This window comes from Magnolia sinica, chromosome 11, assembly GCF_029962835.1.
Source record: "Magnolia sinica isolate HGM2019 chromosome 11, MsV1, whole genome shotgun sequence".
In the NCBI taxonomy this organism is placed as follows: domain Eukaryota; kingdom Viridiplantae; phylum Streptophyta; class Magnoliopsida; order Magnoliales; family Magnoliaceae; genus Magnolia; species Magnolia sinica.
In genome coordinates this window covers 68,468,425-68,540,513 of record NC_080583.1, presented here as the reverse complement: position 1 = coordinate 68,540,513, position 72,089 = coordinate 68,468,425, and the positions used below count along the sequence as shown (strand labels likewise).

Here is a 72,089-nt window from a genome sequence, read left to right as displayed (position 1 = left end):
GCCAAAAAAGTCAAAAAAGCTTCTTACACCCATCCCTCTCTCTCTCATCCATCACTCCATCACCCATCACTCCCTCTCTCTCTCTCTCCCTTACAAGTCTCTCTCATTTTCAACTCTCCCTTAAGCAAGAAATCCATACGTATGAGTCCTCCCATGGTGAGAAAAATGCTCATGTGTGACCCACCTTTCCATCCCTAGATCTCTCATCTCAACCATCCATTTCTCATCTTCCTCCATCAAAGAGGAGCACAAAGAGCTAAGGAAGCCAAGGGAGCAAGAAGATCAAGCGGTGGGTGCTTTGATAGGGTAGTTTGTGATGTTTTTAAGATGGGCCAAGTGAGGCCAACCGATCAATGGTTTGGATCTCACTTTGGACCCTAAGATGTGGCCGATGGCCCACTTGGATCATCATGATCATTCCATGATGGGGCCATTCTCCATGGACCCCATCATGATGTTTATTTCCTTACATGCTTAGGGTCATCTAGACCGTTTATTTTAAGTGGAGAAGGGATCTCCACCGTTGGATTTCGATTTCATGGACCCACATGTAATGGGACCCACTTGATGTATGATTTAGTGCAAGGGAGGGCCCATAGTGCCGGGGTCCCTCCATCACGCGGGTCTCACTCTCTATCCCTCTCTCTTTTATTTTATTTTATGTTAGTTTTTTTTTTGTGATAATAATGAGGTTATGTGGCCCACTTGAATGGACCCCACCATGAGGTAGGTATTTTATCCAAACCATTTATAAGTGGGGCCCACCTTATATATGTAGTACCATGCCATCCATCACTTGGTGGCCCACCTAAGCAGGGCCCACCTCCAACCAATATTGAAAGTCCAGCGTCCCTGGACACTGGACGTTGCTGGAAAGAAACTCAAATATCAGCTTTTTCTAAAGCTTTGGGGTGGTCCACTCATGTAGGCCCCACCTTGATGCATGTTTTCGATCCGCGCTGTCCAATCCCTTCTCAACCCTATTTCAAGCGTTGAACCGAAATACAGAGTCAATCCGAGGTTCTGGCGGGCCACACCATATCAAATGTTGGTTTCACCATTGAAGCCTTCCCTGAAATTATTATATGTCAAAATATGTCCAATATTAGACTTGTTTTGCTCGTGTTGAGCCATGGAAGGCCATTGGACGGAGCGGATTGCCTAGATGTGGACCCCACCGGTGAAAACCGTAAGAAAACGAAAATAAAATAAAAAAAAATATCACAACACAGCAGCTACCGCTGTTGTGTCAAGGACGGCAGCAGGCGCTGCCTGCGCCCAGCGTCCGGGCGGACGGCAGTTGGGCAGCCACCCACAGCTGTAGCCGTGGGCCCCACCTTGATGTTTAGACACCATCTAATCCGTTCATAGGGTGGGCCAGTACCTAACGTGGGCCCACCCCAAAAATCAGCCTGATCCAAGACTCAGGTGGCCCACACCGTAGGAAACAGTGGGATTAGACTTCTACCTTTGAAATCCTTTTGGGGTCCACAGAAGTTTCGGATCAGGGTGAAATTTGTTTTCACCCTTCATCTAGGCCCATGTGGCCTTATCAACGGGTTGGATGGCATAGAAACAATGTGGTGGGCCCCACATGGAGCCCACAGTGATGTAAGTGTTTTATTTCCACCGTCCTGGACGGTGGAGCCCACTGTGATGTTTGTATGATTACCCCACCGTCCTGGACGGTGGGTGTGTGCGTGCGTGTGTGTATGTATATTTATATATATATGTCTGTATGTATGTATGTATGTGTATATATATATACATAATACTATATTATGTATAATATGGTCTGTACTATATATATATATACTATATATATTTTATTATATAATTTGCTAGTGTGGAAGGCCCATCTCAATTACTTGTGGCCCATGGTTGAGGCCCACTTTAATGTATATGTAAGGCCCATGGGTCGAGGCCCATTTAATGCATTTGGGGCCCATGGGTTAAGGCTCATTAAAGGACCTATGGGTTAAGGCCCATTTGATGTACATATGGGGCCCAATTGGCGAGGCCCATTTGATACACATAAGGCCCATGAGATTAAGCCCATTTGATGCATTCTAAGGCCCACGGGTTATGGCCCATTGCAATGCACATAAGGCCCATTGGTGTAGCCCATTGATGTGGCTCACTTGATGAACATGAGGCCCATATGATACGGCCCATTTGATGTATTGAAGGCCCAATGAGATATACCTAAGGTTCATTGCAATGTGCAATCCTAACATGATTTATGTAATTATGTTTACGTCAGGGCTATGCCTTCGGAGCAATGGTGGTTTGACATCCACATTGCAAGTATAGTGTGGTTAAATGTCCGCATTATGACTTTTCGTAGGGCCCATTGTTAGGCTCGTACGTCTGATGTGTAGGCCGTCTAGGCCTATCTTTGTTATGATTATCGTCCATTCTATATAGCATGTTTAGTTCCATGATTCATGATCATATGCATCATACGTATGCTTGATATAAGAAATGACTGATCATAGCATATGCCTTCGGGCAGATTGTCTAGGGGCCCCGTATAGGGGTGTTGCCCTACATGAGCGCACGATACGCGCAGGATTGCTGCATGACTGGATAGTGTGATTCATGCATTCGCATTGTGTGATATGGTTACTATACGCCCTAGCGACATCAGGGTCGTAGCTTCCACAGACGTATCGTGGTTGGCAGGATTGGATACCGGAAATACTGTTCTACATGGGGTGCGATAGATATCCCTGGGTGAAAGTCCCTAAACTCTTATGGTACCAAGAGGTTGCTCCAACGTCTAAACTGAGTGGATGCACGAGCGCCGAGTGCCGATTACAGAGAGGCCGCGTCTCCCACGTGTCGTGGTCGGTTGGAAGGGGGTGCGGCCTTACTCGCCCGAGAGTAGGGGGCAATGCTAGGCTGAGTCTGACCAGCTCGAGGAATGGGTCCGCTATTGACGAGCCAAGCCCAATATTGGCAGGCGGATAGTGAGGTCTTTTCCACTCACCTTATTGCGCGCGATGGGGCAGCAATCTGGCTTGGAGTGTACTAGACCTCGGTGATATTCCAGATTTTTGAGCTGTATTGATATGTGGACTTAGATGAGGATTTGCATGCTTGAGTTGCATTTCGCATTGCATGGCCTTGGTATGGCCGACATCATTCTTTGCACTGCATGGCCTTGGTACGGCTAATGGTAATCTTGGCATTCATCAGCATGTTCTGCATTACTCTGATACTGCATAACTGTCTTACCACGTTGAGCATATACTTTCACCACCCTCTAAGCTTTCTATAAGCTTATGCACGACCGTTGTGTGCAGGTGACGTTGGATCGCAGCAGCGCTGAGGCTTGGGCGCGTAGCTGATCTTTTTTTAGAGCTTTTGGTCTATCATCATTATATTTCCCTTATGCTCATTGTACTTGTAAAGTTTTTTATTATAGTGGAAATGTGATGGAGTTTTTGGTTGTTGTTTGTGGGTTATGCCTTTGGTTATGCTTATTACGAATCAAACTGATGTTGAAAATCCTCCTTGTAGCATCCCAGGATCGGAACCTGGCGAATGGGCACTGGGAGCCGAGAATGGGGTTCTACGGAGGCTGTCGGCGCCAGATTCGGCGATCGGGAATTTTATGAGTCCGGTTTCCAAGTTTGGGGCGTGACAAAAGTTCTTTGCATCAAAAACTTAAACTGAAGAGGAACAAATAAATAGCAAGGAATTAAAATTCTAAACTATTACAACATTCCTCACAATGCTTAAAACGTAAATATTACAGCATTTACATCCACATATACATCTCACACACTTGAATGATAAAAGATAGGAAAAATAAATCACATATCCATAAAACACAAAGAGTTATAGTAGTTCACCTGTGTGTTCACCAACTTTTAAACAACAGCCACACAATTTGCTACTCCACTCCTAATATCCTCACAAAGTGGATATTAGCATTTACTATGAAAATAGGTTTCTCAGGTTCACCTAAAACCTTCACAATTGTGTCTTTCAAATGGGTTTACACAATTCAAAAACCCCACTTCTGAGTTTTCTAGCTATCCTCAGATAACCAATACAATGAGATTTTTCTGGCTTAATCTCAAAAGAAACCAAAATAAAGAAAATTTACACAAATGTAAAATATCTGGATTTCTCCTTTTGTAGCAGCCCGGAAGAACCAAATCGGAGTAGAAGTTCGAATGTAGAAGTTCAATGTCCAATACTCACTTTAAAATGGTTCTAGGTTTTAATTGATTTTAAATTAAACCAGTTGGGCTAGCTCTATTTGATTTTGATTCCAAGAAGAAGGAATATCACAATTCCTCTTTTCAATTTAGATTGGAATACAGAAACAAAATCAAATCTATAAAGCTAATAAAAGAGAATATTAAATATGCACAAAGTAGCTTAAAATGAATACAAACTTATCTTAGAGTGATGCCTTGATTTTACTTGAATTGAGTTATAAAACTTTGAAATTCGTACTCTATTTATAATAGCAGAAATCGCACCTTCGACTGGTCTTGTGGACACTACGATTGGTCATAGGACCAACAATATTTTGAAATTTTGAGCACGATCGGTTCAGACCGTTCCATGACTGGTCGAAGGCAGTCTACGACCGGTCGTGATCCCTCCACGACTAGTCATAACCACCCTACGACTAGTCGTGAGGCACCAGATTTAGTTGTTGTAATTTGAATCATAGATCCAAGACTAATCGTAGGATGAGTCGACATTGTTCACACGACCGGTCGAACAGAGTCTAGGACTGGTCATGGTCGAACAGAAATTTTGAAAAATTGCAACAACCTTAAGACTAGTCATGGAATTTCTTGGATTGGTCGAGGCAGTGCTAGGACTAGTCAAACAGGGTTCAGGACTAGTCTTAGAACAGCCTAAATACATGTAAAGTAATTCAATTTGAATTATGTATACAAAATGACCTACCCTAAGGTCAATCTAAGGTTAATCATACCTTGAAAGTGAGATATGAACATCGAGACTTCATTTTCTTCATATGATAGTTGACCTTTGAAGATTATGAAGCTTGAAATCTCTTTACATGATGTAGCATAGAACTTGAGATCTTCTAGAGCTTGAATTACACTTCATCTTGAGTTAAACACAAACTTGAGTCTTGAACAAAATCACTTTTTTTTATAGCTTGAACTTGCATTTCTTGAAATGAATTGAAGTAGATCTTTGTTCTTGACTTGAGGCAAAGTTTTTTAAAAGAGATAACGCAATGTCTTGAACATATATAACAATGAGCTACACAAGACATAAATTGAGGTTTTGGCACCATAAAATTTGACAACCAAAGGATCATAAAACCATAGTACTTATAAAATCTTTGTTTCTCTTCATTCCTCACTTGGTTTTCTTAGATCTTTGGCATATGAATTCTTCAATCTTAGTCTCCTAAGATCCATCTCTTGCCTTGATGATTATTGAACATCAAATCCATGCTTTTAGCACCCTTTTCAATCCAAGCTCTTAAATTCACCTTGCAACACAAATATGAGTAAAATAAAACATTAAGTTGATTCATATTCATAAAACTAAGATATAAATGGAGGAAATTGTGTAATATTTGAGTCTCAACCCTCCTCCTCCCCCAAAAAAAAAAAACCAACATTTTGCTAGCCCCAAGCAAAATAAGCAAAGAAAAATAAAAATAAAGATAAAAACTAATTCTATAAACAAAATTAAAACAAAAATAAAAATTCTAACTACACCACTTACGCAAGTAATCTCAATTGTATTTAACATATGCAATAAGCCTTTAAATCCTTAGGTTTCCCCTAGTGGACGAGTTATAGACACGTGAGGGTTTTCAAAAATATTACCCACAAACATTAAAAATATGAAAAATAGTTCAACACTCAGAAATTTATACAATTATACCTCTATTCATCATATGAATTCCAAAACAAAACAATACTTACCCTAAGTCTGAAGTTAGTTAGAATCTCAATTTCCTAATCCATTACATCCTTGAGTTCAGAAACATAATCAAAATTTAGAATGGTTATGATCTAATATACTTAGGTGCTCGGTGACACTAGTCTAACCTTGAAAAATATGAATGTTCTCTATCCTAACTCTTTTCAATCATCCCAAGAATATGAAATCTCTAGTTATCTCATTTCCTTCATGTCTTTCTTCTTTTATCATCATATCCTCATTATTATAGACCACCCTTAGATGAAGATTCCCACTGGGTTTGCTTCATAACCTAAGGTATCGTACTTGTAATGGTAACAGTAATGGATACTTAGGTATCCTTACTCCGGATTACTAACACGATTGTTATGGTCATTGTATTCATACTCTATAATAAAATTTTCTTTTTCCATCACTTTTTTTTCTTCAATATTCTCTCTTTTAAGCATATATCAATGACATTAGTTCATTTAACCTTGTTTGAATTAAAATTTGTTATTCTAGTTCACATATCATATTTCTCACTTAGTTAGCTAGGGTGTATTGTGAATCCAATATATCAAATTACAACTCACTTTAAACTAGTGACTAGATAATCGAACTCAAGTCTATAATTTTCAATTATTAGAATTCTGACTACTATTGACGTAGAATAAATATTAACGTTGCCTTTGGAATTCGCACAATATCATGTTCACATTCTTGTATAAAAAAATCGAAAATTTTGAAAAATTTTGCAATAAACCTTTAAAAAAAACAAAAAAAAAACAAAACCTTAACTCACATGGATGACTATCCACACCCCCAACCTAAAATCTACATTGTCCCCAATGTAATGATACATGTAATGCAGAAAACAATAAAAATAAAAGAAATGGTGGATAGTACCTGCCATGAAGAACTCACCTGCTAGGTGACAAAATATATATATATATATTATACAAATCATACAAAAATGCTCCGTCAGACTGGGAGCATCAACCTGAATATTCTGGCTCATGAAGAGGGATGAACTCCTCTCCCAAATGAAAGTTTTCTACATAAGGCTTCAATCTCTGATCATTAACTTTGCACATATTGTCATTACTTGAATTCTTAATTTCAACAGCCCCATGAGTATAAACATTCTTCACAATGAAAGGGCCTGTCTATCTTGATCTTAACTTTCTCAAAAATTACTGGAGACGGGAATTATACAATAGGACCTTTTGCTGATGTTCAAAATTCTTCCCCAGGATGTTTTTGTTATGAAAAACTTTGGTCCTCTCTTTGTAGATTTTAGAATTTTCATAGGAGTCTCTCCTCAGCTCCTCTAATTCATTCAACTTTAATTTCCTTTGTCCACTTGCTTGATCCATATTAAATTTTAATTTCTTTACTGCCCAGTAAGCTCTATGTTCCAATTCCACAAGCAAGTGGCAAGCCTTCCCATACACCAATCTGTATGGGGACATTCCAATCGGAGTCTTATAAGCAGTCTTATAAGCCCATAAAGCGTCGGATAGTCCAAGGACCAATCCTTCCTATCTGACCTTATAGTTTTCTGTAAAATGTATTTGATTTTTTTATTAGAAATCTCAGCTTGCCTACTCGTTTGTGGGTGGTATGGAGTGCTCACTTTATGCTTGATGCCATATTTCTTCATCAAAGCCTCAAATATCCTATTGCAAAAGTGAGAGCCATCATCACTAATGATGGCCTTTCGAGTTCCAAATCTATAAAAAATATTTTCCTTGAGGAATTATATGACCACTTTGTTGTCATTGGTCCTACTTGGAACTGCCTCAATTTACTTTGAAACATAGTCCACATCAACCAATATATAAACAAATCCAAAAGAAGATAGAAATGGGCCCATAAAATCAATACCCCAACAATTAAAATCTCCAATGGTAAAATTGGGGATAAAGGCACCATATTGTGTCGGGACACTCTTCCCAACATTTGACATCTATCACAAGCAACGCAAAAAGCGTTGGTGTTTTTAAATATGGTGAGCCAGTAAAAAACACACTGCAAGATTTTTGCAGCAGTTTTCTTTGCATAAAAATGCCCACCACATTCTTCCATGCGACAAAAGAAAATAATACCTTGAACGTCATCCTCTGAGACATAATGTCTAAAAATCTGATCAGTCCCATATTTATATAAATACGGGTCATCCCAGAAGTTCTTAAGCTCGGTTTCAAAACGCTTCCTATCTTGTGACTTTTAATGATATGACATTTTTCCCTTTACAAGATAGTTCACTATATCCGCATACCAAGGCAATTTGGAAATCACAAATAATTTTTCATTAGGGAAAGTGTCTTAGATATGTATCTCCTCAATGGAATCATCTAATACTAATCTTGAAAAGTGATGGTCACTACGTTTTCTACTCTTTTCTTATATTTTATCTCTAAGTCAAATTCTTTGAGTAGGAGGATCTATCTCAAAAGTCTCGGCTCTGAATCCTTCTTATTAACAAATGTTTCAGAATCGAGTGGTCCGTGAAAATGACCACTTTGGATCCCAGCAAGTACGACCTAAACTTATCCAAAGCAAAAACTACTGCAAGTAACTTCTTTTTAGTTGATGAGTAGTTCACTTGGGCCGAGTTTAGAGTTCTACTCGTATAGTGAATAACATAAAGCCGTTTATCTTTCTTTGGCCCAAAATAGCTTCTATAGCATAATCACTTGCATCTCACATTAGTTCAAAAGGAAGTGTCCCATCTAGTGGATGCATGATAGGTGCAGTGGTAAGGGATGATTTAATTTTTTTAAAGGCACTTACACACTCATCTGTCCACTTAAATGAGACATCATTTTGGAGAAGATTAGTCAATGATTTAGTAATGGCACTAAAGTCCTTGATGAATCTTCTATAGAAACCAGCGTGCCCTAGAAGTGATCTAATATCTCTAACAATTCAGGAGATAGGTAGATTAACAATGATGTCGAGTTTTGAGCAATCTACCTTGATTCCATTTTTGGAGATAGCATGTCCCAAAACAATTCCTTTTTGAACCATAAAATGACATTTCTCTCAATTTAAGACAAGGTACTTCTCTTCACACCTAGATAGGACATAAATTGTTGAGGCATTCCTCAAAACTATTCCCAAATACAAAGAAGTCATTCATGAAAACCTCAAGAAACTTCCCAACCATATTTGAAAAAATACTTAATATACACCATTAGAAAGTTGTTGGGGCATTACACAATCCAAATGGCATGCGTTTGAAAGCAAATGTGCCAAATGGATAAGTGAACGTGGTTTTCTCTTGATCTTCCAGGGCTATCTCTATTTGGTTATATCTGGAATATTCATCAAGAAAACTATAGAAAGAGTGACTTGCTACCCTCTCTAAAACTTGATCAATGAATGTTAGAGGGAAATGGTCCTTCTTTGTGACCTGGTTCAATTTTCTATAGTCAATGCAAACACGCCAACCAGTGGTGACACGTGTTGGTATGAGTTCATTATTAAAATTTTGCATGATAGTTATTCCGGATTTCTTTGAGATTACTTGAGTTGGACTCACACAAACACTATTGGATATTAGGTAGATGATTCCCACATCCAACAATTTGATCACCTTATTTTTATCATGTTTGGATTGAGATGCCTTTGAGGTTGTTTAATTGGTTTAGCGTCCTTATCGAGGTGAATCCAATGGGTGCATATGGAAGAGCTTATACCCTTGATGTCAGAAATAGTCCAGCCTAAGGCTCCTTTATGGTCTCTTAGAACATTCAACAATTTAATCTCTTGATCTTTGTCTAAAAATGAAGAGATCACCATAAGATAAGTTTTATTTTCACTTAAGTATACACACTTAAGCTGATTTAGTAGTGGTTTTAAATCAAGCTTTGGAACATTGGTTGATGATGGCAAAGGTCGCGAGTCTTCGATAGATAGGATTTTAGTGCACGGTCTCCATTGGTATATATCATTGTTTTGGGTGGTAATGCTCTTATTATCATCATAAATTTCAGCAAACATTTTTTCTAAATCAGAATTTTTCAAGTCTCTAAAGACTTTAATCAATTCCTTAGATAGGATAGGTTCCAACTCCTCATCCTCTATCAAGCAGTCCATAAAATTCAGCTCGTGGATCTCATTATTTTCCATGGGCTGCTTCCATAGATTGAAAATATTGAGTTCTAGATTCATGTTACTAAAAGACAACTTCATCATTCCATTCCTACAATTGATGATTGCATTTAAAGTTGCTAGAAATGGGCGGCCTAAAATAATGGAAACTTGAGCGCTAGCATTTACATATGGTTCAATATTTAGTATAATAAAATCCACAGGGAAGTAGAATTGCTGCACTTGAACTAACACATCCTCTAAGATTCCCCTTAGTACCTTAATAGAGCGGTCAACGAATTGGAGTATAATTGTAGTTAGTTTAAGCTCGCCTAACCTCATTTATTGGTAAACCGAATAAGATAACAAGTTGACACTTGCACTCAAATCTAGCAAAGCATGCTCAATTTGAAGATTTCCAATAATACAAGGAATAGTGGGACTACCCGGGTCTTTGTATTTGGGTACGACCATTTTCTGAATGATAGCGCTCACCTTCTCAGTGAAGAAGGCCTTCTTGTGCACATTTAATTTTCTCTTTATAATGCACAAGTCCTTGAGATATTTAGCATATGATGGAATTATCTAATGGTATCAAGCAGAGGAATGTTGACAGTAACCTTTAGGAGCACATCCAACACCTCTTGATATTTCATGAGGACAGTCGGGTTCCGACGTCTAGATGGGAACAAAACTAGAGGCTCATGTGACTTAGTCTCTTTATCCTTTTGTTGTTGCGACTCTTGAACCATAGCCGGTTCATCATTCTCTTGAAATGGTGGCTCATCATTCGGTATTTCTACCGGTTACATTATCTTGTTATCGACCTCTTTTCTACTTCTTAAGGTAATGATGACCTTGGCTTGTTTATGATGTAGATCGCTTGGATTTGAGTCTCCAATGAAATGTGTATTTTAAGGGTTTGGCAAAGGTTGAGAAGGAAAAAAGGCCTTTTTCTCTAGCATTTAATTGAGTCTCAATCCTAGCCACAGCCGTTTTTATTCCTGATTTAATTGGATTAGAGACTGATTCATTTGAACTTGAGAGTTCATGAATGCAGTCAACGCATCCTCCACAGATGATCACTTTGGTGGGGGTGCATATGGTGTATTGTTAGGTGCCCCATAAAAGTTGTTTTATGGAGGGCCTTGAGGTGCATCAGGTGCATAAATTTATGGTCCATTCTTCCAACTAAGATTAGAATGGTTACGCCAATTTGGATTGTACGTGTTTCTCATTGGTTGCGTAACTGACCTTTGGTAGTTATTTATAGCATTTGTTCATGCGTGATATTTTGTACAACTGGGATTATTGGATAATCCTTTTTGTCATGGTCTGCACCACTACAAATGGTATAAAAATTACCTAAGGAAGTATTTTCTTTAACCATATCAACCTTCTTAATTTTCAAGGCTTCAACCTTTCTAGTCAATACAACGAATTTTGCATTAAGGTCGTCTTCCTCTCTTAGGATATACATCCCCGCTTTCTCTCTAGGAATGGGTTTGGTTTGATCTGATTTGGCAAAGACATCTCATGTCTGAGTATTCTCTGCTAATATGTCTAGAAAATCCCAAGCCTCAATATGATCTTTGTTGAGAAAGGTTCCACCACACATCATCTTTATGAACTGACGAGTATCTATGGTGAGCCCCTTTCGAAACGCATCAATCAAGTATCATGGCTCATAACCATGATATGGGCAAGTGAGTGCAAGGTCTTTGAAGCGCTCCCAAACTTGAAAAACAGTTCATTCCCCTTTTGGGAGAACGATATGATTTCTTGTTTCAATGCATTTGTTTTGTGCTCGAGAAAGAATTTTTTCAAAAACTCTCTACTTAAGGCTTGCCATGTAGTGATGGCATGAGGTCTTAAAGAGTTGAGCCATGCTTTGGCCCGATCCTTTAGAGAAAATGAGAATAACCTAAGTTTGAGTATATCCCTATTGCCATTGTTTACTTGTAATGTTGCAATCACTTCCTCAAAGTCCTTGAGGTGCAAGTAGGGGCTTTTAGAATCTAAGCCATGAAATTTATGAATCAATTGAATCACACCTGGTGTGAAATCAATGTTCTCTGTGTGAGCAGGGAACACAATGCAAGATGGTAAAGTTGATATCTTAGAGTGTAGATGTTCACGTAAAGTCCGTGGTTGGTGTAACACATTCATATGAACTTTATTCTCATCCTCAAGAGGAAGATTACATTGATTTTCTCTGTTTATAGTTAGATCTGACATATTTGGATTTACATTATCGACCGGGTCTGTCATGGAATCCAAGTGGTGTTGATTGCCTCTCCTAAATGAATGATCAAGGCCTGAGACTAGTCTACCTTTGAAGGAGAGTCGATTGTTTTGATCTCTACTCCAACGAGACATAAACCATCTACACCACAAAAAAAAAAAACACAACTTCAAACAGCAAATATGATACTTAAAGTAAAAAATAAAAACTTATCCAACAACCCAGGCGGCAGAGCCAACTATGAGAGTTCAATCCACAAAGCAAAAAAAAATCAACAACCCAGGTAACAGAGCTGACCATGAGGGTTCAATCCACAAACCAAAATAAATCAATAACCCATGTGGCAGATCTGACCATAAGGGTTCAAACCACAAAGTAAAATAAATCAACAACGTAGGTAGCGTAGCCGACCATGAGGGTTCAATCCACAAAGCAAAAATAAAAAATAAATCAACAAAAGTAAAACTAATGCAGAAGTTAAATTATGCTAATCTTGAAAATAGATTCAGCGGATAATCTTTGTGATCAAACAACAACTATACAACAACCATAACACTTGGGTGATAAAATCTCAAGCAAGGCAACCTTATGTCATAGTTAATGCTTGAAAGACCCAACTAAATTTACTTTAAGAAAAACAGAAAATTTATAGAAATTTTGGAGGGTTTAGAAGAGATCACTTAACTTAGCTATCTTACACAGGTCTAATCTATCTCAGTCTTCCCGGCAACGGTGCCAAAACCTTGATTGCATGCCTCCATGTGCAGAGGTTCGTAAGTAATATCCTGTGAATACAGGGTCGATCCCACAGGGGTATGATTTATGAAAATGAGAAAATCAAATGCAAAATTAACTAAGTAATGGAGGCTAAACAAATGAAATGATTTTGAAGGTTTTGAATGTATGGAATTCAATTATTTTAAAAATAATACTCAAGCTTCAAAGTTCCACACATAGGTTAATGAAGTCATGATGACTTTGATAACACAACAAGGATTTGAGCACTATGGTCAACCTAATTGGAAAATAAAACAGTTTAAATATTTTAATAAATGATATAAAACATTAGAGAATCATGGATTAACATTATTGATATATATTCCCAAGCACCAGTGATTTTAAGCATTCAATATCCATGAGATAATGAATCAAAAAAATGTAGCAGGTTGAGGACATCTCTCATCTAAGACCTTAGATAATTAATAACATGCATACATCATTTATTTCATCATTAAAAACAATCAATCACCAAAACTTAAAAAATTATTAAACCCATGTGCTTCCCTTCTAGCTTGGGCTAGAGAAAACTAGAAAAACATAACTAGAAAAAAGAAAGCAATAAGAAAGAATAAATATCTAAAAGCTTGTGTATAAAAAAAAAACTATAAAACTTTTCAAAAACCCTATATAAAACTCTCTAAAAACCCTAAATCTTCATTTGGGATGCCTCGAATGATGCTTAAGAATGCCCTGAGAATCTCTATTTATAAGTGGGGAACTCCAACTTTCGCACCAAGTTGAAAAACTCTAGAAACCGCCTCAAATTTACGCAGCTTGCTAAAATAGACTTCACTCTATGCAATTTCATAAAATGACCCAGAGTTTCAGAATATTCTTTTTCAGGACAATTTCAGAATTCCTTTTTTTTCACTTCAAATCTTTGTTTTTTTTCATTCCTCACTTGGTTTTCTTAGATCTTTAGCATGTGAATTCTTCAATCTTGGTCTCCTAAGATCCATCCCTTGCATTGGTAATTCCTGAGCATCAAATCTATACTTTTAGCACTCTTTTTAATCTAAGCTCTAAAATTCACCTTGCAACACAAATATGAGTAAAATAGAACATTAAGCTGATTCATGTTCATAAAATCAAGATATAAATGGGAAAAATTATGCAATATTTGAGTCTCAACATTCACATTAAGATGTTCGATGGGGTATACTCTAACTGATGTGAGGCACGTTCTATAGTTAAAGAAGAATTTGATCTCTCTGAGAGATCTAGATACTTTTAGGTGCAAGTTTGCTCGTTATGAAGGTGTCCTAAAGGTTTCGAAAGGGGCACTCAGAGTTATGAAAGAAAAAAGGAGAAAAAAAATCTTTATAAGTTGATAATGAATACTATATGGGTGGAGCTGCAACGTCTGTAATGGATTCCATATTAGCACATTTGTGGCATGCATGCCTAGGCCATATGAGCGAGTGAGGTATGAAGGTATTTCTCGATCATCCTTTAATTTAGTTTTAAAAGTTTTGATTTAAATATATGTCAGCATTGCATATATGGGAAACAATCAAGTTTAAGCTTTAAAACTCAGGAAACAATTAGTAAAGGTCAACTAGACTATGTGCATTCGGATGTGTGGGGATTGTCACTTGTCGTTTCTGAGGGAGGATCGTTATTCTTTATTACATTCATTGGCGACTTTTCTAAGAAGGTTTATGTTTATGTTCTAAAGCGTTAATCCAATCTTTTCTCCCTTTTCAAGACCTACAGGGTAGTGGTTGAAAATCAGACATGGCGAAAAATGAAAATTTTTAGGACAAATAATGGTGGTAAATTTACTTTAAGAAAATTTAACCAGTACTGTAAGATTGAGAGGATATTAAGGCACAACACAATGAGGCATACACCATAACAAAATGGTATGGTTGAACGTATGAATCAAATTCTTTTAGAAAGGGCCCGGAGTATGTTGAGTAATATAGGTTAGGCAAGGAGCTATGGGCTGAATTCATCTCTATGACGTGTTATTTAGTAAATCGATCTCTCCTCTACAACCATTAATTGCAAAATTTTACAAGAAGTATGGAGTGGTCGGTAGTTAATTATTCGAGGCTGTGAATATTTTTGTGATGCTTATTCTCATGTATCGTCAGTTGAGAGAAATAAACAAAACTAAATGGCTAAGAAGTGTACTTTTGTTAACTATGAATATGAGGTAAAAGAATATAGATTATATGGTCATGTTTCACAGAAAATTATATTTAGCTGGGACGTCAAGTTTCATGAAGGTTCTTTGTTTCAAAAGAATGAACACAAGGAAACGGAAAAATCATTTATTGATGTTGAAACAAATAAAGGTGAAATGCTTGAAGAACTTGAGCCATGGGTAGAGGTACAGGAAGAGTTAGAGCAACTACCTATCAGGTGAAATCCACCAAGGGATTGTAGGGTACCGTTGAGATATATGGATGATTCAAAGGTTGCATTTGCTCTCATTATAGATGTGGGGGATCCGTATACTTTTCAGGAAGTACTAGAAGACAAAGATGTAAAGATATGGATGACAATGATGCATAATGAGATGGACTCCCTGTACAAAAAATAAAATGTGTGAGCTAGTGGAGCTGCCAATTGAGTGGAAAGCAATCGTTTGCAAGTTGATTTACCATAAGAAATTGAATTAGTACAAAGCTAAATTGGTAGTGAAGGGTTATGCTCAGAAGGAAGGTGTCGACTTCTGTGAGATATTCACACCAATGATAAAGCAAGTATCTATAAGATTTGTATTGGCTTTGATTACCCAATACAATTTAGAACTTGAACAATTAGATATGAAGAGTGCATTTTTACATAGGAAACTAAAAGAGCAGATCTATATGAAGCAACCTGAAAGGTTCGAGGTGCAGGAAAATGAGAATTTATTTTGCGAATTAAAAATATTGTTATATGGCATAAAACAGTTGCCTGGGCTGTGGTAACAAAAATTTGTTTATTTTATATTGAGTCAATGGTTTATCAGAAGTGAATTCGATCATAATGTCTATTTTAGAGCATCAAATGATAGGATTGTTCTGGTGTTGTATGTTGATGATATGTTTATCGCTAGCCATAGTATGTCTGAAATCAATATATTGAAGGGTCAGTTATCCAGGACATTTAAGATAAAATATTTAGGGTTGTAAAGAAGATTTTGGCATCGATATACACAGAGACAAGAAAAAAGAACAGGATATGGTTGTCTTAGGTGGAATATGTTGAGGAGGTCTTAATCAAATTTGAACTGAAAAATGTAAAACTAGTTAGCACACTCCGTGCTACTCACTTTTGGCTTTCTTCGGAGTTATGTCTTACATCAGATGAAGAAAAGTGGTATATGTCTTATGTTCCCTACTCGAGCACAATTGGTGGTTTTATGTATACTATGGTTTGTACTAGACCGAATATTTCGCATGCAGTTGATGTTATGAGAAGATACATGTCAAACTTCGGCAAGCAACGTTAAGAAGTAGTGAAATTGTTACTTCATCACATACAAGGTACAGCAAACTACGTCTTGGTTTTTAAAAATTCTAAAGAGAAACTTGTAAGATATGCGGATGCAGATTATACAGAGAATGTGGATAATAAAAGGTCGACTTTTAGTTACTCGTTTGTGTTAGTACGTGGAGCCATTAGTTAGATGTCGAAACTTTAATATGCGGTTGCACTTTACACAACCGAAGCTAAATACATGAAAGTGACGGAAGCATTTAGGGAAGTTGTTTAGTTAAAATGGACGATTAATGAGTTGGGGCTTCATCAAGAAGCTATGCTGGTGCATTGTCACAGGGAGCGTAATCAATTCATCAAAGAACTCGACATATCACTCCTGGACTAAACATATTGATGTTTGTCATCACTTTATTCGACAGATGCTAGAGGAAAGAAATTTCACTCTTGAAAAAATTCACACCAGTGTGAATTTGACGGACATACTCAGGAAGGTTGTTTCTTCTGAGAATTTCAAGTTTTACTTGACTTCTCTAAGCTTGAGTAAAGAAAACATTAAGACAGATTGTGCACGAAAAACGACAATGTCGTTAATTTAAAGATGATTAAAAATGATAATAATAACTTGGAGCAGCAGATTTGAAGGATTAAAGTCATAGTGGAAATTATTGATAGAGTGTCTTTAATCTAGTGCGGAAAAAACATAATTTGATTCACCCAAATTTAGTGGTGAATTCTTTGATTACATGTTGTCCAGTTTTACATGTTAAAAAAATCAACGCAAATCACTTCCCGCATTCCGGCTATATCACTTAAGGCACATATACCACCCCTTTATTATTTTCATGATTAATTTCTATTTAGGATTTTTTAAAGTGTGCTAAACAAATACGCAAAGTAACATATTAAGTAACTGAAATCTGTTTTTAAGATTTCAATGACGTATTAATTGGTAAAGAAATAGTTCCTTAGTAGGAGAGGCTCTGGTCCTTGCCCCCACCTTGATGTACGTAGCTCATTTGCAGAGCATGGTACTGAAAAAATGAGGCCGATCCAAAAATCTCAAGTGGACCATACAGTAGGTATTAATCCCCACCCGTAGAATGAGGGGGATCGTTTGTAAACACAAACGGGCTGGAATGATGGGCACTTGGACATCCTAGGCCATGACTGGCCCGTTTAAAAGCATGCTTGAAAGTTAAGTGCAAGTCCGGCCCGCGGGTCTGAAAGTCCAGCCCGAAGCGGCCAAGCCCTGCAGCCGACGTCTTTCTCCCCTCTTCCCGAGGCAAACTCTCCTCCTCGTCTCTTTGCACCGCCTTCAAAAGCCCTAGAAATCAACTCCAAAACCCGCTTCAACTCCTCTTCTAACCCAAAAGAGAAAGAGAAAATGCCGATCAAGCATCTTCTCATCCTCCACCGTAGATCTCCTAAACTCCATCCCATTCTCCTCCAATCCCTTCGCTCCTTCTCCACCTCCCCCTCCGTCGCGCCTGACCTCTCCCCTCCATCCACCTCCTCCCCCTCCACCCCACCACCCGTCATGATCTACGATCGCCTCGCCTCATCCGTCCAATCAAAGCTCCACCTCCTCTCCGACCCTGATCCCCGCTTCCTCCGCCACGCCTCTCCTCACCCGTCCATCACGGACCACACCTCCATCCTCTCCGCCCCCGCCACCCGCGTTACCACCCTCCCCAACGGCCTACGCGTAGCCACCGAGTCCTCCCTCGCGGCCCGCACCGCCACTGTTGGCATTTGGATTGACGCCGGCAGCCGGTTCGAATCCGATGAGACCAACGGCACGGCTCATTTCCTCGAGCACATGATCTTCAAGGGGACAGAGAAGCGGTCGGTGAGGGTGCTGGAGGAGGAGATTGAGAACATGGGAGGCCACCTGAATGCGTACACCTCCAGGGAGCAGACAACATACTATGCTAAGGTGATGGATAAGGACGTGCCGAAGGCGCTGGAAATACTCGCTGATATTCTGCAGAACTCGTGCTTCAGTGAGGACAAGATCAACCGTGAGCGCGATGTCATTCTACGGGAGATGGAAGAGGTCAGTGATTCTTTTCCTTATTCATAATTTAAATTTGAAATTCCATCATTGTTTTGGAGAGAAAAAAAGGTCCTTTTTTTTGTTAATTATGGAGTCTGAGGGCTAGTCTATAGTTATCTTTGGGAATTGGCTCCTTATGTTATTGAAGGATTCGTGGGTTTATGGTGATTGAATCCTTTAGGAGGCTATTTCTTGAAATGTGGAACATACAATGCTCGATCGGGTGATTTGCTCAGTGGCCACCAACTGTACATGCTGTGGCATCGTTCTGGTGATCTGATGAATTGCGGAAACAGGGGTCCCATAACACCTGTTGAAGGTTTGAAGAGGACAGGCAAGATGGTGGCAAGGGACTTTTTCCGTCTGATCAATGCTGTACCCCACTTCTTGGGCTTCCATGAAATTCACACGAGCATAGGAACTTTTCCATCTGATCAATGCTGTGGAAAATGGATACTATGGATAGTCTACAATAAAAGAAGGTCCAATAGTCCATATGAACTATTCATTGATAGAGTCCGCTTTATATAATGTGTTTAAAGAGCCATTTTGATAAGATGACTTTAAGCAATATTCTGATCCATTACTTGAAAATGACAGTTAGAAAAATGTAGGTCAATATTTTGAAGGTTAGGATCCTGTGATCAGTATGTCTTTTTCATAGTGCCCATGAAGAGGGACTTCAACCTAATGATCATTTCATAGTAATATTCTGATCCATTACTTGAAAATGACAGTTATAAAAATGTAGGTCAATATTTTGAAGGTTAGGATCCTGTGATCAGTATGTCTTTTTCATAGTGCGCATGAAGAGGGACTTCAACCTAATGGTCATTTCATGTCAGTGTTTACCACTTTTGAGAAGAGCTAGGCAGTGATGAAGATCATAAATTTGTTTAGCTGGAGATCCACGAGAGCTGCTCAAAGACATCGGATGATGAGACTCATTATGTAAACCTTCGGAAGAGTCTATAATAGCAGTATAAGCCTTTCTTGCAACCAACTAAGTCCCAACAAGTACTCTTGTATGTTGGGGGTGCCTAGACTGAGTGCAAAACATTTTTTCCTTCTCAAGGTGTGTTGAGTCTGCGAAGTAATGGCTATATCGGTCGTTACATAACAGCGTTAGCGGACCCCAATACATGTTACAAGGTCGTAATAGTGTGAACCTAGAAAAGTGAACCGTAACAGCAGCTCACTCTGATAGTAGAAATATATATATATATATATATATATATATATATATATATATATATATATATATATATATATATATATATATATATATATATATATAAGTTGAAAACCCTTCCAAATATTTTTTTCCCACTTTTCTTCATTTCCTTCCCATTTCTCCTCACTTCAATTTCGACCCACCTTGTGCACACAAAAAAAAAAAAAGAAAAAAAAAGAAAAAGCAAGATTAAAGACTCCTCATTTAAGGTTTTTGAACGGATCAAAGCTTCGGGGGTCATTTTGGGGGAAATTCAAACTAGAGATGAGTGGTTTTTATTTTATTTTTTAATTTCTTTCTAGAAACTGTTTATTCGATGATTAGAAGACTAAATCGACCACGTCTTACTAGATTTGTGTTCAATTTGGTACTTTTTTAGCCCTATTTATTTCATTTTAATATATTGCTTTTTTGATGAAGGATAATTGATTTGATTTTATTGATAAATCACTAAACAAAAGTCTAAACGGTAAAAAAATACAACCCCATCATTACAACCTGAGCAAAGACAAAATTTTACACTCTTTTACATTCTTTACCTCGGAAGCCCATCCTAGCACCTCTTTTGGATTTCCAAACTGCATTTTACCACGGGTCTAGCTTGCTGAGAAAGCATCACCTATTTTATTCTCCCTAATTATTCCATAAGACCGCTAGTGAGACCATGCACCGATTTACTAATTCCTCGTTCGTTGGAAACCCATCATGCCACACCCTAAATAGAACATCTATTGAAGGATGCATTACCCAATTAACTTTAAATATTGCTAAAAATGCACTCCAAATGTTAAATCCAAAGGAGCAATGAAGGAAGAGTGACGCATAGACATGTGATGGCCTAACCATAGATGCATGTATAATTAGGTTAAAGAGATTTAAATAATAAAACTAATCAACTAATTATTTTCAATCAAGGGGATTAAGCAAATCTCAACACAGGGATGAAATCATTTCGTCAGTATCATGCCCCTTGGCATGAAATCACGTAAACAGTACAAAAGGGAGAACCTATGGATATGAGATATCCCGGATCTAGCGTAAGTCAGTGCACAGTCAAGTTTGGATCCGATTCTCTTGACTAACCATCCCTCTTTTCTGTTCAAACCAAAAGGGAATATTCAAAGAACGAAAGATATGAAGAAGAGATGGGTTCGAGATGAAAGAAAGTACGGATTCTAGGGCATCAAAGAAAAGAAGACGGTTGTTTATTACATTTTCCCGCACATCAAAGATCTATAAAGAATGAAAATCTGAAACTGGGGTGAAATCCTCAACATTCAAGGGCCAATTCTGAAACCCTAATATCTTTGGTAAAAGAGGAAGAAAGCATACAAATTTTCATTCATTCAATATTAAAATAAGGTTTCTCATAGTGTATATATAAGTTACGAAAAAAACAAAAAGTGCACTAAAGCCCATGAAAATAAGAAAAAGAACAAAAAGATGCCCAAAACAAAAACAAAGTGCACTAAAGAACAAAAAATGCTTAAAACTAAAACACCCACGCGATAGGGTGAGGTCATGCTGCTCCTATACTCGTAGCTCGTTAGAAAATGGGTCTGATGGACTCGGCGTCCATCCACATCAACTCCTCCGCTTCGGTACTCTGTCAGCAATGCCTCCTTTGATGCACCTATAAAGGGTGTACCATTGATGTCTGCATCAAAGAGATGATCTATTGATTCCGCGTCATAATTATTAGAGAAAAAATATTAGCGAGAACATAGACCTTTTCTTAAGGTTGTCTATGGTCAGGATTCTCTTTCTTCCTACCAACTAGGCAAAGGTCGTCGCTTTGGTTGGTGCGTTGTAGAACCAAAAGCCATAGAAGAATTCCTCTCCACGTGTGGTCAATGTTTGTTGAAGTATCTGGTGGAAAGAATGAAGTAAGAGTTTCTTGGACGTAGACGCCTTCCAAATAAGAGAATCCTGTGACACCTTATCGAGATGAACATGATGAGGATGCTTTAATTGAAAGCAAAGAGAAAATGATTCTCCTTTGGTTTTTTGTATTTTAGACAACCCTAAAAGGTTGAATATATAGAGATATACAAACATCTATACAAGGAAAAAGATAAAATCAGACTCAACTATAAAAGGAAAAAGATAAAATCAGAATCAATTATCTATACAAGGCACGTTTCCTGTCTAACATCCCCCCTCAAACTGATGCTAGTCATCGACAAGTAATAGTTTGCCAACTAAAAATGAGTGACGTGCAGAAGTGAGGGACTTCGTGAGAATGTCTGCAATCTGATCAAGGGATGCCACATGTGGAAGAGAAATGAGCCCAGAATGAAGCTTCTCTCGGATGAAGTGACAGGCAACCTCAATATGCTTTGTCCGTTCATGAAAAACAGGGTTAGAGTCAATCTGAATGGCACTGAGATTATCTATATGGAGAGGAGTAGGATTCTTTAGATGAACACCCAAGTCAGAAAGAAGTCCATGTAACTAAACAAGCTCACTACAGGTAGCTGACATCGCTCGATACTCTGCTTCCGTGCTTGATTTAAAAACAGTGGCCTGTTTTTTACACTTCCAAGAGATTAGAGAAGTGCCGAGAAAAACACAGTAGCCAGTGGTAGATCGTTGTGTGAGAGCGCAATTGGCCCAGTCAACATCCGAATAAACATGAAGATCCAGAGTTGCCGTGGAGGAGAAGAACAGTGATCGATTCGGAGTTCCACGTAGGTACCATAGGATGCGCAACACTGCAGTCATATGAAGAGTCCTAGGAGCAGATACAAACTGGCCGATTACTTGGACAATTTAGGCAATATCAGGGTGAGTCATTGTTAAGTAAACCAGACTCCCAACCAAATAACGGTATAATGTGGACTGCTCAAGGAGATCACCATCGTTACGACCATATTGAACGTTAAGTTCTAAAGGAGTCGAAAATGTCTTCTGATCTGTTAATGAGGCCAAGGCGAGAAGATCCTTGATATATTTACGCTGGTTGACCAGGATCCCACGTTTAGAACGTGAAAATTCAAGTCCAAGAAAGTATGTCAGATGGCCGAGGTCCTTCAACTTGAAGGATGATTTTAGAACTTCCTTTAATGCCGATATGCCATTAGCATCGTTATCAGTCAGAAGTAGGTCGTCAACATATACGAGAACAATGACAATTCCGTGATCAGTGGTGCGCAGAAATAAGGATGGATCATGACCACTTTGAGTAAAGCCAACACCTGTAACAACATCGTGAAAGCGTTGGAACTATGCCCGAGGGGCCTGTTTGAGGCTGTACAGAGCTTTTCGTAGGCAACAGACCTTATTGGCAAGGATTAAAGAGCCAGGAGGAGGTTTCAAATATTCTGTTTCTTGGAGGTCTCCATGAAGAAAAGCATTTTTCACATCCATCTGAGCGAGTGGCCAAGATCGAACGGATGATATTGCCAGGAGCGAATTTCTTATCATAATCATTTGGTTAGGGATGGTTGGACGGGGCTGTTGACGCAGCAGGAGCGCAGAAGGGGTGCAGGGGTGGTCCGAAATTTGGGTTTTCTGACGTAGGAGGGGCCAGATCTATCAAGAGATGGTACCGTAGGGGTTTGTTGACGCAGGAGAGGTCGGATCTGTCAGGAGGTGGTGCCGGTGATGAAGGAGGTGCCGGATCAGGATCGGTATAGCTCTGATACCATGAAAGCAAAGAGAGAACGATTCTCCTTTGGTTTTCTGTATTTTAGACTACCCTAAAAGGTTGAATGTATAGAGATATACAAACATCTATACAAGGAAAAAGATAAAATCAGAATTAATTATCTATACATGGAAATTTGCTATACAAGGCACGTTTCCTGTCTAACACTAATAGCTTGGCCTAATTGAATGCCTTGTCGTCTGACAAATCCCGACGACAAAGGGGACACCAAACACCATTTCTGCAAGGTGGGAGTAAAACTACCACGATATTTCACCAGGGCTAATCCTAATTGTTGAGATGTGGAGTCACGAGTAGCCCACTCGACCAGTCGAGGACTGGCTCGACTCAAAGTCCAGTGAGCAGCAGTTTTTGGGTTCCGAGGTGCTCGACCGATCGAGGCCCCAGCTCGACTAGTCGAGGGTCCGCTCGACCAGTTAAGGTTACTCAAATTCGTTTCCGGATTTTGCACGGACTGTGGATTTTTGAGTCGGTTTTCGCAGAGGTGCGACAGGGAAGTTGCCTAAACTATAAATAGGGGTCCCTAGGGCTATTCTAGGGTTAAGGTGAGTGATTGGGAGTTATTCTAAGGTGTGGGCAAAGGGTTTTCTCTGTACCTCCAAGGGAGAGGTTAGTATATTGCATTGTAATCTTCGTTTTTCTTCATAGTGGAAGTTTGCATCTCTGGTTTTTTACCCTTGTTGGGATTTTTCCACGTATATCTTGTCTTGTGGTTTGTTTGGAATGCTTTGACTCTATTTTTAGTTTATAATTTTTTCTGTTTATCGTTTGTGGGTGAGATCGGAGATTGGATCTCGGTTCAGTGCGTTGTTGGCGTGCTGCGCAACAACTGGTATCAGAGCTATTGGGAGCGATGACAGAAGAAGGGAAGACTAGAATTGAGAAGTTTGATGGTTCAAACTTTGCCTTCTGGAAGATGCAGATGGAGGATTATCTGTATCAGAAGGACCTCTGCGTGATTATAAGGCAGAAAAGAGAAGAAACCAGAAAAGATGATAGATGATGAATGGTTTTTATTGGATCGGAAGGCTTTAGGAACGATTCGACTCTCTTTGTCTAAGAGCGTCGCTTTTAATATATCCAAGGTGAAAAATACAAAAGAATTAATGGAAGCCCTAGCTACAATGTATGAAAAACCCTCAGCGTCTAACAAGGTTCATCTCATGAAACCGCTATTCAACATGAATATGTCAGATGGTGGGAGCGTGGCTGAACATCTAAACAAGTTCAATACAGTCACGAGCTAATTGGAATCCGTTGGCATTGTTTTTGAGGACGAGTTCAAAGCGTTATTGATCTTGTCTAGTTTGCCAGACAGTTGGGATGGTTTGGTGATTGTCGTGAGCAATTCTTCAGGTTCGACAAAGCTGAAGTTCGATGATGTGGCCGGTCTAATTCTCAACGAAGAATCTAGAAGAAAGACATCAGGAATTTCAGGGGATTTAGGGAATGCTCTAAACGTTGAAGGAAGAGGAAGATCGCTGAACAAATGAGGCAATAAACACGGACGTTCCTTCCTCTCTGAGTTGTGAAGCCTAATTGGGTGCGAAGCCCTCCCTTCATCGAAGGGTTAACTACCGTGGTGCAAAGCCACATCTATCCCGTTTCGCCCTCATCCATCGCCATCTCTACTACCCATCTTCTACTATCCCTTCTTCTCATCTCACCCCATTATCTACACTTCGAATCAATCATCTATTGCAGCAATTCTCCTCCCTACAGTAGAATTTTAGAATCTGGCCCTACAGGAGGGCTGAAACTTTGGCGGAGCACCATGCACAAGCCGTAGCTCGGATCGACCTGAAACTTCGGGGTTTTGGAGCATCCCCCTGGCCGACCAGGGCCAAGGAGAGCTTTTCCCCAAACGACGCCCCCTCGCACGTGCGGCTGGGTACCTACGCACGTGCAAGCGCCCCAGGCCTGCTGTCCATACGTGAGATCGTCTTTTGGCTCAGGTTTTTATCCTCTTTTATCCTCTCATAGCTGTTTTTTCATAAATCCTAGCCCTAGATTACGTTTTTCCTAAGTTATTTGCCAATTTTCTCACCTTAGGGTTCCTTGAATTAAGATTGGGGAATCCCTTGGATTAGGGACTGATTCTTATGCATGTGTGGTTGATTTCTATTTTCCTTTGAGTATTGTTTGGTTCATAATTTTCATTGATCCAGCCTAACCTGTGTAGGCCTGGACCCGCATAGATTCCCCCTTTAATTGAATGTTTGGATTTTCATGTGGGATGTGGAATTTGTGTGATTGTTTCTGAATTGGTGTGATCTAAGCCTGAAATCTTGCATATCATATTTAAATTCATGTCCTGCATCAAATTTGGTATCAAAGCCTAGGGTTCTTGTAGGGGAATTCATTACATGTTTAGGGTTTGGTTGTTTATGTCCATTACACATCAATTCTCATCATATATGGCTGTTTAGAGGTCCATAAACCCTAACATAAGCTGCTGAAATTTTCTGTTATTCCCTTATTTGAATTATTGTAGAAATTAACTTAGTTTTCTATTTCTAGGTTTAGAAACTTTCCTTTTCTGTTTTTTAGAAACTTTCTTAATCTGTTTTAGAAACTAATTTCCTTTCCTTTTTCTTTTTTAGAAACTAGTTTACTTTCCTTTTAATTTTTAGAAACTAACTTTCTATTTTTAGAAACTAGGTTGTTTTTCTTTTATATAGGAACTTTCCTAATTTGTTTTTGGAAAAATTCCTTTTTTCATTTTTAGAAACTAGGTTGCTTTTTTTAGAAACTTTCCTAATTTGTTTTCAGAAACTTTCCTTTTCTCATTTTTAAAAACTAGGTTTTTTAGAAACTTTCCTAATTTGTTTTCAGAACCTTTCCCTTTTTGTTTTTAGAAACTAGGTAATTTGTTTTTCTTAGAAACTTTCCTTTTTCGTTTTTAGAAACTAGGTTGCTTTTTTTTTAGAAACTTTCCTAACTTGTTTTAAAAACTTTCCTTTTTCGTTTTTAGAAGCTAGGTTGTTTCTTTTAAAAATTTAAAAATAAAAAAATAAAAAAATTCTTATATTTTGACAACTATATTGCTGAATTTTGGTTGGCACCCTACACTAAACATGGAACAATTGCAAGAGTCACTAAACAAGTTGTCCCAAAAGTTGGAGTTTATGATTAAGCGCTTGGAAATGGACCAATACTTAGAACAACTTGATGTGTGCATTACCCGACTAAAGACCATCGCTAGGATAAACCCCACCATTGGGGTAGATGTCCCATCTCAGGCAGGTGGCCTGGTGGATAGACCAATGAATGGAGTTGGTGAAGGAATCAATTATGGGTATGCACCCGTGCACCCACCCCATGAGAGACATCAAGACCACTATTTTGATGGGTACGATATGTGCGGCCTTGTGGCTGGAGAAAGTGCACTAGACGCTAGTGTAGAGTTACCCACTGAGGCCATTCCGATAATGGATGAGTTACTTGATGTCTTTCTTGATGATCTATCGGATGAGTCTCCCCCTAGGATGGATTTAGAGCACACTAGAACATGGGACACCGTAATACCTACAGCCGAGTTTGCGTTTAATAGTTCTGTCGATAGGTCCATAGGTCTCAGTCCTTATGAAGTTGTTACTGTTTATAAATCTAGGAAACCTATTTATCTTGTCTCTATGTCACCGTCCCATAGGGTGTCAGAGCCGCACACTAGAACATGGGACACCGTAATACCTACAGCCGAGTTTGCGTTTAATAGTTCTGTCGATAGGTCCATAGGTCTCAGTCCTTATGAAGTTGTTACTGTTTATAAATCTAGGAAACCTATTTATCTTGTCTCTATGTCACCGTCCCATAGGGTGTCAGAGCCTGTGGAGTCTTTTGCGCATCACATTCATTCATGGCATCAAGAAATTAGGCAAAAGATCACTACTAGTAATGAACATTAAAAATTTTCTGTAAACCAACATAAACGTTTCAAAGAATTCAATATTGGGGACTTTGTGATAGTCCGCATCTGGCCTGAACGGTACCCTCCGGGGGTCGTTCGTAAGTTATACGTGCGTAGCGCTGGACCCTTCAAAATTATAAAACGAAACGGTCTCAATGCGTATGAAGTAAATCTTCCACCTTCTATGGGAATTAGTTCTACATTCAATGTGGAGGATCTAGTTACTTTTGAGGGGACCACTAATACTTTGTTCAGCCCTTCGCCTACCCGTCCTCATTTCCCATATTTATCACTTGAACCATGGCCCCTTCTCGACCCATTTTCCCAGCCTCTACTCCCATATCCATTCTTCCTGACCTTTCGTCCTAGCCTTTACTTCCCATACCTACCCTTTTTGACCCATTTTCCCGGCCTCTACGTCTCATACCTACCCGTCCCGACCCATTTTCCCAGCCTCTACCTCCTATACCTACCCGTCCCAACCCATTTTTCCAGCCTCTAAGTCTCATACCTACCCTTTTTAACCCATTTTTTCAGCCTCTACCTCCCATACCTACCCGTCCTGACCCATCTTCCTAGCCTCTACCTCCCATACCGATCCTTCCCGATCCATTTTTCCAGCCTTTACCTCTCATACCTAACCTTCACACACCCAAAAAGGAAATAGAGGATATCCTGGACCATCAGATAGTTTCAACGTCGGACGGCGGGTTTCAGAAGTACTTGGTTAAATGGAAGTCACGCCCAGCTTCAGACAGCATGTGGCTCACTGAGGAGGAGCTTTAGAGACTTGATCCTGACATCCTGGAGCGGTTCAGGAGTTTTATTTCGCTAGTGGCGAAATCTTCGCAGCTGGGGAGAATTGATGGGGACATCACGTGCACACTCGCACTCACGTCGCCCCCTACGTACGTACGCCAGAAGGAGGGCCCCACTGTCGATCTGGATCGATGACGACGTCCAGGGAGGGGCCTCCTACCTAAAATACGAAGTTTTGATTTAAAAGAGTGGGCTCGTTAGTCAAGAAAAGCCCATCATGGGATTTCATGATCATGTCCTACTAGTCAGATTGATTTCATATTTTAGGTTTTGCTTATTAATGTTATTTAGAATATCATGGACGCTTTAGATTTCTTTGATTAGTTTTTATTTTGGTTTACTTCATCGCCAAGTAATAGGTTGCGCAAATGGCGCGAGTTTTGGGGTATAGGGTTTTCTTATAAATAGGCACCCCTTGTAGCTTTTTTTTAATTGATTGAAGATTAATAAAAATTCCGCGTTTTCCTACTCTTTGAGTTGTGAAGCCTAATTGGATGCGAAGCCCTCCCTTCATCGAAGGGTTAACTACCGTGGTGCGAAGCCACATCTATCCCGATTTGCCCCCATCCATCGCCATCTCTACTACCCATCTTCTACCATCCATTCTTCTCATCTCACCCCATCATCTACACTTTGAATCAATCATCTATTGCAGCAATTCTCATCCCCACTGCAGAATTTCAGAATCTGGCCCTACAGGGGGGCTAAAACTTCGGCGGAGCACCACGCACAAGCCGTAGCTCGGATCGACCCGAAACTTCGGGGTTTTGGAGCATCCCCCTGGTCGACCAGGGCTAAGGAGAGCTTTTCAGCAAACGACGCCCCCTCGCACGTGCGGTCGGGTACCTATGCACGTGCGAGCGCCCCAGGCCTGCTGTCCATACGCGGGATCGTCTTTTGGCTCAGGTTTTTATCCTCTTTTATCCTCTCATAGCTGTTTTTTCATGAATCCTAACCCTAGATTACGTTTTCCCTAAGTTATTTGCCAATTTTCTCACCCTAGGGTTCCTTGAATTAAGATTGAGGAATCCCTTGGATTAGGGACTGATTCTTATGCATGTGTGGTTGATTTCTATTTCCCTCTGGGTATTGTTTGGTTCATAATTTTCATTGATCCAGCCTAACGTGTGTAAGCCTGGACCCACATAGATTCCTCCTTTAATTGAATGTTTGGATTTTCATGTGAGATGTGGAATTTGTGTGATTGTTATTGAATTGGTGTGATTTAAGCCTGAAATCTTGCATATCATATTTAAATTTATGTCCTGCATCAGTGGGCTACCAGAAGAAACCTGGACTGGGAAAGAAGTGAACCTTGCACATCTCAGAGTGTTCGGTTGCACTTCATATGTTCACATTGATGCAGAGCATAGAAACAAGCTGGATGCGAAGTCCAGCAGGTGCACGTTTATAGGCTACGGGCAGCATGATTTTGGCTACAGGTTTTGGGATACAGAAAACAAAAAAATCATCAGAAGCAAAGATGTAGTCTTCAATGAAAAAGTAATGCATAAGGACAATGTGTAGCAAAACAAGGCCTAAGAGAGAGAATTCGTAGAGTTGGAAGAGTTACCGGACACGGGTGTTGCAGCGCCACAAGATGATCATGCACAAGAGCATTATGAGGCAGAGCCACAGACACCGGTGTGAGGTCGACTTGGGAGAGGAGACCCACGGTTCGATACTCACCCTCCTTACATTATCTACTGCTGATAGATAATGGTGAACCAGAGTGTTTTGAAGAGGCATTATAGTCAGATATACGGGTTAAGTGGGAGCAGGCCATGGATGGTGAGATGGACTCTCTTAAGTTTAATCGTACATGGGAGCTAGTCACTCTACGTAAGGGTAATAAAGCTCTTTATAACAAGTGGGTTTATAGACTGAAGGAGGAGCACGATGGTTCGAAACGGTACAAGGCTATATTGGTTGTGGAAGGGTTTCAACAAAAGGCAGGTATCGATTTCACTGAAATATTTTCATCGGTAGTGAAAATGTTTACGATTCGCATGGTTTCGAGTATAGTGGCTACAGAGGACTTACATCTCGAGCAGCAAGATTTTAGGACAACATTTCTTCATGGGGACCTTGAAGTGTATGTATTAGCCGACAAGATACGTGGCACCAAGAAAGGAGAACAAGGTGTGTAGACTGAAGAAAAGTCTATATGGCCTGAAGCAGGCCCCGAGGCAGTGGTACAAAAAGTTCGACAGTTTCATGTCGGGAAACGGTTATAGATGTCATGTAGACCACTGTTGCTATTTGAAGAAGTTTGATACGTCGTACATCATCCTTCTTTTATACGTTGATGATATACTTGTGGCTGGTTCAAGCATGAAGGACATCTCAGATCTTAAAAAACAACTGTCTAGAGAATTTTCCATGAAGGATTTATGAGCTGCAAAACAAATTCTAGGCATGAGGATAAAGCGTGATAGGGAAAACAAGAAACTGGTTTTGTCACAGGCAGAGTACATAGCCAAGGTACTTGATCGATTTAATATGGGAGGTGCTAAGCCGGTTAGCACTCCATTAGTCAACCACTTCAAGCTTTCTAAGGAGCAAGGTGTAAAGAAGCATGCGGAATGGGACTACATGGTTAAAGTCCCATATGTGTCAGCTATTGGGAGTCTCATGTATGCTATGGTGAGCACGAGGCCAGACATTGCTCAAGCAATGAGAGTTGTTAGTAGGTTCATGAACAACCCTAGGAAGGAACATTGGAAAGCTGTGAAGTGGATCCTCAGATACCTGGTAGGTACTGTGGATATAGGGCTGTGCTATGGTGGATCGGAAATCAAGCTACAAACGTACGTAGATTCATATTTGACAGGAGATATCGACAACAGAAGAAGCACTACAGGTTAATGTCTTTACTCTTGGAAGTGCTGCAGTCAGTTAGGTCTCTCAGTTACAGAAGATAGTATCTATCAGTACAATGGAAGCAGAATATGTTGCAGCTACAGAAGCGTGCAAGGAAATGGTGTGGATGCAAGGTTTCATGGAAGAGTTAGATAAGAAGCAAGCAGATTGCAAGCTGTACAGTGACAGTTAGAGTGCAATACACTTGGTTAAGAATTTAGCTTTTCATTCAAGGACCAAGCATATTGACATCAGATATCACTTCATACGTTCGTTATTGGAAGATGGATCGATTACTCTGGAGAAGATTCATATAAGTGAAATTCCTACGGATATGCTGACCAAGGCGGTCACACGGGAGAAGCTGAAGCTCTGTTCAGCTTTGATTGGTCTTCAAGCTTGAAGACGGGGAGGTGGTGCACTCCGGATGTAGAAGACAAAAGTTTATGGTGATATGTCTCCAAGTGGGAGATTGTTGAGATGTGGAGTCACATCTGGATAGGGCTACTCGACCAGTCGAGGACTGGCTCGACTCAAAGTCTAGCGAGCAGCAGTTTTTGGGTTCCGAGGTGCTCGACCGGTCGAGGGTCCGCTCGACCAGTCGAGGTTACGCAGATTCGTTTCCGGATTTTGCACGGACTGCGGATTTTTGAATCGGTTTTCGCAGAGGCGCGAAAGGGAAGTTGCTTAAACTATAAATAGGGGTCCCTAGGGCTATTCTAGGGTTAAGGTGAGTGATTGGGAGTTATTCTAAAGTGTGGGTAAAGGGTTTTCTCTGTACTTCCAAGAGAGAGGTTAGTATATTGCCTTGTAATCTTCGTTTTTCTTCATAGTGGAAGTTTGCATCCATGGTTTTTTACCCTTGTTGGGGTTTTTCCATGTATATCTTGTCTTGTGGTTTGTTTGGAATGCTTTGACTCTATTTTTAGTTTATAATTCTTTCTGTTTATCGTTTGTGGGTGAGATCGGAGATTGGACCTCTGTTCACTGCGTTGTTGGCGTGCTGCGCAACACTAATAACGAAGGAAACCATTTCCAAAGGGATGTCCCTACACTAAGGTTCCTCCCAAAAACGGATACAAGACCCATCTCCAAGAGAGAAGGCCAATCCTTGCTTGAATGAAGAACCAAGCAAGGTAATTTCTTTCCATATATCTGAAGGTTGATCATGTGAAGCCTTCTTTGCCTTCCTCTGTACGTGTGGCCAATGTTTGTTGAAGTATCTGGTGGAAAGAATGAAGTAAGATTTTCTTGGACGTAGTTGCCTTCCAAGTTAGAGAATCCCGTGACACCGGATTGGGATGAACATGATGAAGGCGCTCTAATAGCTTGGCTGCCATCATGTTTTTCAATAGGGCTAGTTCTAACAATTAAAGAAATACCATTTCCAAAGGGACGTCCTCGCACCAAGGATCCTCCAAAAAACGGATACGATACCAATCTCCAAGAGAGAAGGCCAGTCCTTGCTTGAACAAAGAACCAATTGAGGTAATTGCTTTCCAAATACCTCTTGAAGTTGGTAAGGTCACATAGACTTCAATGTAAGGAAAAAATAAAAAATATTAATTTTTTTTGTCCAATATTCATTCTAGAACAATCCAATAGATGTGGCATGATTAGGCGACAACACCATGCTTTAGATTATGATTGATATGCTTTTTTTGCTTTTTTATTTTATTTTATTTTATTTTGTTTTTTATATTTAAATTATATGATTTTCAGATGGACAATGACTATATGGAAAAAAAAAAGCCCCCAAAAATTATTCTTATTATTTTATATGTTTAAAACCTAATGTTGATGCTTGGAAGAGATGTAGCATGATTAGTTGTACACAGCCATGCCCTTGATTAGGGGTGATACGCTAATTTAGTGTTTTTTTTTTCCTTGCCATTTTTGCATAAACAGTAACTATGAATAAAAACTCGCAAAAGTTTTATTTTTTTGTCCAATATTCATTTTGGAATACTGTAACATGTGTAGGATGATTAGGTGTACCAACCATGCCTTATATTAGGATTATATGCTAATTTACTATTTTTTATTTTTATTTTTCTTTTCTGGCTATTTTTGCATGAACAGAAACTATGAGAAAAAATCACAATATTTTTTTTTGTGTGTTCAATATTCATTTTGGAATACTCTAACATGTGTAGGATGATTAGATGTACAAAATCATGCCTTAGATTATTGTTGATATTCTAATTAATTTTTTTGGCTATTTTCTCATGAACAGTAACTATGAGCAAAAACTCCCAAATTTTTTATTTTTAAGTGTCCAATATTCATTTTGGAATACTATAACATGCATAGGATAATTAGAACCATACCTTAGATTATTCTTCATATGCTAATTTGCTATTATTATTATTATTATTATTTTAATTTTCTAGCTATTTTCGCATGAACATTGCTTTAAGAAAAAAACCCACAACAATTTTTTTTTTTTTTTTTTGTGTGTGTGTGTGTGTGTCCAATATTCATTTTGGAATAAAGTAACATGTATAGAATAATTAGAACCATGCCTTAGATTATTCTTGATATGCTAATTTACTTTAAAAATAAAAATAAAAAATTTCTAGCTATTTCCACATGAACAACAGCTATGAGCAAAACTCCCAATTTTTATTTATTTATTTATTTTCTGTCTAGTATTTCTTGTGGAATACTTTAACATGTGTAGGATGTGAGCTGTACAAAACTATGACTTACATTATTCTTGATAACCTCATGTAGTATTATTTCTCTTCATTTATTTTATTTTATTTTCGGCTCATGGAGAAGAGACTACTTATTCAAGTCACTATGTGCTGCACATTGCATCGACCTCATTGAAAGATCTCGGAAAGAAGAATAGTGTCACAAAATTGGTTGAGAGGGGGAAGATAACGTGATGATTTTTCATCTACAACCATAACCATTTAGTCGCTATATTGGGAAAGTACACGAACGGGAAGAGTAACTTAGGCTTGAGGCGACTCGATTTGCAACGAACTTTATAGCCCTTGAGAGTTTATACCAGCATTGGGGATTGTTGAGTGAAATGTTCGTTTTCTAGGACTGACTTAATGCAAAATGTGGGCAGAAGACATCAAGAACACCAGTCGAGATTGGTACGGTTCTAATTATCCTATGCATGTTATAGTATTCCAAAATGAATATTGGACACTTAAAAATAAAAAATTTGGGAGTTTTTGCTCATAGTTACTGTTCATGAGAAAATAACCAAAAAAAAAAACACCGGTCGAGATTGTGGCAACCATCAGAGAACAAATATTGGAAGAAGGTCGCATGTTTTCTCAAGGTGATGGACCCTTCATGAGAGTCCTTGTAGAAGGTCGCGATTTGTCATGATTGTAAACATTATACATTATGCTGGAAGATGATTGACAAGTGATGGACGAAACAACTGTACTACGATCTTCATGCAGCTTGAAACTATTTAAATCCAAGATACTGATACGTTACTTCATTTGTTGAGGATGATGAGGTTCATGTCTGGCTGAAAAACGTGATCAAAAGATTAGAGCCCACTGATATTGTTACGCCCACCAATTAGCTTTAGTTGTGACCTCCATCTCCATGCCCATGACCATAATCACTGCGGTCCATATCGTAGCCAGAATCACCAAAGCCCACACCATAACCATTGGATCCAAGTTGTCCACCCTGACTGATCTTGCTTCACCACCATTGCCTCTACCATGTCCAATATGATCACCGCTGTATGTACTGGGCAGAGCAGATCTATCATGCACACTAGACTGCTAGATACAGCTTCTAACATAACTTTCCGATCACTTTCTTATTGCTGAAGCAAGGAGAATACTGTCCCAATAGATCGAAGGACTCTTGACTGAGAATATGAGTACAAACAGTCCCATACTTTGGAATGAGCCTCGCAAGAAAATCAAATATTTCTTCTTCTTCAATTTCAACCCACTAGAGAGCACAACACGATTGTATCAGTCTATGGTGACTCAACTCCAACCACATCCCTCAAAGAGTAATATAATAATTTCCCAAAGACTTTTCCACCTGATGCAGAATGGTAATATTTTGAGTTAATTGGACAACTCAAGCTATGTTCTTTTTTTTTTTCTTGTGAATATGAAGTTGCAATGATGTTCCAAATTACTGTTCATAAAGGTTGCAGTGATTTCTGCCTTCATGGAGTGAGGTAACCAAGGCATGGCAATCATGTTGTCAGTCCCAATCCGAATGAGTATGATCAGATTTATCAGGTTCCTGATTTGCCCCTTCTAGGTATTGTAATTTCTTTCCTCTTGGACAATCGCATACTCACTCACTCCAGGTACATTGACACCCCTTGGTATCATTGAAGAGCTTGAAACATCACTTGAATATGGAGAAGTACTTCTCCATGTTACTTTAATATCACTGCAACAACTTGAAGCAAAGAGATTGCGATTCCCAACTGCTGACACAGGTGTATAACACCCAATGGCATGACCATACCTCCAGATTGAGATATCAACCAGAAAATCAACCGAAAAAAAGCCCAAAACACCAACTAAAACGCACTAAAAATTGTGGATTATATATATATAAAATCATCCAGACCTGTACTGTTCCCCTTAAGGGGGCAATTTGACTGTATATTGCTAATGTCACTTGTTTGGATTGATGACATAAGCAGTGGGACCCACCTGCGCATCCTTCAATGAGCTATGGAAAGATGCTTTGGTACCAAGTAGAAAGTGTAGATAGATATTAGATAGAGACCGAGAGAGAGTGTAGGGCATCATGTGTTGTGTTAGTCCAAGGACTAGCACCTTTTATTAATAAAAAACATAGGTTAGATAGGACGGAAAAGAATAAATTTATCTTCCTTCAAAACTTTGGCAGTAAAGACTTTGGTATGGTCAGCTTATGGTACCATCTAAGAATCTGATCATTTTATTTGATCTTCCCATATAGATGATATTAGAATGTGTTATCTATTTAGTCTCTGTCACTGCTGTATGAATTGTGTAAAATTGTGTCTCTATTTTTCTATAAGACAAAAAACAGCAATCACCTTTGATGTTTGTCACTTCTAGATTGTGTTCTTATGTACTTGAAAATTTGCTTATTTTGTTTTGGAGATATCAAATGGCTTAGTTCTTCTCATTTTGTTCTCAAGTTATGATTTGAAATTGCACTGTATAAAGTCATAAGACAGTGACACATGCTCTGGCTTGTAGGTGGAGGCGCAAGCTGAAGAAGTTATTTTTGACCATTTGCATGCAACTGCCTTCCAGTACACTCCTTTAGGTAGGACCATTCTGGGACCAGCCCAGAATATCAAGACGATTACCAAAGCACATCTTCAGAACTACATTTCTACTCACTATACAGCTCCCAGAATGGTAGGGCGCTTTACATGTCTAGAGTTGATAATGTGCTTCTCTTTAGTCTTTTTGTTAATCTATTGATTGTTTAATGCTGGTTCTATATTTGCAATTTAATCTTGTACAGCACTAGCTTAGATGAGTTGCAGCTTTAGAAGTCATCTTGAATGGCGTTCTCTTGGGACCTTTTATTGTGTTTTCAGGTAATTGCTGCTGCTGGTGCAGTTAAGCACGAGGATATAGTTGAGCAAGTGAAGAAGCTTTTTACCAAGCTGTCAAGTGATGCTACTACAGCCTCTGAGCTGGTTGCGAAGGAGCCATCTGTTTTCACTGGTTCTGAGGTGTGAATATTCTATTTTTTAATGCCTCATGCATCAAGATCTTTCTGTTTCTCTGTGAGAATACAAACACTGTAATGTATTCCCCTTTATCTGGTTCTTTTGTGGCAATTCAGGTCCGGATGATTGACGATGATGTTCCACTTGCACAATTTGCGGTTGCATTCAGTGGAGCGTCTTGGAGAGATCCAGATTCAATTGCTTTGATGGTCATGCAATCAATGCTGGGTTCTTGGAACAAGAATGCAGGTGGCGGAAAGCACATGGGGTGAGTTTTTTGGTAAAGCCCAATTTGTCCAAATTAGGGGGCTTCTATTCAAATCAGGCTTCTAATGGCTGCTAATCCCAAGCGTAACAAAGCCCACAAAGTAGAACAAAAAACGGAGAAGGAAATAATTAAAGCAAACTAACAATATTGTTTTTTTTTTTTGGAGAAATATAACTATATAACTGGAGTTTCATTAGAAGGAGAGTGAATGGAATCCCCCAAGTAAAGGAAGGGACCAGGTCATCCAAAGCTGCCCTGGCTGACTGGGCAAAGAAATGTTGAAACCAGCAGCCAGAGTCCTGATTTCCCAAAATAAATGAAAATAGCACCAGCGGAACAGGCCCCCCCAATGACCTCATGTAACAGGTAAGGCCCTTGGTATTGATATTAGCATGCTGAAAATGATCATGAATTGACGGAACCCACAATATGGAGCATGGTATTCAAAATCGGTTACGTAACGTCCGTAACGGGCGTTATGTAACGGTAACAGTCATAACCGTTATGTGTTACAGGGTCGAAACGGCCGTGACGGCCGTTACAGAAAAAACAGGCTGTAATGGTCCCATAACGGTCCTGTAACAGTTTTTTCAAAAAAAATAAAAAAGGGTAACGGTGGTGGCCGTTACGGCCACCGTTTCGTTTTGGAACACCTTAATATGGAGTCCAAGGAAGGGATCAGGTCATACAAAGCTGCCTTGACTGACTGGGCAAAGAAATGTGATGCAGGACAATTAACCAGTTGCTCTAAAAGCTCGAATTGTTAGAGCATGGCGAATTAATCCCTTTATCTCATAGCCTAGGCCTCAAATCCATGGGTTAGGTCCTTGGCTGAACCCTCCTCATGGGCCCCAAATCCATGGGTTCCGCCCCCTCATTGTCCCCAAATCCATGGGCTCCGCCTCCACGGGCTCCAAATCCATGGGTTATGCGGGCCACCCACCTCAAGTGTGCCCCCGCATCCCACAGGCCACCCCACTTGAGCCTGGTGTGAAAATGCCCCCCATATTAAAATGTTTAGCCCAGCAGCCAGATTCTTGATTTCCTGAAATAAAATGGAAATAGCACCAGCAGAACAGGCCTCCTCAATGACCTCATGCATAGCTTGCAGTAAGGCCCTTGATATTAATGAAAGCATTCTGAGAATGATTGTGAATTGACAGAACCCACAATATAGTTAAAACCTGGATAAACTCAAAATACAGTCGAACCTTCTGCAAAGTCCCTCGAAATCCACCAATAATATATAGAGAAAAAAAAAGTCGTTTAGACAGATGAGCAATGGGGCACTGAGAAGCATAGATGCAAGGAGAAAACTTCCTTTTGGTATGTGGGGCAAATGACTAATTCCTTGGAGAATGCTTCCTTATGCGATGATGTGGGGCATTTGACGTTCAAAAAGGAAATAGGAGATTCTTTGACAGTGAAGTTCTGTCCATCGAGTCTGTCAATAGTAATATAGAGGCATTCTTGGTGAGCTGGGTTTTGTTTATTCTGGAGTTCCTCCACTTCCTGAGACAAGATCTCACAGATATTGGAGAACTTTGGTTTCTAGTGTGGAGTAGAGCTTCTTAAGGAGGGCATAGTTGCTGGGATTTTGTTTTACCTTGGTTCCCCATCCATTGTTTTGGGCACTCTTCTTTGTCTCCATTATTGTTTTAATAATGAGTTGTCTCCCCCTTCAGGAAGCAATGATGAGAGGGTCACTCCCTTTTGCTAGGTCTTTGCTGCGCTTTTCTTTTCTTTTTGTTTTTCTTGCTTTTAGTTTTTTTGCTTCTTGTATTTAATGAAACCACCGTTAATTATCGAAAAAAGAGAGTATTAAGGCGTGCAACTGGAAGTAGGAAGAGGGACGAAGCAGGACCTTAAGGGATTGCTAAATGCCTTTCAGGCTTTGTTCTCAGTGTTTGATTTCCCGGAGGATTGGAGTAAGGTGGAGCTTTTTATTTGTTTATTTAGTTTGTTCCAGTAATTTTGGGAGGGTCATCGACATGGTTGTTCCCAGATGCCAGTCATCCTCTACTGTTTTGGGTTTTGATCAAGGTTCCCTGGATTGTTGGTTGCTCCAGTATGTGATACGGGAACAGGTACCTGTATGCCACTTCCTCTGGCACATGCTAAGCTATGCTGGGGATAGGATCACATGGGTTGCTCCAACCCATACTAGATACTACCAAGTACATGTAATGTAGTTATATATCTGAAATTGGTAGTCACTTGTACATGAAGGCGATGGATGTTATTATTTTAAATCCTTAATGCATAGTATTGTCCTATATATGCCCCATATTAATTAAATCATATAACAAATCTCTTCATTCTAAATATAAATTTTAGATTACAACTTATTCAATGATAAGAATGTAAACCATAATTGTGGGTTGCTAAACTAACCCATAATCTGGATCATGGGATTGGAACAAAACACAAGGAGGTTTGATGATTTAGGTAATGTTGGTTTTTGACTTATCACGAAGGAAGTCAAAGATGCCATTGAAGGTTTAAATGGGAGAGTTGTAGCTGGCAAATGGCCGTCTTTTTCTTCTGCAAAATATGGGCTTGAATTTTTGGACGTGGGAGTGAAATATAATATGCAGAGTATGAAACAAACTAGGCCTGACAGTCTGTTAGCTGGGAAGGAGGCAGCCGCTAAAAGAGCCTTGAGAAGAGGAGTTGGAGTGACACAACTAGGATAAAATGATATCTTATTGCAAGAATGACCTAAATATCAAAATTTGCAGCAAAAGGTCACCAAATGATGGGAATATTTTGCAATGAAAGATCACCAATAAACAAGCTAAACTACACGCAGGAAACGATGATGACATATTTTCCCTCAAGAAAGCTCCTTAGTCTAGAGGGAGGGAGTCACTAAAAGAGCCTTGAGAAGAGGAGTTGAATGAAATCTAATTGAAAGAAGACATATTTTCCCAAGGGAGGGAGGGACCATAGCATCCATTGAACACCTAACAATAGAAAGAAGCATTCCCAAAATTTTCTTGCATTTAGGCAATGGAGCCCGGCAAAACCCATTGAACACCGAACAATAGAAAGAAGCATTCCCAAAATTTTTCTTGCATATAGGCATTGGATAAAGAGATGATTAACCGATTCTTCATCTTGATAACATAGAAGACAAACATTTGGTAAAACCATATTCTTCTTACACTATTTGTCTATTGTGAGCACTTTATTTCTACCCACTAACCAAGCAAACACATACCTTTGGTGGGCCTCCACCTATTAGATATTAGCCTTCTTTTTATTCTAATCTCAGCTGTTTTGATATTAAAAAACTCTAAATGGAATCTAATTACATGGACTGCATCATATACTGTAAATAGGCAGTGGCCCTTCATCACTCATATGCTCTGCTGGGGCCACTGTTGGCCTAGTGCATGGGCTGTCATAAGCCGTTGAGCTGTATCACTAAAACTTTTATGGTGTATCCATACAAGCATACAGATACCAGATCATGTATTTTTGTCCTCTTGCATGGTTACGTTATCTCAGACTATGATCAATTTATTTTATATGCGTACTCTAATTGCTTTTCTTATTCTATGTACAGATCAGAGCTTGCTCAGAGGGTTGGGATTAATGAAATAGCTGAGAGCATGATGGCTTTTAATACCAACTATACAGACACTGGCTTGTTTGGTGTCTATGCTATTGCTAAGGTTAGATCAATATTATTTAAGCTCACAATTTAATTGCTGATACTATTTTTGGTCTAGTATCAACCGGTGATTTCCTTATTTTACATCCAAAAGACATTTCAACTGCCAATGGTTTATTTTAAATATCTGAATGCTTGTGGGCAGCGATCTATATTTAAACTTTAAACCCCATTTTCTTTCTAGTCTTTGACTCTTTGATTATGTTTTGATCACCATGGTTCAGCTTTGTATTAAACGAGTCCCTTGTTGCAGCTTGTGAAAATCATTGCGATTTTGTAAATCTATTATGCATTGGAGCTTCACTTGTTCAAAAAGTACTAGAACAAACTTCTGGTAACAGGAATACACCAAATTATTTTTTGCCCGCCACATTCAAGGCAGTGCATTTCTTGTTTGCTTCTTTTCCTAACACATGCCTTTTTCCTTATTGTTGTTGTTTTTTCTTTTTTTCCGTTACAGTCTCATGATATTAGGATATGACTGACCTTTCTTGACCTATGGGCATATGGGCCTAGATAAGAAGGGTTTGCCATGATAATCAATCACCTTTCATTCCTGACAGGAAATATTTTATACTCCACGTATCTTTTCAACTGTATTTAACAGCCGAACAACTGGAACTTTGAATAACTCTGCTTACAGTTTTGTGTTTGTGTTTCTTCCTTAGCATGAGGGAAATTGTAATTTGGATGGACAGCTATTACGTAATAAATTCATGTTGTGTTTTCCCTGTTAGCATCCTCCTTAAAAGTATGTACCCAATGAAGCTTTTAATTGTCATTTAAATTTAATTATTATTTTTTTTTTTTCCTTTTCATCTTTATCTGTTAATCAGCCAGATTGCTTGGATGATTTGTCCTATGCAATCATGTACGAGATAAGCAAGTTGTCCTACCGGGTTTCAGAAGCTGATGTTGCTCGTGCTCGCAATCAGGTACTTCATTGATGGTGTTTACCATAACATTGTTTATTTGCTTTTTTTTTTTTCATTCTGTCTTAACACATCATAGTTTGTTTTTCTTTTCTTTTCGTATTTTTGATAATAAGCAGAATTTTATCTAAAAGTGAAAAAGAGCAATTGTCCATCAAGATAGTGGATAGGATGTGCCAATGAGGGTGGTGGTTGTTGGCAATCTCATTTACATCCCTTAAAGTATGGTGAAATACAATTTGGAAGCTATAGTCTAATTAACAATGATAGTTATACTCCAAGGTTCCATCTTGGATGAAGAACGCCACTTGATGGTGTTTGTCGAATTTTGCTTTTGTAGTATCCAATGCTTGTTGTTCCTTATAAAACTAATATGATGGCACCTTCATCTTCCAAGATTTCACTGACTCTTGGAGGCTCTCGGCTTGTTTGTTGAATTACCATCAGCGTTTGACTTTTGGACTTCAGACGGTGGTTTGACCATTTAGTTTCTCTCTTGTACATGTAAGCATTCTACATCTGTTTGAAGCATCCATATTGAATATTAAACATTTTTTTTTTAGAGTTTTCCCCCCTCACAGTCATTGTTCATGTAAAAAAATCAGCTGATTTATTTATTTATTTATTTTTATTTTAAATTTTTTATAAAAGATTATAAAATGGGGTTAAAATTCCTAATCTTTGGTATGATGTTGTACGTGTAAGCATCTTATATTTGTTTGAAGCATCCACATTCAATAATAAACAGGATATAAATTATTTTTTTTTGGGCTTTTTACCTCTGTAATTGTTCGTGTGAAAATCAGTTGAAATTTAAAAAATTCTAAAAAAATATATAAAATGGGGTTAAAATCCCTAATCTATGGCATTGTGTTCTACACGTAAGCATCCAACATCTGTTCGAAGCATCTACATTCAATATTAAACAAAAATAAATAATTTTTTAGGGTTTCACCTAATAATCACTGTTCATGTGAAAATCAATTGAAATTACAAATTTACAAAAAATATAAAGTGGGGTTAAAATCCCTAATCTATTGCATGGTGTTATACATGTAAGCATCCTTCATCTGTTTGAAGCATCCATATTCAATTATATTTTGGATTTTTTTCCTGATAATCGCCGCTCTTGCGAAAATCAGTTAAAATTAAAAAAAATTACGAAAGGTATCCACATTTTTCCTTTAATGGGATTCAAGTCCTATGAGAGTGGGTGAAGGAATGGTTCTGTGTGGTGAAGGAAAGATCCTAAGGTGGGGGGATTGGGTTCTGATCATCTTCTGGGAATCGGGGCTGTATTGGGCCATCTGTGTGGTGAAGCATCCAGATTTAAAAAAAAATAAAATAAAAAATGAGATGTTGAAGAACGCGTGCGTGTGTGTGTGTGTGTGTGTGTGTGTGTGTGTGTGTGTGTGTGACCATTCTTTGGTAAGAATGTTGTCAGTCTTTTTATTTTTTATAGATTGTTGATATATGTTAGAAATCGATATAATATATTGTTAATATGATTGTCTATCAACTAATATAGATTTATAAACATTATTACCAAGAATAAAAAAAAACTAATTAAATTTTTATTTTTATTTTTATAGAAAAAAGAAAAGCCCTAAATCTTCAATAAATCAGTAGATCCATAGTCCTATAATACTCGTTAAGCGTCATAACAAGAATCAAAAAAAGAAAACTAATTTAAACTTTTCCTGAAATTTTTAGAAACACCCCATTACTGACTCTTCAAAAACTCCACAAGCATCATAACAAAAATCAGTAAAAAAAATTAATTTAAAAAACTTTTTTCTAAAACTTTTAGAAAATAACCTCGTAAATTAAAAAAAAATGAAAAAGGAAAACACCCCAAATCAGGATAAAATCAACTAAGATCTGATCAAAATAATTTGTATTGCTGTTCGGATGAGAATCTAGATTGAAACAACTTCTTCTTCTTCTTCTTCCTCTTTTTTTTTTTTTTTCTTTTTTTTTTTTTGTAAAACCAGACTCGGGAGCTTCGATTATTCGATTTGACGCAAAAAAAAGTTTCGATCTTCGAATTTAATCTAGATTTAGTTGGAAATGCCTTTAAAACAATCCCTCTCTACAAAGAAATTAAAAAGAGGAGAAAAATGAATAAAGAAAAACAATGAAAACGAAGAGTCTTTTTTAGCCGTATCGGTTGAAACCGATATGACTATAAAATATTCGTGTTGATACAGCTGGTACAGGCTGACATGACACCAATTTTTTTTAATAGGCTGATACAGACCCATAGCGGGTATCGTATCTGGCCGATACGAATACAATATGGTTGTATCGGCCAATACAATACCTATATTCTGAACCATGCCAGAACCCCATCTTGTTTTGGGATGTTGTCTCTAGAAAGGATACTCCAAGGAATTGGAAGAGCAGGATAATATGAAGGAAAGAAAAGAGGGGGAATCTGTGAAAACAAGGAGGGATTGGGGAGAGGAAGGTAGTGATTAAAGTCCTGGGAGTGGTTATAATGCTCCGTCATTGCTTTTGTGAAACATGATGCGACTATCTCCAAGATTATGGTTTGGTTGGACGAATATTGTAGACTATCTCCTGAGATGTATTCGATTAAACTGATCGGTTTTAATAAGGTTTGGATATATTTATGCTCGGCGGTGAATGCTAATATTCTGTTCATGGCAGGAGCTTTGCACCGTGTTGGCCCTATTATCCAGTTCTAGAGATGGGAGGAATACTCAATGTTCTGAAGAGTAGAGGGGTGGTATCTGATTTGGGGGGTGCCATTGGAATTCTGGTTCTACGACTTCTTAATTGTGGTTGCGTTCTTCCTGGGGGAGGTCGTATCATTGACCCTTCAACAGAGAATGGGGAGGAGATAGGAGTGGTTCGAGTTCGCGTATGATCGAAGAAAGGGCTGAGGGCCGTGGATACGGTTGCCATGGTGATCGAGGAGAGGAAGGTGGTGATGAAGTCAAGAGGGAGGATTATAGAGCTATTTCTCTTTGTTGGGGAGGACTTGGGAAGGCACGGGAGGTCGGAGGGGGAGTCCGGCAGCCATGCTTTGCAACAGGGTGCGTATGATGGAGCTTGGAGGTCCATCTTCTCTGCTGTACTGAATGTAGGTGGGTCTTATGATAATGTGGTTGGAGGAAAGGGAATGGTGAGATGGCAATGCTTCAAAAGGAGACACGTGTTCATTTGTGTTTTTTTTTTTTTTTTGTGTGTATGGGGGTAGAAATATTAGAAGCTTCTAAGCATATGAAAAGCTTCTAAGCATATAAAAATGATAAAAAGGAAGAAAAAAGCAATGAGGCCTTTCGTTTCCAAAAAAAAAAAGAAGCGATGAGGCCAATTTTAAAATATTTGAAGAATTGTATGATTACTTTAACAATGGATAGGAAAGAGATCTATAGATAGAAAAATGGAGAAGGAGAATAGATAGAGATATGAACCATGTAGATACTACTATTAGAGCCTAGGGGCATCAAGGGTGAGGTCATGGGTCTTGAAAGAGAGTGAGATTAGGGGGAGACGTAGATACTACTTTTAGAGCTTTTCGGATGGAGAAGTGGGCACCAACGATAGAACTAGGAGGAAACCAGAGCCTTGGACCATGGTTGGTGGGAGGGTATGTGTATTATTGTATAATTGAAGTATGGGAAGTAAAAGTAGCCTCACCATGGATGCAGGAAGTAAAGGTTATCAGGATAGATGATAGACCTAAGGATGGAAATACACTTAATGAAATCAGATTAGTTTGGTTGACTAGCCTTCTCAACATAATTTGGTTAAGAAAATTACAAAAAAAAAAAAAAAAAAGAAAAAAAAGAAAAAGAAAAATAAAAAGAAAGAAAAGAAAAAAAGAGGGGGAAAGACACCAAATTAGTAGAGAAGAAGCATCTAGATACCCATGCATAAGAACTAATGAGATGCACAAAGTTGCACCAAAAATAGCTGGATCAAACTTGCGAGTCACACCGTGAAGCTTTGGGATAGGGTGGTGGACCAAAGACTAAGACAAGAAACAAGAATATAGAAAAATCACTTTTGTTTCATTGCCTTTGAGATTGCTAATGGAGGCTACTTTTCCTAATTAGATGATTGAAGGAAAAGTGTAGAGAAGAAGATTCTACAAATGGTTTTATGGATATAGAGAAAACATATGCTAAGAGTACCTAGGGTGGCCTGTTTTTTTTTTTTTGAAGTCTGATGGACTTCCTAGGGTGGTTATGTTGTGGATGATGAGGAAAGCGGTCTTAGGAGGTCATATCGGCATCATTAAAGACATGAGGGTGTTTGTTATAAGCGCGGGATAGTCTTGTGGTGAGATCGTTGAGTTCCCAGTGTAGCGGGTCTTCATATGGGTTTGGCACTAAGCCCCAAAGGTTTTTTTTTTTTTTTTTTCCTCCTGTTATAGATGAATTAACTGCTAGTGTATTTCTCAAAAAAAAAAAAAAAAAAAAAAAAGCTGCTAGTGTATAAAATGTGGTTCCTTTGTGTATGGTTTTTGTGAATGTGTCGTGTTGGTCAACGGAAGGTCTTTGGTCTTCCCCAAAACATGCTGCTGATACTTCCTTTTCTCTTTCCAAAAATCAAAGGTCTTTGGTTGCATGCATGAATTGAATATGATGTCTTGATGACATTGTCATAAACCCAAGAAAGGCCCCAGTGATTTCTTTTTCCCCCTTTCATTATCCACCCTCATCAAATTGCCATCTAATTTATTTTCTGCAATTGGGATGAAATTAATTACTTTTTTCTTTTAGTTTAGTCTTTCTTTCAGACCAAGCAAAAGAAGAATATCTTTTCGAGTCCGTGTAAATCAATACAGCTTTGGCTGATTAAGATGCTGTTTTGCAGCTGAAATCTTCTCTGCAACTTCATATTGATGGAACCAGTCCTGTTGCTGAGGATATTGGTCGCCAGGTGAAATTATCTTTCTTGGGAGAGCAAATTCATTTCCCACCCAAGCAACACAAGCCCATCTATACGCTAAAAAACTGGTTTTTTTTTTTTCTTTCTTTCTTTCCCGTCACTAAACAGTCTTTTTTCCTTGCAGCTGCTTACATATGGTCGCAGAATACCGTTTGCTGAGCTCTTTGCAAGGATTGATGCAGTTGATGCAAGCACTGTCAAGCGTGTTGCAAACCGGTTTATATTTGACAGAGTAAGGATGAATCTATCTCAGCAAACTGAATATTACTGTTAGACATGAGGCTGAGCCACATACTTATACATGAACTGATCCTTCTTAACTTCAACCAAGAAGCCAATTTGTCCAATTGTTAACAAAGATATCCAGACAAAAATGCCCCTGAAAATTTGAAAAAGCACCAAAATGATTTCTGATGTCTCTATTTCGAGGAACGACATTTATATTCATTTCAGTTTTTTATTTTTTCTAATCCTTCCCATATCCTTTGCCGCCAAATCTTCATTCCTGTTGAATTTTGTGTCAACATCCCTATAAACTAGGGATTTTGTAGGCTGCCATAAACTGACTGGAATGATGAGAAATGTAATTGAAATTCTAATGCAGGGGCATTTTCACACTGGGCTTGAGTGGGGTTGCCTGTGGGATGCAGGGGCACACTCGGGGTGGGTGGCTCGCGTGAGGCGGGCCCCATCCGTGTGAGGCAGGTGGGTTTTATGAGGCGGTACCTATGTGATTTGGGGCCCACGAGGAGGGTTCGGCCGAGGTCTTAACCCATGCAATGTGGGGCCTAGGCTATAAGATAAAGGGATTGATTCGCCATGTTCTATTGGTTCGAGCTTTTAGAGCAAGTAGTTAATTGTCCTGCATCAAATCGAGTGATATCAAAGGAGAGAAGGAAGAAAATCAGCTTTGAGGTTTCGATTTGGACAGCAGTGGCTAATAGCAATTGTCACACACACCTTCCACTGGAAAATTTTGGCAATCTTGTCGAGACTGTAATACCCTTCTCCATCCGATCCTCCTGTTCCCTATCAAGCTTTTACCTCCTTTTCTTTCCCTTAACCCAATTGAACAAAAGCTTTCCCTCCAAAATATGCTTAGGATTTAGGAATATCTGTGGTGACAGTGAAAGCAGAAACAGATGCAGGAGCAACAACAGTAGTATTCTGGGCTACAACAGCAGATCCAATAATCAATCGTCATCCACTAGAGTACTCAAAAACTTAAGATGCCCTCAAGCATTTCTTATTGGACTCAAGCGGCATTTTTGTCTGAGAAGTTAGGAACTCTTGAGTAACCTCTCTTTTTTTTTTTTTTTGTTAAATCAATAAGAAGAAATTGCTTTCTAAAAGAAAGACTTAAAAGAAATGCTACAACTAAATGCTTGCATTACCGTGGAGCACTGAAACACAGAATGTGATAAAAAATCCTAACAATGAGAAGGCCAATTGCTTCTGCAGCCAAATTCTCCTTATGCCTCACATATGAAATACAAACTTGGGAGTCACATGAACCAAATTCAAATCCCACACATGATATCAGCAAGCCTCCATGGTAGACTCTAGGGGAAACCCATGAAGCACATTGGAGGATTTACTCTCAACCATGATAGGACTCGGACAAAGTTATTGGAATCACAGTTTCCAGCTGAACATGAGCAAGCTTTAATACATGTCACAGAATTATCTTGAGTTATACCTCCAACACCAACTGGTCCCGGGATTTCCATTGAGCAAAGATCAATGTTTATTTCTGCTGAGACCATTGGTTGGAGCCATCCACCTTTGTTTTTGTTCTTATGTAGAATAGAGAAAGAAGAAAGAAGAGATGAAAGAAAGCTAGAGAAGAAAGAATGCCAGCAATAAGCCTTACATGCCCCTAGCCTCTTTTAAATATTATCCGGGCTTTCATATAAAAGCAAAAGTACAGAACTACCCCTTCATACTTAAGATATTAGATAAGCAAAGCCCATGGGCCCAAACTTCATTCCAAACACATATTTTAGCCCAATAATGATGAGAGACCATGTGTGAGACCATCATGGTCCACCAACACCTCCTCAAGCTGGAGCATATATATCATGAATGCCTTGCTGGACAAGGAGATGGTCCAAATGAGTGTGACCAAGAGCCTTTGTGAACACATCTATCAATTAATTTTGAGACTTGACGACATGCAAATTTTCTTTTTTGCAACTCTCTCTGATGAAGTTACAATCAACTGCAATTTGCTTAGTTCTCTCGTGATAAACAAGATTGTTGGCAATATGAGAGGCAACTTGATTATCATAGTATAATTTCATGGGAATATCAATCATAAACCCCAACTTGAACATTAACGTCATTAACCAAACAAATTCAGATGTAGAATGAGCCATTGTCCTATATTCTGCCTCAACACTTAAACAAGCTAGCCCACTTTTCTTATTTCTCCATGTAACCATATTACCCCTAGGAAGGTACAACTTGTAGTAGACCGCCTGTCAGACGGAGAAGCAGGCTAGTATACATCAAAATACCCTTCCGCTTGAAGATGACCATTAAACTTATAGAGAATACCATGACTGGGAACTCGCTTTAGTACCTGAGAATTCAAAGCACAACTTCCATATGAGGAGCACGGGAAGCTTGCTATTGGTACGATTTTGGACAAGTATAGATTTACATTGGAGATTACTTTCATTACCATTCACAAGACATTCATAAGACATCCTCATCATATTGCCATATTCCCGAAAGAGACAATAGTGCACACAATAAAAAGCCTATCATTAGTTGAGTTCTTGTTACATTCCAGGTTGTGACATATCGCATACCTTTAATTACATTCATGGGGAATAACTCTTGATTCTAAGATAAAATGTAAAAAGAGGCATGAGCCTATAAATAAACAAGTGCGGGGCACTTAACATTAATAAATAACTGAAATAAGCTTACCAATAACAAGGAATTGAAATGGCCTAAATGCACAAGGGGTCGATGAGATGGTATCAAGTAAAGTCTTTGTGTTGTGGGCGAAAGGACTTGTCTGATATGGGCTACAAGACCAATAAAGAAGAGAGCCAAGTAGCAAATCTACAAGACAATTTTACATGGTTCGACAATTTTGCTTACTTCACGATTTAGCCATGTTGAGCTTCCACTATAATGAAAATAATATTGAGTAAAAGTATGATTCTTCACAAATCAGCTTTAAAGCTATAAACTGGAGCTTTGTGGCCTCACATATGGTGAGATAATATAAAATATCCTTTTAGCACTTGGCTTTGAGGGTCTTTTGAGATAGTATCATGATCAAGTAAGTGGTGCCATAGTGTATGTGGAGTGCATTGTGATGCATATGAGTTAGCATTAGTGCTTATGGAATGCATTGATGTATATGAAGGGCATTGGTACATATAAAGATAGCATTAATCAAGACTGATGATATCATGGTCACGTAGATAGCTATAACATCAAGTAAAGAGCTATTTAGGTAGTGAAAGAACTTTTTAGCTAGGTATAACTTCATGGCTAGGTATAACTACGTGGCTACGTAAGCTACTTAGCTAGGTATAGTTATTTGGTTATGTATGCTAGTTGACTATATATGAGCTTTTAAGCTTAAGGAGAGAACTAGCTTAGCTAATGAGTAGCTTTGTGTATAAACAATCATGTGTATAAATCTAATTTATTAGAGAGATCAATCTATACAACAATTAAGCTAAATAAGTCGTTAGCATATAAACTAATTAAATACGCTATAAGCTAGTGGAATGAATCATATGCAAATGGAATGGCTGAGGGCCAACCAAAAGGGCCGAGGGCCAAACAGATAGGCCACGGGCTAATCACATGGGCCGAGGGCCATCAGCATATGAGATGGGCGTTAAGCTATTTGAGATGGGCCTTGAGCCATTTAAGATGAACCTCAAGTCATTTGGATGGGCTGGAGACCATTTAAATGAGATGAGATCTATTCAAATGTAACATCATTTAGTAGGCTGCACGATAGTTCAATGGCTCATGTGCTTGCTCAGGTGGGCTATGGGCTAAACAAATGCACCACGTAGTGAGAATGTTGGATGAAATGCAGTCTACATAACTGATGAAATACGATGAATGGTTCTGGTCACGTAGTGTGATGCATCAATACTAACCCATATGCATCACAATGTACTCCACATGCACTATGATGCCTATCTTAAGAGACCCTTAAAGCTAGGTGTTAAGAATGGTATCAATACTAACCCATATGCATCACTGTACTCCACACGCACTATGATGCTATTTGATTATGATACTATCTTAAAATATCCTCAAAGCTAGGTGTTAAGAATGGTATTTATGTTATCTCATCATGTGATGAGGCCACAAAGCTGAAGTTTATCGCTTTAAAACCAATTTTTGGAGAATCATACTTGTACTCTAGATTATCTTTATTGTAGTGAAAGCTTAGCATGGCAACTCCATGGAGTAGGCAAATTGTTGAACCATGTAAATCTTCGCCTTGTGGATTGTTGCCGGGCTCTCTTTTTTATTGGTTTTGTAGCCTGTATCAAGCAAGTCCTTTTGCCCGTAGCCCAAGGACTTCACTTGATAAAGTTTCATCGACTCCCTGTGCATTTGGACTATTTTAGTTCCTTGTGATTTGTAAGTTTAATCAAGTGTTTTCCCTAGGAATGTAATTAAGGGTCTGTGGTATGTCATAACTTGAAATGTAACAAGAACTTAGATAATGATAGCTTTTTGATTGTGTGCTCTTGTTTCTTTCTCGGATGTAGCAATGTGATGGGAATGTTTTGTGAATGGTAATGAAAGCGATCTCCGATGTAAATCTATACTTGATCCAAATCGGATCAACACTATCATAAACTAAACAACCACACCGGAGAAGTGATATTGGGTCGAGTTATTATTCAGTAGATTAGCTTCCCAATAAGTTGATTATATTTTCCTGAATCATCAACCAATTTTTAATCTTTTGATTTGGATCCATAGGAGTTTCAACGGGCTTGGCTTCCAGAAGACTTGTTTCGGTCAATAAGTCCATTTAATATTTTCGTTAGGACAAATTAGTGCCTGCCTTAGATCTTGCTACCTCAATACCCAAGAAGTATTGAAGGTGTTTGAAGTCCTTTATATGGAGGTGCTACTGTATAAATTTCTTCAACTTGTCAATACCTATATTATATACACAACTAACACAATGTTGCCTGCCTCACTACTACTCCTTATGAAGATGGAGTGGTTAGCCTGACTATGCTTCATCCAATATTAAACCACTTTACTAAATTTGTCAAACGAAGTTGTTGGATATTGTTTTAAGTCATAAATTGACTTGTTAAGGCAACACACTTTGTTTGACTCCCCATGAGCAACAAAGCGTAGTAGTTGCTCCGTATAAACCTCTTCAGTAAGATCCTCATAAAGTACTAGTATGAGGGCCAATATAAATATGTGGTAATGGAAACAATAATCACACAGAGTTAAGCTTTGCTACAAGAGAATCTCTCCTTAATAATCGATTCCTAGAGTTTTGGAGTACTATTTTGCAACCAATCGAGCTTTTATCCGATCAACTGATCCATCTTGGTTGTACTTCATTGTATACACCCATCTACATCGAACCCCACGTTTCCAACAGATAATTCAGCTAATGTCCAATTCTGATTCAATAGAGTGCACTCTTCTTCCATAGCTTTTTCCATCTATCATTATTGAGAACTTCCTAAACAAAATGAGGAATAGACACGGATGACAAGGACAAAGAAAATTTTGAAAGGAGATAAACCAACAACAAAAAATAAATAAATTGAGAAATAGGATGTTGAGTGCAAGAACTTATACCTCAAAGAGCGATGGGCAAATCGCATTCATTAGACAACAAAGGTGAAGATTCAAGAGGACGATGATCTTCTAACAAAGCAAGAGGATTGGTGAGAGACATGATTGTATGAACTTCATTTGCATGCTTGGAACGCCTAGAGAGTACCTCCAAAGGTGAATCTAAACATTGTATAGGCATCCCACTCACTGAAGGTGTATTGAGCACAACAGGAAGAGTAGTAGAAATTTCTCTAAGTTGCAAGAACTTTCCAGCCCGAGAGAAATATGAAGGATGCTCAAAGAATGTGACATCAACCAATACATAACATTACTAGAGATTGGATTATAATATTTGTATCCTCGTTGGGTACGTGAGTATCTAAGAAAGACACATTTAATGGCCTTTGGTTCAAACTTGTTAAGAACATGGTCTAATTGATGTATGAGATACAACTGAGCACTTTAGTATGAATGGAAAATATGGGACTACCAGGACATAAAATAGGAAAAAAGTGATTTACCATCTAAAACAGATGGAGGCATCTGATTTATTAGATAGCATACAGTTAAAACTGCATCACTTAAAAATATTTTAGGAACTTTTTATATTCAACAATATACCCTGGCAACCTCAAGTACATGTTAATTCTTATGTTCAGTTACACCATTTTGTTGTGGTGTGTGTGCATACGGGGTTTAATGAATAATGCCATGAGACGAGAGAATGAATTAACTTTATTTGAATGTAAAATATAGACCTTAGTATTTAATTGTGTTTGCACTTCCATAAGAAATTCCTTAAAACGAGAAAACACTTCCGAACAATCTTTCATTTAGTAGAACTATGTCATGCGAGAATAATTGTCCACAAAGATAATAAAGTACTTAAACAAAATAAACTAATTATACAAACTAGACCCTAACATTAAAATGTACTAAAGATAATGACTATCACTTTGTCCACACGAGGTGGAAACGAAATTCTATGATGCTTGTTTAACTTACAAGTTTTACACTCTAAATTTAGACGCAAAAGGCAATGATGGAACAACTCTTTAAATATTTAAAGAAGGGTGACCAAGTTTGTAATGCCACTGATGGGGTAAGATATCTGTCCACAATGCAGCTCCAGTTATTCAACTTTTGAGGTAATAAAGATCATTTGTTTCGTGTCCTCTACTAATTATCATCCCCATCTTTGATCCTGAAATTAACAGTAGGAAGAATAAAGTGTAACAGAACAATGTAAGGATTTTATTATTATTATTATTATTTTATTTTTTTTTAAAGAAGTAACGATTGATATTAAAAGAAAAAGAGAGAACAAAAGAGGTCTGCTGAGATAGCAGAACCAAGGTTACAGGCCTAGAAACAAAAGATTACAATCCTTGAGACCAGGCACGTTAACCACCCATTCGATAAGAAGTTTTTTGGCAAAAGATCCCACTGCTTGAGCCGACGATTGAATGTTGTTGAAGCATCGGTCATTCCTCTCCTTCCAAACAGCCCACCAGATGGCGAGGATCGCCATTCTCCCGATATGGCTTTTGTTCTTCCCCAATTTAAACCCGTGCCAATATGATAACATGGAGGAGGCGGAGTCAGGAATGCATCCGCTAATATTGATAATAGACTAAAAGGAAATTTAAAAAAATATAGCACTGAATGACAATGGAAGTGATGGGGTAGGACAAGTAGTACCCAACCTAGACCCACGGGTAGTGATGGGGTAGGACAAGTAGTACCCAACCTAGACCCACGGGTTGTAGTACCATAACTCAAGGGACACTTTTAGAGGAAGCAAAACATTTCATAGTTGATTAAGAAAAAGTAGTAGTTGAGGATGATGCATGTGTGGAGCGATTTTTAGTAATTTGTATACTCATCCTTGAACAATGTAACAATATTATATACAGTACTTGATTTGAAATGTGCTGAGATGGGCTTGGAGATAAGACAACGCTCAGAACTGTCATCAGAAGAGCTAACCTGATTTGCCCAAGCTGGCCTACTAGTGAAATCCTAACATGTATCGGCAATGCGGTTAGTAAGACTACAATGAGAGTACTACCGATTACCATGACCACAATCTTGGCCCAAGTATTCCTACCTTGTCCGTCACGACCATGACCACCATGACTTGATCTCCCCTACCAGATGAAGAAACAAATGCTGGGCGATGAAATGTAGATGAACTCTTGTGTATTTATAATGATTGCATGTTGAATACGGACAAACTCCTCCGTGGCAGATGGAATTTTACTACATCTAAGAATTTGAGCTTGCAAAGACTGGAACTCAAGACGGAGACTAGGAGGAATTTTCCGATAAGAAATTTTTTTCTTTACCGTCTAATAATTAGTCAACAGTTGTTGATATACATTTAATTCTTCCCAAATACCTGGCAACATCAAAAAATATTCCTGACAGCTTTATTTCCTTGTCAAAGTGTAAAGATATTATGAAGCAACTCATATATACGAGTTAAATTCTTCTCCACCTAAATACATTTCTTTCAAAAATTTCCACACTTCTTTTGCTGTCTTGAAAATGATGACTTTTGCACTAATAGGAGGTTCCATGCTATTCCACACTTCTTCTGGTACCTAATCTTCATGGTCCATCGAACTTTTTGTAGGCTTGGGAGAATTCAAATACTTCATTTTTTTATTTTATTTTTTCCATAAGAAATACTTATACTAATGTTACGCATTGTAAATAATGCGTCCTGTTAAGTTTGGTCGATATAATTTGAAGATTTATCAACTCAAATAGAGACGAGATTTACTCTTCGCATCATTCTTGACATCCATATTTAGAGGAGTGAAGAAATCAAACACGCCGGGAAAAACTTGAACTTAAGACTTACCCAACACTTGCTTTAAGGGAACATATATCCACAATCACCACCATCGATTAATAACAAATACAAAAAAAGAGGTTCCCATTCATTGACAACTTCCCAACGTATACTTCTTATTTTATTTTTTGAAAGATTTTCCAGATGTATACTTAATCTTCAAATCTGACAATAGACAACTTCAACACGTGCATTTGTTTTCAAATCTGGCTGCAGCACGATGGCCCACTTTTAACCATCATGCTTAGTTGTTTGCATAAGTTGGCCTCAAGTACATTCACCAAATACGATTAGACAGTGCACCATTTTGTGGTTGAATAAAGAGAAAAAAAGGATTTGTGTAAATTAGCCCCCAAACAATTTAGGGTTTCGCATTAGAGAAATAAAAGAAGAAAAAAGTAGGAAAGTGAAAGAGAGGAAAAGAACCAAGGTACCGGATCATTCTCGCTCTGATATCATGTTCTTAAGTAGAATAGAGATAGATGAAGGGAGAAGATATGGTCTCTTGCATGTTAGATGAGCTGGTAGAGACAACATAGTGTGTGAGTGATCCAGGGTTCAATTCCTCGTAGTGTTACCTTTAAATAATAATAATAATAATAAAAACAGAAAGAAAATATGAGAAAAACCAAGAGGAGAGACGGAGAGAATGGAAGGCAAAGTACCAAACTGATGCGGACACAAGTGCATTCAAGGTGTACCAACGAAGAAAGCGCCAACCACAAGTGCCGTCCTTGTGGATAGGCGACTATTGAGGAGCTGAAAACCTTTCACATGTGATTGGACATATAGAAGACCCCACTTAGGGAAGACACATGTGAAAAAAGATTGGAGAAAGAAGACCGAGCGCCCAAACTCTCCCATACTTATGTTATTTGCGCGTTTTTGACTTAGTTAGGGGTCTTTTAGTAATTTTATATCTTTATTTGCTTATCCTAGGGGTATTTTAGTAATTTTATGTCTTTATTTGCTTATTTCAGTGGGGTAAAGCCCTAAACTCGAATTTCAACTATTGATTAATGAAAAGCAAACCCTTTGGTTGCCTCCTTCCTCTCTTCTCTCTAATGGTGCTTCTTCTCTCCCCTTGATCTTCTTCTTCTAATTTCTTCTTGTGCCCCTCCAACTTCTTCAAGGTAATAATTTTCTTCCTTTTATTTTTCAGTTTTGGCTAATCCTTCTTCGATCAAAATCTTGAGAACCGATCTAAACCCTAAATCACCAAATTCTCAAATCCCTAATCCGAGAAACTACTTGGTTCTTCAGACTAGTGATCTTCATTGATCGATTGGGTGTGACCATGTAAGATCGGGAGGTCTCATCCCTCGCCGGACCCAACCTAAGTAGTAATTGAATTCCATAACCCATGGTTGTAGTGATGGCCCGATCCATTGCATGTTTCCTTTATGATTTTCTCAGTTATGATGATTACTGTTAGAATTTTAGATCATTTATTCCTTTTATTTCCGCTGTTTAATTATCTCCATGAGCATGCATCATAATTAGGGCTGTCCTGCGTCACAAACTAACCCTGCATACTTAAGATATTGCATATGCAAGGTCCATGGGGCCAATCTCTATTGGAAAACATATTTTAGCCCAATAATGATGAGAGACCATACGTGAGACCATCAAGGTCCACCTGTGAGATCATCATGGTCCACCAACAGTTTTAATAGAAATAGTTCCAGTCACCTTGCAAAGTAACATTTTTTTTACTATGACTAGTAACTAAGAAGTTATTAGTAGACCTAATGATTCTTGTCTACCCTTTACATAATAGAACAACCATATTTTGGCCCACTTTTTTTCTCATTCATTTTGATTGACTTCTCAGCGTTTTCAACTTCATTCTTTAAAAAGTTATTCCTCACCTCATGATTACTAGGAGGCTTCAAACCTGGTCGGGTCGCCACCATTTCCATCATTTGATGTAAAGAAGAGTTTTTCAAAAGGTTAAGTGGTAGAGCATTGGCGTAGAGGAACCCAATAATGTAGAGACATACATTTTCCCTATTTTCCCTTCTCCAAATTCTATTTAGTGTTGCAAGCTTTCCATTTTCTCCACACCCCCTTTCCACAAACTCATTCATAGTCCTATTTGCTTTATTACTCATCTCATCTACGTCGTTTACTTTTTGGCCACTCCGTCACTTAACTTGGGAACATGCCACAACATTCTTCTTTGTTCGGAAGAGGTGATGTTTCATTCAAAACACGCTTTCTCAATAACTCTTTCCACAAATGTCACATTTAAGGTGGTGGTTATCATCATATACTTGTAAGGATCACTAGTGAAGAGACAAGTGAGTTCCCAATCATTGTAGGCTTGAAACAGGGCTCGGCATTGAGCCTATACTTGCAATGGTTATGGATGAGTTAATGAGGCATTTGCAGGAGGAGGTCCCATGTTGTATGTTGTTTTCAGATGACATAGTTTTGATTGATTGGACCAGGTAGAGTGTAAACACAAAGCTAGATTTATGGAGGGGTGTTTTAGAATCTAAATGATTAAAATTAGTCAGACTAAAACAAAGTATATGGAATGACATTTTAATAACAATAAGAGTGAAAAAAAGAGGAATTAGTTAAGATTGCTGACCAAGAAGTTTCCCAAATGACAGCTTCCGATTTGTTGGGTCAATAGGTCATGAGAGATTGAGAAGGATGTTGCCCATAGAATTTAAGTTTGGGTGGAAGAAATGGAGACGTGCCTCTAGAGTTTTACGTGATCGTTGTGGACCACTCAGATTGAAAGGGAAAATTTATAGGATAACTATAAGACCAGTCATGCTTTATGGGACAGAATGTTGGGTGCCTGTGGAACAACATGTGCATAGGATGATGTAGCTGAAATGAGGATATTGAGATGTATGAGTGGCAAGAAGAGGAGGGATAGAATCAGAAATGTAGGCATTCGGGGGAGCTTCCGAGTAACACCAACAGGTAATAAGATGAGGGAAAGTAGACTTGATGGTTTGACATTCAGGGGAGTTTAGGAGCAACACCAATAGGTAATAAAATGAGGGAAAGTAGACTTGATGGTTTGGTCATGTGCAACAGATACCAAAAAGTGTGGGTATAAGTTGAAGGCTCTAAGAGGGCAAGGGGAAGGCCCTTAAAGATATGGGTGGAGGTAGTAAGAAAATATTTGGTGACATACGATCTAACTGAAGTTATGGCCCTTGATAGAGTGGAAGGGTGGAATGGGATTCATGTAGCCAACCTGAATGAGGTTGGATAAGGCGTAGATGATGATGATGATGTACTACTTTTGAGAAAATGTACCAAGTCACATCTTGATACTTGGATTCATCATCTTCAAGAATTAAAACAATGTCTATAAGAAGGAAAAACGTAAGAAAAAGACTAATTTAAGTGTCTTTCAAGATATTTAGCTTAAGAAGTAAACAAAGGAAAGAGATAAGAATCTTTGACTACTTTGTGTTTTTTGTACCTATTTGAATGTATAATAACATTGGAAAAACAGAGTTCTATTTTGTTGACTAACAAAAATGATTTCTTTGTTATGGGTTTTCAATATCAAGTTCCCCAAATTTCTTCTCTCAAAAGACCACTATGATTACACTCACTGTGATGAGCATGGTTTGTTGATTTTTCTTCAAGTTTGATGTGAATTGGGCCAGTGTTACCATTCAGAAAAAAAGGGGTTCCATCTATGTTCTTTGAACTTTTATACAGGCTCTTGTTTGGCAAAATGCCAGGTCCTTTGTAGCTTGTGCAAGGTCCCTAACCATTTGGACCATGTTTTCCTACTGAGAAAAAAATGCATGTGCCTTTCTGGTTCCTCTGTTCTACCTGCTTTTCTTGGGCGCTTGTTAACCCATGTGTGGGGTGTCCAAGTTGTGTATCAGTTGGACCTCATAGGATCTGTTCCAAAAAACCAGGTTGGTCCATTCATCATTTGCACCACATGAGTATGTTCAATATGGACATTTGGCTATGTCTGCTTGAGCATCCATTGCTTCTGTACACATGTGGCCAGCTGACGAGTTAACCTGCATGAATCTTAGGCAAGGTAATCAGAATACAGCCCGCATGATGCACGGCCTGATGCTCCACATGTGCCGTGTTGAGCTGCATGGGCTCAAAGGACTCTCTTCTTTCTAATAAAATTTCCATGGATATAAAAGAGCTGTTTGTAACTCTCAGAGGTGGTGAACAGAGCCATTTGTGATTCTCATATTCTAAATGGAAAAATTGAGATTTCCTCACTGTTGTGCTTTTCTTGACCTTTAATTTGCATTGGTTGTTTGCAGGATGTTGCGATAGCTGCCATGGGACCAATCCAAAGTCTCCCTGACTACAACTGGTTCAGACGCCGGACATACTGGCTCCGCTATTAGATTTTTTTTTTTTTTGGTCACATTCATCGTTTATTTCAAATCATCTCAAGATCACCCTTTTTAGCTTTGAAAACATCATTTCTTCCGTGAAAAGCCATTGATGGCTGGCCTTTTTGGCCCTCCCTTTTCTTTTTAATTTTATTCTTGTTCTGTATTCTGTGACGTCCCTGTTTCAGTCAAATAATCAGTTTGCAGAAAAGCATGGACAGGCTGTGTTTTTGCCAGACGTGAACTGCTCTTTATTTCTCTCACGGGCATGTCATGTGTTTCGCATTTTTTTATTTTTTTTTTCAATCAAGAGATGAGATTATAGAAATTGAATATTGAGGTTGTCTTAGTAGATTAGAAGCAAGGTTTTAAAAGCAGGACCCGAGATCAAACCTGAAGGGCGAACAGTTTGGTCTTCTCCCCAACCTTAAGCTTAAGCTTAAAAAGGTACAGAACGTAATGCCTTTTACTCTTGATGACTTTCATGAAACATCTCCCTCATTGGAAGTCCAGGCCGTTGGTCTGCTGTGTCCCATTGTGGATGGACCATGCCTCAAAACATCTCCCTCACTGTGGATAGACCATGCCTCGAAGAATCTCCATGAAATGACAATTTCTGGGGATGGACCATGCCTCAAAAAATCTCTATGAAACGATTTTTTTTTTTTTTAATAAACTCATGGCCTACAGGTCTAAAGAAGAAATGCCACTGAAAATGGTTCAAATGTTTTTCTGGTATCTTCCAATCTTTCGGGATTTTTGGGGCATTCTTCATCCATGGTGAGACTTAGAGCAATGGTCTGGATTATGGAACCATGGTAGCACTTGTCAGAAATTGAAACCATGAACGCTGTGCAAACAAAAACTCAGTCCCCCGTATCTACTGGGGCAGAATGTGATACGTGATATGAAGGCCTTCGGAAATTGCTGGGAAGGCAAAATTACTGAGAAATTGCATTAGTGACATACAACTCAAACAAAAGTGTCCAAATTATGGAAAGTACTTTAGATTTTATTTGGTTACCTAAATTTATTGGATAGTTAAAATGAAAAATAACTAATGATCTCATTTTCATAAAGTAATTTGCACGAATCAGAGGTTAGGATTGCTCAACCAATATGATTTTTACAACGTAACTTAGCCAGCAGTTTTTACATTCAGAATGTTTAATTTGAGTTGAAGAAATATGGCAGTTTTCACATTTTAGAATGTTTAATTTGAGTTGATATGTGCCACGTCTACCATTTTTTTGTTCTTGCATACCAAGATCGTAGGAAGCCAGAGTATCATATCAAATAACGCCCTTATTCAAATGAATAAATTGGCAGAGATAGTACTAACGCATGCATTCAATTACTGGACCCGTGGGATATCCTAATTATACCCTGTTTGGCAGTGGTGATTCGAGTCTTTTGGTAGATTTGAAATCCATCTTTGTGCTTTATATGTTTGGAGGGGAAAAAACCGTATGAGATTTGGAATCGATTGTATTTCAAATCCCCTTAAAGCAAAGATTTGAAATCATAGGACTGCTATGATTCAAGAGGATTTGGTCTTCAACAAATCTTCACCGACCGTTGGAGACGTTAAAAAGAGGAATGGATTCACACCCCATGCTCTCTCTCTCTCTCTCTCTCTCTTTCTCTCTCTCTCTCTCTCCACCACGGCTTGGTTGGCCGCCTCTCTCTTCTCTGGCATTGATTCCAATAGCAGCTATCTATGATCACAGAAACCACTGTTCAAGAATGTCCATCGTAAATAGTAACCCAATAATACAATGACCCATGGATGCATACATACAACTATTAGCATAGTTCTAAAACTCGGTAGATCAACTCAAAACTGGACACTACCAGATTTTGAGCCCATATTGGCTTATGATCTCTCTCTCTCTCTCTCTCTCTCTCTCTCTCTCTCTCTCTCTCTCTCCCCTTTTTTTTTTGTTCATTCATTGACACTTAATAACCTACATTTGATTAAAACTATATATATATATATATATATATATATGAACTAAGGTCGAGCACATAGAACCATAACATACGGTCGAGTCGTGTCTTAGTGTGAGCCGTTGGATGATAAACATTCAAAATGCGGGGGAACATGCGACACCTCTCGGGAAGCTTAATGTGATAGGAAGTTAGTTAGGGCCACTATCATGTTGTGAGAAATCCACACCATCCATCTGCTTTTTTATTTCATGTTAGGGCATGAGACAAAAAGTGGGGCAGATCCAAAAATTACGTAGGCTTCACGACAGGAAATAGTGAGGATGTCTGTTGGTGAACATTGGTGGGTTACAGAAGTTTTGGATTGAGCTAATATTTTTGTCTTTTCGGTTCATCCTATTAAGAATGACCTTGTGAACAATATAGATGGTATATAAGAATAATGGTAGACCTTAGGAAGGTCTCAACAGTAGGCATTTAACTACTCCAAAATAGATGGGCCATGTGGGTACACAATATGTAGATCAAGTTGGGCCCCATGATGAGGGACGCACTGTCCTAGGTTAGGCGGAGGCCGCACCTAATCTGCTCCCTTCCGTAGGGCGTAGATTAGCTACTGATTGGTTGAGTAGCAAGACTAGCCACCGAAGTAACGTCACCAAGCTCCATGGGCCCCACCATGATGTATGTTTTGTATCCACACCTTGCATCCATCTGGAGAGATCATTTTAGTGCAATATCCAAAGAATGAGTTAAATCCAAAGCTCCAATGGATCCCAACACAGAAAACAGTGGGACAGTGACACCCACCATTAAAAACTTCTATAGGCCACAAAAGTTTTATATCAAGCTTATATTTGTGGTTTCTCTTATTTCATGTCTTTTTTTAAAAAAAAAAAAAAATCTTTTGAACAGGTTGGATTTCAAATAAACATTATGATGGGCCTTAGGATAGTTTCGACGGTGGGAATCACTCTCCCCACTGTTTTCTGTGGTGGGGTCCACTAAAGCTTTTTAATTGCCTCATTCTTTGGCCCATGCCCTAAAATGATATCTAAAAATGGATGGACGGTATGGATATAACACATACATCATAGTGGAACCCATGTAACTTGCTGACATCACTTCACTAGTAGACTCGCTACTCAACCTGTCAGTATCTAATCCGCCTCCCCTTCCGTGTGGGAAGCGGAGAGGCTGGTGTGCCACACGCCACTGACCCTGTTCGCTAAGTTCCATGGCTCCACCATGATATAAGTATTATATCTACACCGTCCATCCATTTGGAAAAATCATTTTAAGACATTAGCATAAAAATTAAGCAGATCCAAAGCTCAAGTGGATCATAACATAGAAAGTAGTAGGGATTGAACGCCTACCATTGAAAACTTCTTCGGGCCACAAAAGTTTTGGATCAAGATGATATTTGTTGGGTCCCTTCATCCAGTTCTATGTGACGTTATGGACAGGTTGGATGTAAAATAAACATTATGATGGGCCGTAGAAAGGTTTTAACAGTGGGCATCATTGTCACCACTTTATGTGTCGTGGTCTACTTGAGGTTTGGATCTGCCTGAGTTTTACAGCAAAGCCTTAAAATGATATCTCAAAATGGATAGACGGTATGGATATAACACATATATCATGAAGGACCTCACACAATTGGTGATAGTAGCGTTCCCAGAGGTCAACCTTATAGTACCATTTCCATATATATATATATATATATATATATATATATATATATATATATATATATAAATGGTTCTATGCGTCGAGCTCATGGGAACTTCCCATGAGGTCGAGCTGTGTGGGCCCCACCTTGATGATTGCCGAACATCTATCCCATCAGTCAGATACAACATTCCATGGTGGGCCTCGTGCTTAAAAATCAAGTCAATCCATGACTTGTGTGGGCCAGTACAAAAGTTGAGAGGGGTTATCCTCCCATTAAAACATTCATAATCATTTGTTGAGCCTACCAAGGTGTGATTCACAAATCCAACCCATCCATCATGTGTGTCCCACTTGGACGAGGGGTCAGACCATCCAAATTTTAGGTGGGCCCCGCCAACTACTTTTATATGTTTTGGGCATATCTTCACATTATTTTAGATGGCATAGCCACCTGAGTTCCTTAGGCGGCTGATTTTTGGGATATCCCATCATTTTAAGGGGACATCAAATGCACGGTGTTGATGTTCGACACGCATCACAGTGGGGCCCACACAGCTCAACCTCATGGGAAGTTCCATTTGATTCGGCCCATTTGATACGGCCCGATGATATATATATATATATATATATATATATATATATATATATATATATATATATATATATATATATACTTTCGCTTATTCTTCTTGTGAGCAGCAGTGTCACACAAAAACGAAAGAAAGCAAACACAAGAGAAAACGAGAAATTAAGAAGGCTCACAATTGCTTGCTAGTCAAGCACTTTCTTGGACTAAACATTGAATTCGCTATTCGAATTCCTGCTTGAGATTCCCATTTTCTTGTGAGATTTTGGAGCATAAGAATTTCCTTTGAGGGAGATGGAATTTGTTCAGTATTTAATGTAAACCATGTAAAGAAAGGGATAGTTTCTTTCACTGTTTCCATGTGAAGATACCATTTTTCTTTAAGATCCTTTTTAACTATTTCAAGTATATTTTTAAAATACCATTTAGTTAAAGGATGTTTTTGGAAATCTTGCTTTAGATATTCAGTATCTATAGCAAATGATTTTGGAAGGTTGGATCCAGAGGAAATGACATTTCCTCAAGGTATAAAATCACTTTCCGTAGGGTTATATTCATCCTCTTGGTATCGAGGACTAAAAACATGAGTAGGGACTGTTTTTGGAATAGAATTTGGCTGTGGAAAAGAAGTAAGTTGAAAAGAAGAACTTGGTTCTTTAGAATATTTGGAGAAGATGATATCAACAGAACCATCATTATTTACTTGTATAATATCTGGTTCAGTTATTTCTTTTGGAAGTTTTTCATGGGCATCTTCAATATGCCATTTAGCAATATTGATTTCATCCCATTTAATTCTTTTGGGAACCACGATATTGTGGTTTAGGTTAGCTATAAAAAGAGTAGTTAAACCTTTAACCCTGTCTTCATAGGCTGTCCCTGGAGCATTTGTTTTCATTAATTTGTAATATATACGATATGTTATCGTAATATTTTTGCTTCCTGATAACATATTAAATCCCTGGGTATAGATTCCTAATCTTAGAAATCTTGATAAATGCTTATCTGTTAAAGATACAGCATAGTTTGGGATACATATAAAATATGCAGGTCCATCAGTAAGGGTTGCTTCAACCATTCCAATTAAGGAATCATTAAAGGCAAGGTGTCTTTTGTCTCTTAAAGTCACCAGGCAAGAAGTCTGTAAACCCAATCAAGTTAATGGTTTTACAGCAACCTGAACAAACCCTAGATGAAGGTAATTATATTTAGAAGAATTTTGGATTATTTCTCGAACAGAGAGTAAAGATAAATCTTCATTTTGGTGAGATATAGGAATTGTTTGTTCAACAGTTTTGATGATGAAATCAGATTCAAGTGACTCATCATTTTGGAAAGATCCCTCAATGTATATTTCATTTGTAGGAACTTGTGGTAAGTTCCAATTTTGGAGTGATTGTTCGATATCTGAGTATCGAATTTCTTATAGATTTTTAATAGACATCGCTCAGCAAAGGCTGTCTTGCCAATGCTAGTAGATTCTATTGTTTTGCTTGATTTTGCAGATTCTGAATCAAAATTACTTTGATATATATATATATATATATATATATATATATATATATAAAGTAATTAAATATATCAGATATTTATTTCTAGCAAACTGAAATTATAGCTCTATATACTTGCTATTGACTAATTTAATAAAAATTTATATTTATAGTGTAAAGATTTATACATTTACTCATTTAGTTATAATAACTAGTTGGTTGTAATCTACTCATTGATTTTAATCAACTTATGTAATAGACTATTAGATTGCACTTAGTTGTAATCAACCCATGTAATAATCTATAACATAGCGTCTGTTGTTGTTTTGGGCTCTAATTGCTAGTCCCAGGACTGGATAAAGGAAGGTTTTGCTTTAAACTAATGCTCTAACTTTCATCATGAATCTGAATAGTATGACATTCCAAACATTGGAATGGCAGAACAGGAATCATGAGGCTGACCCCAATTAATTGAAGTAAGGCTTAGATAAGGATCATGATTAATTTATTTAGTTATAATATAACACTAAAGCATGGTGGGTCTATCATTTCATATATAAATTGCAATGAGTTCATACATTAAACCAGATTGCATACACATGTTGGTATTGGAGTGATGCACATGATCCTACCGCCAACATACCATGTATTGGAGGAAATACTGTGCTACATGCCTATTCTCGTACCATATACCAAAAAGACCAACTATCCTGGGTTAACCTTGGTTGCTATTTCGACAGTAGCTGGAAATTGTTTAGTAATTGGTGGAATTGGAAATGAATATGCGCTTTTAAAAGATCTTTCATACTGCATGTATGGCCCAGGTACACTAGGGAAAAGAATTGAAGAAGCATCTGACTCCATGCATGTCTCACTTCGCTCAGGAAGATAGCTCAGTTGGTAGATGTCTTCTTTTGATGTCTTTGGCAATTGCAAAGGAGTCGTTGATGACCATAGAAGTCACCTGGTTATAACCACAGGCATTTGGCTGCACCTTCCTCCTGGTTGGTGGAAGTTGAATACCATAGTAGCTCTCTGTTAGTAACCTGGGTCCCTCTGGTATTGGAGGAGAGCTGAAGATGGTTCCATTTCATTCAAATTTTTGGTACTGACAGGGGTAGGGTCTTCAAATCAAGCTATTAACTATCAGCATTGGTGTATTGCATGTTACTAGAAAGCTAGGCGTAATTGTTTGGGCCTCTGAAAGTGCAATCCCCTCTTAAAGCCTACATTTTTCCAAACAATGCCTTAAAAATTTCAGGGAAATATGTTCTTCTTGAGAGAGAGAGAGAGAGAGAGAGAGAGAGAGAGAGGGCCCAAAAATCACATAGTTTGTTCTATCCTACTTAACCAAATCACACCTTAAAGAGTCCACAGATATCTGTTGATGAGAACAAACCCTAGAATGAAGTTTGGACAGAGTTGCACCAATGATCAGGGCTATATATTGGACAGTCCATGTGGATGAATATATAATCTGGCAAGTGTTTGATCAACCTCTTTAAGAGAATACTATATTTTGGACTGAGTCGATTGCAGTGGCAACTTTCACAGTGACTAGGCCTATAAGTTCACTGAGTTGAGTTGAGTCAGAGAGTTTCTTAAATCATCATCTCTGATTTCTTCTTGAAAATCTATTTGCATTTTTTGGATTGCAATCCCTTTAGAGCATCCATCAATTTCTATGTATTAGTATTAATCATGGATCTGCTAGATTTTTTTAAAGAAATATCGTTAACAAAATCAACATAGAAATAACTGAGTGAAGAAACAATTAACTTTATTCGGAGTGCGAGCAGTACAATGTATGAGTACCCCACGCATCGACTGATGAATGTTAAGGATGAAAGCTCCATGTAACTTAAATATATTCATCCTAATTTCCTTCTAAGTGTTGAGAAACTATCTATGATAAGAACTAAGAGGATTAGAGGCAAGATGGTGGCCTTTGCATGCCAGAAGAAGTTCCCTTGATGTTATAACATAAGGATTTGGCAGGTCCATCCAATCCATTATACTCCAGGTTGATGCTCTGCAGATGCACATCCTGACATGGCACACCTTTGCTGCACAAGAAATTGACTGCAACCTGAGATGCTGAACTACCCCTAATGTTCATGAACTTAACATCGCTGATTTTAACACGCGAAGGAGCCTGGAAACAAACACCAAGAAAACGTAATGAGTTGAGAGATTTATAAAACATTCCATATATATGTTAGTAATATCTTTCTTAGGAAGTTAGTAATATCATACCTCTTTGTTGCAAGAAATATATGGGCAATACTCTTGATCTATGATGATTGGATTAGCGACATTGTTCATAACTATATCTTGGAATGTAAAATTGAATGCAGATAGAATAGAAGAGTCTTGCCATGTCTTGATCCGAATGCCGTTGGTAGTGCCCGTGAGGGTGCAATTCCTAACATTGATGCCGACCACATCTGCTTCATTGGGGTACTTGCCAAGGCTACCAATGCTAATACCATGCCCCGGTCCACAAAAAACGTTAGAGATGAAGATATTGGAGTTGCCAGACCCAATGGAGATGCAATCGTCGCCAGTGCCTATTACAGATCGAACAATGCTGACCCCACTCGAGTCCCCTATGTGGATACCATCCGTGTTAGGGCTTTCAGCAGGTGCGGAGATTTTAATGGATTGGATCTTGATGTTATTGCAAGAGGCAATGTTCATGTGGAAGAGCTTGCTATCGACTGAAGATATGCTACGAATGGTTGCATTGGTGACGGAAATAAATCTTAAGGACTGTGATTGTGAATAGAAGAAACACAAGACATGAATTCAATTCGTTAGTAACTAAATCTTCATGCATGCATGCATGGTAGGATAGGATGAGAAGTAGGCATATCTACGGCCCACCTAGGAATCATTAACTCACAGTTGGTAAGAACTTGCATTTCTTGTTCTTGGAACATTGATTGTGTGGCCAAGCTTCAGCTCCTTCACCGTGAAATGTCCCACCTCCAGTGACCATCAAGCCGTTGATGTAGTGGAACACTATCCAACTATCCGATGGGAATTTTTCAAGACCAGGCGCCTTCACCACCCCTGAGACTTGAAATATAATGGGCCCCTTGCATGGGCCTTCGAACAATACGGGGCCCACAAGGAATGTGCCTTTGGGAATCAAAACTCTACCCATACCATTCCATGCACATGCTTCTTTCCATGCATCCAAAAATGCCTACAAAGCACATGAACAAATTTAGTAAAATGACCTGCATTGCATTTGCACGTGAAATTCCAATATTACTCTATTTCTTGCATGCTTACCTTACTACTATCGGTTTTTCCGTCGGCGATTGCACCGAAATCCTTTACATTGAAAACTTTCACCGGTGAGACGGCTTCTGCTCCCCATGCAAACAAGAACACCAAACAAGCTATTTGAAGATTAGATTTGGAACCCATTTCTCTAAACAACCAAAATGTATTTTTGGATTGTGATTTTTTGAACTTTGATTTTTTTTTTTTTTTTTCAATGTATGGAATGAGAGCATTTGCATGGGTATTTATGAAGTTCTGTAAGAACATCTTCACCTCTCTCACTCTCAATCTCTCTCTAACTTCTCTTTGTTTTTCAACTTGTAACAACTTACCTTTCTTGCCATTCCAGGATGGACGCATTCTCATCACCGTTCACTTGTTAGGGGAAGATCAAGACCGTGCACCTACCATGCCTTTCCGTGTATGGGTCATGGTTAAAATATTACACAAAATGGATGATCCTAGCCATCCATTTTTTGGTTTTAATTGGATGATGGAAATGAAAAGTACTTAACGGTGGCTATTTTGTGGGGGAAAGGGGAGAAGAAGAGATGACTAGAATTATCCTTTTGATATGGTTTTTTAATCACTGGCTATCCATGATTGGATCTACTGGGTGAACGGTCACGATCAGTAGTTTGATCTGCCACGTGTGCAGCTGAAGGGGGTTGTATCGTGTTCGTTTGTATTACAATTTTTTTTTTTCCATCTATAATGTCTCGCTATTTTTAGATTTTTGTCTGGTAGATAGCTGCAACTTCCTTATAAAACCTCTTTCCATTCATTCAAAATCACTGGCCAATAAATAATTTGATACTTAGGCGGAGTATGACAGATAATACACAGGCAGTTCAAAATTAATGAGAAATTTCATACTTGACGTATAATTAATTTAAAATAAACCGTCCAAAACTATGCGTACCAATTAGATGTATTATAGAGACCAAAAAATAATTTTAATATTTTCTGTAATTATTAGATTGTTGGACATTTATTGGACGGTAAAAAATGAAAATGATTGTACGACCTTATGTCAAGGGACAAGTGTTCATAAATCAGAGGCTAGGATTTTCTGAACAATCTGATTGTCATAATGTAACTTAGTAACAGTGTGTTTCAGAATTTAATCGACTTAGTTTAAGTTAATATATTCCACATGTACCATTTCTAAGTAATGTGTATCAAGCATCATGCTTGGCCAGAGTATGGTATAACTCCTTTTAGGGCTGGAGCCCAAAAAGTACCTCGTTAGATACGGACGGTCCTGCTAGGGTTTCTGTGGGGCCCACTGTGATTTATGTGTTTCATCCACACCCTCCATCCATTTTGGCAGATCAATTCAGGGAACAAGATTAAAATTAAGCAGATCTAAGGCTCAGAGTGGACCATACCATAAAAAGCAATGGGGATTGAATGCCTACAGTTGAAAATATGATGGGCCACGGAGGTTTTGTATCAAGCTAATATTTATGTTTTCCCATCATCTAGGCCCTTGAGACCTAATGAACATTTTAGATGTCAAATAAACATCACGGTGGCCCGTAGAAAAGTTTCAACGGTGGGCGTCATTGTCCTATGGTGTGGTCAACCTGAGTCTTAGATCTACCTTATTTTTGGAATGATGTCAAACAAACATAACCTATGAGAATGGATGTACGGTGTGGATAAAACACATACATTATGCTGGGTTCCACAGAGCCCAGGACAGGATCATCCTTCTCTAACTATGTCCTGGGTTTAGTACCCAATCCGCCCCCTCTTTTTCGGCCACGTTTGGGACGCGGATTGGATATTACCCCAGTCAGGACCTACCTGTCAGGGGTATCATGGGCCTACCCACGCTGTCTATCCTTTTTAAAAAAATTATTTTATATGACGAGCCTAACAACGAAACAGTTCTAATGCTCAAGTGGACAACACAGGGAAAGTGGAGATTGAACGTCTACTGCTGAAATCTTCACGCGGCTACTGAAGTTTTAGATCAACCTTATATTTGTGATGAATTCGGATTGCGTACTGAGTTACTCTTCTCCTACTGAATAAACTCTGTTGGGCCCACCATGAATCTATCTGGTGTATTCACGCTGTCCATCCGTTTTTCCATCTTATTTTAGGGGTTGAGATGAAAATTTAAGTATACCCAAAGATCAAGTGGACCATACCATTGGAAACAGTTGGAATAATGACTTCCACCTTTGAAACCTTTCTAGGACCCACAGTGATGTTTATTTCTCATCCAACCTGTTCATGAGATCACACCGATATAGATGAAGGGAAAAAAAACAAATACAAGCTTGATCCAAAACTCCTGTGGCCCCAATGAATTTTCAACGGTAAATGTTTAATTCACACTGTTTCGTATGGTATGCTCCACTTGAGGTTTGGATATACTACATTTTTAGGATCAAGACATATATTCATCCGTTAAAATGGATGGACGGAGTGGATACAATACATAAATCAAGGTGGACCCCATGGAGTGGATACAATATAGGCAATCTGCTTCCATTTGTGATTTCACTTTGTCCTGGTCCATGTGACGGTGGGCCCAGAAGGTTTCGACGGTGGGGTCATCATCACCACTAAGGTTTCTACGTGGGGTCATTATCACCCCTCTTCATGTGGTGTGGTCGACTCGAACCTTCGATCTACTTCTTTTTTTTGTTTCATTACCTAAAATGATCAGTCAAAATTGATGTAGGCTTGAACAAAACACATAGATCAAAGTGGGCCTTACATATCCCTCAACGGGACCGTCGGTCTCCAGCTAGCTTCTCGCTTGAGTAGTATCCAATCTGCGTCCCCTGCCTGTCTGGCGCTCCTCACAGAAATCGGATTGCTTACTGAGTTACTCAATACACTCTCATCGTACTGAATAAACTCAGTTGAGCCCACCTTAAATGTATATGGTCTATCTACACCGTCCATCCGTTTTTCCATCTACATTAAGGGGTTGAGGCCAAAGTTGAAGCATTCCCAAAGATCAAGTGGATCATACCACAGAAAACAGTGGGGACGATGATTTCCACCGTTGAAACCTCTCTAGGCCCCACAGTGATGTTTATCTGTCATCCAACCTGTTCATAAGATCATATGGACATGGATGAAGGGAAAGCACACATATAATCTTGATCCAAAACTTCTGTGGCCCCCAAGAATTTTTCAACGGTAGAAGTTCAATTCAACTGTATCCTGTGGTGTGGTCCATTCGAGCATTCTATATACTTTATTTTTGGGCTCGGGCCACAAAATTATATGGTAAAATTGATGGAATGAGCGGATCAGATACATAAATCATGGTGCACCCCACAAAGTTTACTCAAGTACGCTAAGCGTAGCGAGTAACTCGCTACGCAATCCGCTTCCCTCGTCACAGCGCTGCGTCGGGCGCTTAATCAGCAAGATCCTAATGGCTGGGTTGACGCATGTTTTCTATATCCACGCTTTCCATCCGTTTTTCCGGCTCATTTTAGGGCATGGTCTCAAAAAATAGGAAGATCCAAGTCTCACAGATGGACCACATTATATCAAAGCAGAGTTAATT

The 72,089-nt window shown here is 38.6% G+C and overlaps 2 protein-coding genes across 2 annotated transcripts; one reads left to right on the top strand and one right to left on the bottom strand.

The window, feature by feature from the left end:
* Positions 1-17,745: 17,745 nt before the first annotated feature.
* LOC131219294 (probable mitochondrial-processing peptidase subunit beta, mitochondrial) lies at positions 17,746-59,784 on the top strand. The gene is made up of 9 exons (XM_058214360.1): positions 17,746-18,536; positions 36,239-36,403; positions 36,589-36,726; positions 36,840-36,991; positions 40,563-40,671; positions 41,507-41,605; positions 46,454-46,519; positions 46,653-46,760; positions 59,474-59,784. Exons 1-9 carry the CDS (start codon positions 17,865-17,867, stop codon positions 59,558-59,560), a joined length of 1,596 nt encoding a protein of 531 aa, XP_058070343.1. The 5' UTR covers positions 17,746-17,864; the 3' UTR covers positions 59,561-59,784.
* A 7,266-nt stretch (positions 59,785-67,050) lies between these two features.
* LOC131218419 (exopolygalacturonase-like) lies at positions 67,051-69,674 on the bottom strand. The gene is made up of 4 exons (XM_058212997.1): positions 68,552-69,674; positions 68,157-68,462; positions 67,508-68,023; positions 67,051-67,406 (listed from the first exon to the last, which is right to left on the bottom strand). Exons 1-4 carry the CDS (start codon positions 68,909-68,911, stop codon positions 67,179-67,181), a joined length of 1,410 nt encoding a protein of 469 aa, XP_058068980.1. The 5' UTR covers positions 68,912-69,674; the 3' UTR covers positions 67,051-67,178.
* Positions 69,675-72,089: the final 2,415 nt, after the last annotated feature.

Bases quoted from the DNA above. Each gene is read 5' to 3' on its own strand.
- LOC131219294 (XM_058214360.1), top strand. From the start codon at position 17,865: ATGCCGATCAAGCATCTTCTCATCCTCCACCGTAGATCTCCTAAACTC. The intron at 36,404-36,588 runs GTAGGGCGCTTT...TTGTGTTTTCAG, and splicing joins ACTATACAGCTCCCAGAATG to GTAATTGCTGCTGCTGGTGC. The intron at 41,606-46,453 runs GTACTTCATTGA...GCTGTTTTGCAG, and splicing joins TTGCTCGTGCTCGCAATCAG to CTGAAATCTTCTCTGCAACT.
- LOC131218419 (XM_058212997.1), bottom strand. From the start codon at position 68,911: ATGAGAATGCGTCCATCCTGGAATGGCAAGAAAGGTAAGTTGTTACAA. The intron at 68,463-68,551 runs GTAAGCATGCAA...TGTGCTTTGTAG, and splicing joins GAAAAACCGATAGTAGTAAG to GCATTTTTGGATGCATGGAA. The intron at 67,407-67,507 runs GTATGATATTAC...GTTTGTTTCCAG, and splicing joins ATATTTCTTGCAACAAAGAG to GCTCCTTCGCGTGTTAAAAT.